Below are 59,827 nucleotides of genomic sequence, written 5' to 3' on the forward strand. Positions count from 1 at the left end.
TAATAAATTATGTAACCTTACAAATAGAAACATTAGAATTCATGAAATAGAGAAAGCCAAAAAGAAAAAGTAATATCCATTTTAGTGAAATACACATAGTAAATTATGGAATAAAGCACCTAGAATAGCAGTTTTTAAAAGTTGGATGTCAGGAAGAAGGCTATTCTCTTCAACAATCCTTAGTGACACAATTTATAAGTTGTCTCCTTGATTTTATGTTATCTTCTTAATTTTTCTTCCTCCAAATGTAAACCTCTCAGCCTATATATAACATTATGGATATTGAAAATATTTATAGGTGTGAATAGCTGCAAATGACATAGGCTACCAGAAAATATATGTAATTTTTGGATCTCTGGAATAATATGTAGAAAACACTTCAGAGTAGTAAAAAAGCTTACACCACTATTTCCAATTCAAAATACTTTACAGTTTTTAACCTTGTATTCCTTGTATTACGCAGTGTAGAAAAAAACGTGAAGTTCTGAGTGCTGACTTTATTTTTCAGGGCCCAGAAATGAATGTTTATCTGAAACAAGTACATCAAATTTTAATCAGGTTATACATGGAAACCCTGACGCTGGTGAAAAAAAAAATTTTTTTTTTCTCTATGTAAGTAAATAATACAATTATTCTTTAAATGTTGCCTAAGCGTTTTGGTAAAGACTAGTTTTATACTCTTCATAGTATTTTCCTCTTTGAAAAAAACTTATGATTTAATTTCTATGTTTTCCGTGGGTTTTCTTTTCTATGTTAAAATGACTATATTTTTAAAAATCCACTATTGCTTATTAGCAATATAAATAATTTTGTGCTTTTCGAGGACACCAATGTCGTGTTCCAGCTGCTTCATCTCTTCTTCCAGCTTCTGCTTGCGAATCTTCTTTGGTATGGAGTCGATGAAGACCGAGAGGGACTGAAACTCCTTATGTACTTCTTCCCAGTTCTTTTTCAGCCCCTGCAAATGGTAAAGAAAACTGTACATAGCCAAGTAAACTGCAGAAGCAGAGTAAATTGCAAAGAAAATTGCACTGGGAAGGAAAAATGTAAACAGGTAAAGAAAGCTGACAAAAATAACTAAAAAATGATATGTGTTTATGAAGTTCTTGGCCACAGTAACAAAAAATACTGTACAGAGGCCAAACCCTGTCCTTGATTGTGTGCTCAATTCCCACTGGGAGTATTTATTTTCTTTGTTTTTAATGTTACTGTACTTGTTTTTACCATCAAATACGTGTATGCAGAGTTATGAGTAGTATGAAACTAAGCTCGTAGCAAATGCTTTGGTAAAAACAACTTAAGAGTTGATGTCCCAAGCAAAAAAACAGTTTTGAACAGGAAATTATTTCTTATAAAAATTTTCATTTTTTTTCTTTAGAAAAAAAATATTATCCTCATTCTTCAACAGAGAAATCACATCAAAACACTTGATTCTGACTTACATGGCCATGTTTTCTTATATCTGACTAAATGGAATTGTATAAAATGCCAAAATTCAATTTAACAAGTGATAATCGTTTATGTGTTTTCAGTATTAGAAAGAATTCTTCCTCCATATAGTTAATGGATCTATACTTCCCATTAATTTATTCTAGAAATGACTGAAATATCATTACATGTAACACATATGCTAATTCAATAATGTAAGTTAACCTTTTATGTTCTCAGAAACCAACAAATTCAAAATTAGGAATCTCTTAGGAGCAATAAAGGTTATTTCCATCTCTGCACAGTTATCATTTCTTATCACAATGCACTAGAGGCTCCATTGATAAAATGGTCTTAAACTAATTGAACTCATGCAATGAAATTTTATAAATTAACACTTTGTTATTCACTATGGGTGCACAAATCATTTTATTTACACAAAAATGAAAAGTAAAACTGAAAGTAGAATTTAAAATATTGCCTGGAAATTATGATCCCTGACACACAGATGGAAAAACATATCCCATGCAAATGAAGACCAAAAGAAAGCTGGGGTAGCTATACTTATGACAGAAAAAACTGACTTTGAAACAAAGACTGTAATAAGGGACAAAGGGCATGACATAATGATAAAGGGGTTGATACAACAAGAGGATATAACATTTTTAAATATTTATGTACCCAACATAGGAGCATCAAAATATTAATGCAGGGCTTCCCTGGTGGCGCAGTGGCTGAGAATCTGCCTGCCAATGCAGGGGACACGGGTTCGAGCCCTGGTCTGGGAAGATCCCACATGCTGTAGAGCAACTAGGCCCGTGAGCCACAACTACTGAGCCTGCGCGTCTGGAGCCTGTGCCCCGCAACAAGAGAGGCCGCGACAGTGAAAGGCCCGCGCACCGCGATGAAGAGTGGCCCCCGCTTGCCACAACTAGAGAAAGCCCTCACATAGAAGCAAAGACCCAACACAGCCAAAAAAATAAAATAAATAAATAAATAAGTCAGGAGCTCTTAAAAAAAAAATTAATGCAAATATTAACAAACTGAAAGAAAAAACCAGACAGCAATACTATAATAGTAGGGGACTTTAATATTCCACTTACATCAATGGATAGATCATCCAGACAGAAAATCAGTAAGGAAACATCAACTTTAAATGACAGGTTAGATCAGATGGACTTCACAGATATATATAAAACTTTCCATCCAAAAGCAACAAATACACATTCTTCTCAAGTGTACACAGAACATTCTCCAGCACAGATCATATGTTAGGTTACAAATCAAGTCTTAATAAATTTAAGAGGATTGAAATCATATCAAACATATTTTCTGACCACAATGGTATGAAACTAGAAATAGACCATAGTCTATTAAGTATGCATAGCATTATGTTTAAAAAACCAAATACTGTAATTAAAAAAATACTTTACTGCTAAAAAATGCTAACCATCATCTGGCAGTGCAGGGTCTCCACAAATCTTCAATTTGTAAAAATCTCAGTATCCGTGAAGCACAGTAAAATGAAGTGCAATAAAACAAGGTATGCCTGTACCCTAATCAAGTGGGATTTATTCCAGAGAGGCAAGGCTGGTTCAATATTCGCAAATCAGTCAATGTGATACACTACATTAATAAAGTAAAGGATAAAAATCATATGATCACCTCAATTGATGCAAAAAAGCATGATAAAATTCAACCTCCATTTATGATTAAAAAAACTCTCAACAAAGTGCATACAGAGGGAACATACCTCAACATAATAAAGGCCAAATACGACAAACCCACAGCCAACATCATACTCAATGGTGAAAAGCTAAAAGCTTTTCCTCTAAGATCAGGAACAAGACAAAGATGCCCACTCTTGCCACTTTTATTCAACATAGTATTGGAAGTCCTAGCCAGAGCTCAGGAGTAGCATAATTTAAAATTATTGATTAAAAAAAAAAAGAAAGAAAATATGGTCCTTGAAAACCATGGCCATACATTTAGATTTATGAGAGAATTAGAAGTGCCTTATATAACAATACCTTCATAATAAGCCCTCATAGTACAAATTTAATCTTGTAAACTTTTTGGGGACAAAATGGTTTATTTCCATGCTCAGGTAAAAATGACTACAAGTTTGGACACACTTTATAGAAAAGATTTGTTGAGAAAAAAGGCCACAAATGCTGAACATTTCTTGAGTGAGATTATATCAAGGATTTGGGAAAGGGAAAAGATAGAAGCATCTTCTAAATTTTAAAAAGAGGGGGATGGGTTAACACAGTTGTTAATAGTGTATGAGAAGTATTCCAATAAGAAGTCCTCAAAAGAATTCTGTTTCTCTACAGCCTTTCATTATGAAATGGGAAATATGTTTCCACAGTGCTCCACAGGGTTGCCTATTGCAGAGAAGAAATCTATGTATTTATACACTTTGAAATATCAAAGGTTTCTCATAGCTCCTTGGGTGATCTTTCCCTATTATTTGTGGTCACAGCAGCTACACGTTTTGCAGTCTTTCTTTTTAAAGGATAGTCTTCTTTATCTTCCAGTGTGTACAATAACATTTGGATCAAAGTCAACCTCTAGGGATGGGAACTAAATGTGATTGATATTTCATATTATACCGAAATAGCCTCTTAGCGGTTTTGTGGTTATTTCATGTAAAAAAAATCTTTTATCCACTACAGCGATACTGATTTTCCCTTACCTTTATTTCTTCATTTTTCTCTCTGCTAGTTTAATACTGAAATAATATTGTTAATTTTGGAAAAATTTCACATAGGGAGAAGCAGTCATAAAATAATAGGAAGTGTGTTCAGGTCCATCCTCCTCTGCTGCCACCCCCATCCATTCTCCACCTTCTTGTTCTGCGCTGTGACTAGGGGCTGGGCGGTGGTGGGGCTGAGGTATTTATTCCTGTGGGCTGCTCCTCCCCCAGCGCTGTTCCCTCCAGCCTCTGCCTGAATTCAGCCAAGGAGGGCACCGGTGGGAGGAGAGCGAGCTTGGGGCATTTCTTCCCCCACCCTTGACATCACCTGGACACGACTGGCCCTTCCATCTGTGACTACAGTGCCTGTCGGGGCCCCTCTTCCAGTCTCCAGCTCCCACCCGGCTCTGGTAATGCTGTTTCCTGCCCCTGCCCTTCCAGCCCAGGGTGGTGGTGATTCCCACTGTCCCTAGTCCTGGGTGCCTCAGTGTTCCTTGTTGGTTCCCTTAGCCCTGCTTCACCTCTGTAAATAGTTCCTTTGTAAATTCTCTTCAGAATCCCAGCCGAGTATGCCTTCTATCTCCTGCTGGATCCCAGGCGGGAAGAGCTTCCCTCTGTTGCCTCTCATGCACGTGCTTATCATGTGGTAGGAAAACACCGGCCTGGGAACTGGTCGATAAGTGTTTTAGTCCCTCGTCAGCTACTTGATAATGTTGTGACCAGGGGCAAATGTAAACCAACCTCCAAGTTCACTGACAGTAAGGACCACGTTTGTTTTGCTCACAACAGTATATCCCCCAGGCTGGGTACAGTGAGTGGAACATGGTAGATTAGATGTTCAGTAGATGAATGGAGGGATGAATGAACAGATGTGCCCACTTAATACTGATATATTTGTATTTTCTATCCTCATCTGTGAAATGAGAAGTCTGGAATAATTAGACCAGATGATCCCTTCCTGGATAATGAGACTGTTATTTTATGAAGAATGAGCAGAATGTGCCCTACTCGGGGACATATGACCATACTGTCACAAAACTACATGCAACTCTCAACCAGGGAAGGGAGCAGGGCTCAGGGTTTGTCAGGGACAGAGCTCGTGGCTTTGTTACCATGGCAGCTACACTACCCAGCTAATACGGCATCCAAGGGAGGTTCGGCTATTGTCTATCAAAGTGTCTACAAAGAAACTCTGTAGCGACCACATCAGGAAGCTGAGAGCTGCTGACCCACTAAGCAGGTGCCCGAGGGAAGAGCCTTTTCCTTCCCAGGGAGGTTCTTCCTTTATTTTCCTATTTTTCTTAGATACGAAAACCTGGCTTTCACAAAGGCATGTATGTTTTAAGAATGGCAGACTCTGATGGAGCGAGGGAAGGAGGGAGGGAGAGAGGGAGGGAGGAAACCAAAGAGTGGTGCTCTTCCTGAAAATGACGGGCCGAGTCCCACTTCCACGTGTGCCAGACTTCTTGCCTGCCTGTCCTCCTTCGTTCTCTCCAGCGCACCATTATTAATCACCTGTGTTTATACTGGGCACTGGGTTAGGCATTGCAGAGATTGCTGACAACAAAGAGACAGGGTCCCCGCCCTCGGGCCACTCCTGCTGTCTTCGATATCCTCTTACTCTGCAGTTTAAGGCGCAGCTAAAGACCTACCTACGTCCTGCACTGGATGTTCATGCCTGTGAACCTTATAAAACATATGATCTGTACACACACACATCTTTCTATATGTACATATATACACAGCACCTCTTATCAATTAAATTACAACATTAGCCATAGCAGAAATTTTATTTTATGCCCCTTGGGGCTTAGCATGATACTCTATGCAGAACAGACATTTAATAAATGGTTACTGATGATTGGGATGACACTGATAAAATGCTAAGAATTTATAACAGCATATGAATCCATTTTTCAATAGAAATTAATGTTGTAAAGATAGCTTTTTTTTTTCTGTTTTGAAAAGGTCACCAGAAATGACTTTGTAGAAAGTTTTCAAAGTAACAAAACAAAGAATAAAGTACTATTTTTACCTCTGCAAGAGAGCACAACTATAGAACAGTGTAAGTAGGTGCTTAATAAATACTCTCTAAAGATGATGGAGCAACGGTGCTCACATCCCCCAATATTTTAAATGCTTCAGATAGAAGTCTTGCATTAAAAACTCCAGTGTAAGTGTCTTTAAGTCTGTTTTATTCCAAATAAAGAAAACATATGTAAAGCCTAACACCTGGTTATTTTAAAATCTGGACACTTGCTTATAAGAAAGAAAAAAAAAGTTGGTCTAGGGACAGTTTCAATTATTCTAGAGCTCCACCTAGTGAAAAATATCTACCTTATGGATATTATTTTTGAAAAATTCAGGGGCATGGGAATGAAAATCAAAATGCTTTTTTACTTTATTTATGCACGTTCATTGAAGGAGAAGCTTAGCTTGCTTATGACACTACTTCAGGAAGAAACAGAAGCTCACCTAGTTGGAAACAAATTATTATTCAACAATCCCTATATCACAACTTTTTGCTCTCCCCAGAGAGCCAGCTTTGTTGCATGCAGTTGTCAGTATAAGCAAAAGAGAGTGTTCTGATTTCAAAATCAAAGTGCTGGCCTTAATAATCACTGATGGTGGACCTTTCTTTCACAGATGTTTTAAAGAGTTACACATGAATGTAAACTACAGACGCTTACCTGCAGAACTGCCACCCTTTCTTCATCAGATAGCCTTTTCATAGCTGCTTCCCTGAGGTTTTCCTGGATATAGTCATCATATTCTTCCTGGGCTTTCTTCACTTCTTCATTTCGCTTACGTATATATTCAGGCGTGACACCATAACCCTTGTAAGGATTTTTCAGGAAAAAAAAATCAACATCCTGAAAGTAATCTTATATATGTGTACATACCAAGCAATGATTAGGAGCAAAAGAAATGTTACAGACTTAAAGCCTTTGCTCAAAACACTGCAAGTTAACAAAAGTCGGTGATTTTTTTTTTTTTTTCCCTATTCAGAACTAGTTGATTCTGGTCATTTAAAACCATCTGTGCTGTTATCATGGCTGTTTGTTTTCCCTCTTTTGAATGTTCCCAGTGCCTGTTCTTGGCTAATGACTTGGCCCTTACTTTAACCCGAAGAACTGGATTTTCTTTATATCTTTTAGGTGCTTCAGATTTTACCTTGAAATATCTCAAGTATCTTAAGGTCTCTTGTGCATGATCTCGTAAAAAAAAAAAAAAAAAAAAAAAGGAGGATAAATGCTTCCAATGCATTGTAAGAACAAACTCTTAAAGATGCTAGGCACATCTGCTTTAAGAAAAAATTGACTTGGGCCCTAAGGTTGTTTTTGGAACTACAAAATACAATTTTAGGCTCCTGGGCTGCTTACAAGGACTGACAGTGAAGCAATCAGCTATGATTCTTTCAACTTAGTGAATGTGTCGATACCACTGTGTAGAGAAACAGAACTACTCCCTGTTCATTCTTCAAAGAATTATTTCAGGATGTACTTGGTGCTAGCTACACTAGTGAATAAGAAAGGCAAAGTTTCTGTCCTCGTGGAATGTGCATTCTATACTGAGAGAAACTCACCAAAAATAAAGTATAAAATAATATATATAAGTGCTCCACAGTAAAATACAGTAAGAAGAAAGAAAGTCATGAGAACTATTTGAGATAAATAAACATGTCAGGGAAGACCAGACGGCAGACAGCAGAAGCAAGAAGAACTACAATCCTGCAGCCTGTGGAACAAAAACCACATTCACAGAAAGACAGACAAGATGAAAAGGCAGAGAGCTATGTACCAGATGAAGGAACAAGATAAAACCCCAGAAAAACAACTAAATGAAGTGGAGATAGGCAACCTTCCAGAAAAAGAATTCAGAATAATGATAGTGACGATGATCCAGGACCTCGGAAAAAAGAATGGAGGCAAAGATCAAGAAGATGCAAAAATGTTTAACAAAGACCTAGAAGAATTAAACAACAAACAAACAGAGATGACCAATACAATAACTGAAATGAAAACTACACTAGAAGGAATCAATGGCAGAATAACTGAGGCAGAGGAACGGATAAGTGATCTGGAAGACAGAACGGTGGAATTCACTGCCATGGAACAGAATAAAGAAAAAAGAATGAAAAGAAATGAAGACAGCCTAAGAGACCTCTGGGACAACATTAAACGCAACAACATTCACATTATAGGGGTCCCAGAAGGAGAAGAGAGAGAGAAAGGACCCGAGAAAATATTTGAAGAGATTATAGTCGAAAACTTCCCTAACATGGGAAAGGAAATAGCCGCCCAAGTCTAGGAAGCGCAGAGAGTCCCAGGCAGGATAAACCCAAGGAGAAACACGCCAAGACACATAGTAAACAAATTGGCAAAAATTAAAGACAAAGGAAAATTATTGAAAGCAGCAAGGGAAAAATGACAAATAACATACAAAGGAACTCCCATCAGGTTAACAGCTGATTTCTCAGCAGAAACTCTATAAGCCAGAAGGGAGTGGCATGATATATTTAAAGTGATGAAAGGGAAGAACCTACAACCAAAATTAGTCTACCCGGCAAGGATCTCATTCAGATTCGATGGAGAAATCAAAAGCTTTACAGACAAGCAAAAGCTAAGAGAATTCAGCACCAAACCAGCTCCACAACAAATGCTAAAGGAACTTCTCTAAGTGGGAAACACAAGAGAAGAAAAGGACCTACAAAAACAAATGCATCACAGTTAAGAAAATGGTAATAGGAACATACATATTGATAATTTCCTTAAACATGAATGGATTAAATGCTCCAACCAAAAGACACAGGCTTGCTGAATGGATACAAAACCAAGACCCATATATATGCTGTCTACAAGAGACCCACTTCAGACCTAGGGACACATAAAGACTGAAAATGAGGGGATGGAAAAAGATATTACATGCAAATGTAAATCAAAAGAAAGCTGGAGTAGCAATACTCATATCAGATAAAATAGACTTTATAATAAAGAATGTTACAAGACACAAGGAAGGACACTAAATAATGATCAAGGGATCATTCCAAGAAAAAGATTTAACAATTATTAATATATATGCACCCAACATAGGAGCACCTCAATACATAAGGCAACCGCTAACAGCTATAAAAGAGGAAATCAACAGAACACAATAATAGTGGGAGACTTTAACACCTCACTTACACCAATGGACAGATCATCCAAAGAGAAAATTAATAAGGAAACACAAGCTTTAAATGACACAATAGACCAGATAGATTTAATTGATATTTATAGGACATTCCATCCAAAAACAGCAGACTACACTTTCTTCTCAAGTGCACATGGAACATTCTCCAGGATAGGTCACATCTTGGGTCACAAATCAAGCCTAAGTAGTTAAGAAAACTGAAATCATATCAAGCATCTTTTCTGACCACAACGCTATGAGATTAGAAATCAATTACAGGAGAAAAAACGTAAAAAACACAAACACATGGAGGCTAAACAATACGTTACTAAATAACCAAGAAATCAAAGAGGAAATCAAAAAATACCTAGAGGCAAATGACAATGAAAACCTGATGATCCAAAACCTGTGGGATGCAGCAAAAGCAGTTCTAAGAGGGAAGTTTACAGCAATACAAGCCTACCTCAAGAAACAAGAAAAATCTCAAATAAACAATCTAACCTTACACCTAAAGGAACTAGAGAAAGAAGAACAAACAAAACCCAAAGTTAGTAGAAGGAAAGAAATCATAAAGATCAGAGCAGAAATAAATGAAATAGAAACAAAGAAAACGATAGCAAAGATCAATAAAAATAAAAGCTGGTTCTTTGAGAAGATAAACAAAATTGATAAACCATTGGCCAGACTCATCATGAAAAAGAGGGGGAGGACTCAAATCAATAAAATTAGAAATGAAAAAGGAAAAGTTACAACAGACACCACAGAAATACAAAGCATCCTAAGAGACTACTACAAGCAACTCTATGCCAATAAAATGGACAACCTGGAAGAAATGGACAAACTCTTAGAAAGGTATAACCTTCCAAGACTGAACCAGGAAGAAATAGAAAATATGAACAGACCAATCACAAGTAATGAAATTGAAACTGTGATTAAAAATCTTCCAACAAACAAAAGTCCAGGACCAGATGGCTTCACAGGTGAATTCTATCAAATATTTAGAGAAGCGCTAACACCCATGCTTCTCAAACTCTTCCAAAAAATTGCAGGGGAAGGAACACTCCCAAACTCATTCTATGAGGCCACCATCACCCTGATACCAGACAAAGATACTACACAAAAAGAAAATTACAGACCAATATCACCGATGAATCTAGATGCAAAAATCCTCAACAAACTACTAGCAAACAAAATCCAACAACACAGGGGCTTCCCTCGTGGCGCAGTGGTTGAGAATCTGCCTGCCAATGAAGGGGACACGGGTTCGAGCCCTGGTCTGGGAGGATCCCACATGCCGCGGGGCAACTGGGCCCGTGAGCCACAACTGCTGAGCCTGCGCATCTGGAGCCTGTGCTCCGCATCAAGAGAGGCCACGATAGTGAGAGGCCCGCACACTGCGATGAAGAGTGGCCCCTGCTTGCCACAACTAGAGAAAGCCCTCGCACAGATATGAAGACCCAACACAGCCATAAATAAATAAATAAACAAATACTTTTAAAAAAAAATCCAACAACACATTAAAAGGATCATACACCATGATCAAGTGGGGTTTATCCAGGCATGCAAGGATTCTTCAATATATGCAAATCAATCAATGTGATACACCATATTAACAAATTGAAGAATAAAAACCATATGATCATCTCAATAGATGCAGAAAAAGCTTTTGACAAATTCAACACCCATTTATGATAAAAACTCTCCAGAAAGTGGGCATAGAGGGAACCTACCTCAACATAATAAAGGCCATATAAGACAAACCCACAGCAAATATCATTCTCAATGGTGAAAAACTGAAAGCATTTCCTCTAAGATCAGGAATAAGACAAGGATGTCCACTCTTGCCACTATTATTCAACACAGTTTCGGTATTCCTAGCCACGGCAGTCAGAGAAGAAAAAGAAATAAAAGGAATACAAATTGGAAAAGAAGAAGTAAAACTGTCACTGTTGGCAGATGTCATGACACTATACATAGAGAATCCAAAAGATGCCACGAGAAAACTACTAGAGCTAATCAATGAATTTGGTAAAGTTGTAAATAATTACATAATTAATGCACAGAAACCTCTTGCATTCCTATACACTAATGACGAAAAATCTGAAAGAGAAATTAAGGAAACACTCTCATTTACCACTGCAACAAAAAGAATAAAAACCTAGAAATAAACCTAACTAGGGAGACAAAAGACCTGTATGCAGAAAACTATAACACACTGATGAAAGAAATTAAAGATGATACAAACAGATGGAGAGATATACCATGTTCTTGGATTGGAAGAATCAATATTGTGAAAATGACTATACTACCCAAAGCAATCTACAGATTCAATGCAATCCCTATCAAATTACCAATGGCATTTTTTATGGAACTAGAACAAAAAATCTGAAAATTTGTATGGAGACACAAAAGACCCCGAATAGCCAAAGCAGTCTTGAGGGAAAAAAACGGAGCTGGAGGAATCAGACTCCTTGACTTCAGACTATACTACAAAGCTACAGTAATCAAGACAATCTGGTACTGGCACAAAAACAGAAATATAGATCAATGGAACAGGATAGAAAGCTCAGATATAAACCCACGCACATATGGTCACCTTATCTTTGATAAAGGAGGCAGGAATATACAGTGGAGAAAAGACAGCCTCTTCGATAAGTGGTGCTGGGAAAACTGGACAGCTACATGTAAAAGAATAAAATTAGAACACTCCCTAACACCATACACAAAAATAAACTCAAAATGGATTAGAGACCTAAATGTAAGACTGGACACTATAAAACTCTTAGACGAAAACATAGGAAGAACACTCTTTGACATAAATCACAGCAAGATCTTTTTTGATCCACCTCCTAGAGTAATGGAAATAAAAACAAAAATACACAAATGGGACCTAATGAAACTTAAAAACTTTTGCACAGCAAAGGAAACTATAAACAAGACGAAAAGACAACCCTCAGAATGGGAGAAAATATTTGCAAACGAATCAATGGACAAAGGATTAATCTCCAAAACATATAAACAGCTCGTGCAGCTCAATATTTTTTTTTATAATAATTTTTTTTTAATTTTAGGAATTTTTAAAAAATTAATTAATTAATTTATTTTTGGCTGTGTTGGGTCTTCGTTTCTGTGAGGGCTTTCTCTAGTTGCGGCAAGCAGGGGCCACTCTTCATCACGGTGTGCGGGCCTCTCACTATTGCGGCCTCTCTTGTTGGGAGCACAGGCTCCAGACACGCAGGCTCAGTAGTTGTGGCTCACGGGCCTAGTTGCTCCGCGGCATGTGGGATCTTCCCAGACCAGGGCTCGAACCCATGTCCCCTGCATTGGCAGGCAGATTCTCAACCACTGTGCCACCAGGGAAGCCATCGTGCAGCTCAATATTAAAGAAACAAACAACCCAATCAAAAAATGGGCAGAAGACCTAAATAGACATTTCTCCAAAGAAGACATACACATGGCCAAGAAGCACATGAAAAACTGCTCAACATCACTAATTATTAGAGAAATGCATAACAAAACTACAATGAGGTATCACCTCACACCAGTTAGAATGGGCGTCATCAGAAAATCTGCCAACAACAAATGCTGGAGAGGGTGTGGAGAAAAGGGAACCCTCTTGCACTGTTGGTGGGAATGTAAATTGATACAGCCACTATGGAGAACAGTATGGAGGTTCCTTAAAAAACTAAAAATAGAATTACCATATGACCCAGCAATCCCACTACTAGGCATATACCCAGAGAAAACCATAATTCAAAAGGACCAATGCACCCCAATGTTCACTGCAGCACTATTTACAGTAGCCAGGACATGGAAGCAACCTAAATGCCCATCGACAGATGAATGGATAAAGAAGAGGTGGTACATATATGCAATGGAATATTACTCAGCCATAAAAAGGAACGATATTGGGTCATTTGTAGAGATGTGGATGGATCTAGAGACTGTCATACAGAGTGGAATAAGTCAGAAAGAGAAAAACAGATATCGTATATTAACGCATATAGGTGGAACCTAGAAAAATGGTACAGATGAACCAGTTTGCAGGGCAGAAATAGAGACGCAGATGTGGAGAACAAACGTATGGATACCAAGGGGGGAAAGTGGCAGGGCGGGGGTGTGGTGGTGGTGGGATGAATTGGGAGATTGGGATTGACATGTATACACTAATATGTATAAAATGGATAACTAATAAGAACCTGATGTATAAAAAAATAAATAAAATTAAATTAAAAATAAAAAAAGATGTCAGGGAAGACCTCTCTGAGGAAGTAGCTGTTGCGAGATATGAGTCATTAAAACTATTCACAAATATTCTGGTTCTTCTCCTTCTAGGCACTTGGTATGACAATATTTTCCTACTCCCCTTCAAGTAAGATGCAGCCATGTGACCTGAATTTCCCCGTGTGAGTGGAAGTCATGTCCTTTTTGGGTAGAAGCCTCATGAACTAATGGCTGACTTGCCGTGTTCTGTTTCTCTCTGGTGTGGTGATGAGTGATGTTTTCGGTTGCCTGGGTCCTGGAATGAGGACGAGAAGCAGAGCTCCCGACAATCCTCAATGCACAGGTCGCACGAGCAAGCAATAAGTCTTAGTTGCTTTTAGTTACTGAAATTTGGGGGTTGTTAACCACAGCACAACCTAACCTAATCCTGACAACAAGGGATAGAAATCCTAGCTACAAATGTGTTCTGGAAAGTTGCAAAGCACTATACAAATAGACTCTAAGAGCTCAGTATTCTGGTAAGTTAGTTTCATGGTAACCAGTTCAATCCATTTCACGAAACACTGAGGGCAACACCTCATTTCAGCTTAGTACGACCACTGAGGTTCATAATGATGATTGTGTCATCACAAGTGATTAAATTATATTTAGCATACTCTGTTTAGGAAAAAGAACTACCTCACAAATGGGTAAAAGCTGCAGTGATCTGAAATATTCCCATGTGTTGGATCATTGAGGGCTAATGTATACTATTAATATTAATAATTGCATATATTATAATATCCACTCTTTACTGAACTTCTATTAGGTACCAGGTATTGTGTCAAGTGCTTAATATATTTTATATCATTTAATCCTCACCATGCTGTGATAAATCTAATAACTTGTTAAAAATCACAGAGTTAAGTAAGTGGCAGATTTAGAATTTGAAATGCTTGTCTTCCTATTATTGCTATGTAACTCAGGCATACATCCATGTTTCAGTTTGCTTACACAAATTATTCTCATGGCACAAATGGGCATGTAATACTTTATATGGAACTAAAACATGAGGTTCATTCACTTTTAAAAAATGGCCTTGCCTTTAAAAGGACTTACTATCTCACTTACCAATAATAGATTTTAAAGCTTAACTCAGATAAGTAGAAAGTAAGTTGAGTTAGTTCTTCGTAAGCCCTGACTGGTTAGCCATTGAGAGTACACTAGGAGCAGAGAATTTGCGTGGCTTCATAGACAAGCACAGGTAGACTAACCTTGTATTTTTCTGTCTCTGTGATGGAGACTCTCAATTTCCTGTTCAAGGCAGAAAATGTATTGAAATGGACAGCTTAGGTGGAAGGCAGCCAGTGTGGCGGTTTGTGGCATGACCACCAAAGGAGAAGGGTTTTTACATGATGGTGGAGAAATGATGGATTGGAAATGGCTTTAAAAAGTCAGGAGAGGGGCTTCCCTGATGGCGCAGTGGTTAGGAATCCGCCTGCCAATGCCGGGGACAGGGGTTCGAGCCCTGGTCTGGGAGGATCCCACATGCCGTGGAGCGGCTGGGCCTGTGAGCCACAGCTGCGGAGCCTGCGTGCCACAGCTACTGGGCCCGTGCACCCTGGAGCCCGTGCTTCACAACCGGAGGGGCCGCAACAATGAGAAGCCCGTGCACCGCAACTGAGAGTGGCCCCCGCTCGCCGCAAGTAGAGAAAGCCATGCACAGCAACAAAGAACCAAAGCAGCCAAAAATAAAAAAATAAAAAAAAAAAAAGATCCAGGAGAATGAAATTTCTGCTTTTCCACACCCTATGGGACAAGGACCCTGAAGAGCCTCCAGGGGCCATAGAAGGAAGACGTATCCAGAGAAACTTGAAATCTTTGTAAGCATGAGCTGCCAACTCCTAGATTCCTACTAAGGTCTTCCAAAGGTGTCTCAGCCAGCTGAGTGACAAGGGTTTCTCAGGGAATAAGTAGTGTTCTCTGACAACAGCCTTGACGTTCCTGTTTTGACAGTGAACAGTCATTGGATTCACCATGGTAGATCACTGGATGACCTCAGTACAAGCCCCTCTTACATCAATGTTACAATTTCCTCTTTTTCTCTTCTTTTCTTCCTTCTTTCCTTCCTTTCTTTTTTGCCACAAGTTATTATTATGCATTATTATTCTTTAGGATTTTGTACTCATATTATACTATGTGTGTTTCCAGCACTTTTATGCTCTATAAGTATGCAAAGTAAAATAGGTCTTATATAAGGTATTTTTCATAAGCTTCTTAAATTTTAAAGTTCTATACTTAAACTGCTAAACCCAAGCTTCTATAATTTTCAACAATGAAATTATATGCCTATCTGATAAGCACCTTTTCAGATAGAAATGAAGGTCCTGAGAAGACTAAATATTGTACAGCACTTTCAAGGTCTGCTTTACTCCAAACCAAACACAAATGAGTATATTCAAACTGAAATAGTACTGTGAATTATTTACAGTACACTGATAGGATGGATGGTTCTAAAGTTGTTTTCCTCTTCATTTCTCTCATTCTGTTAACAAGATAATGTAAACTAATGACTAAATCTTAGGATCTTCTGAAAGGTTATTCCTTCTAGATTTATAGTAACAACTGTGTGCTTCTAGTGACAATTCCACCTCACCGAAAATGAGTACCTTTCAGAGAATGTTTCTTATAAATGTTAAATATATTAATAATTGAAATTACGAAAAACAATTACAGTTTTCCTCTACTGAACTATATGTTGTTGTTCATTCCAAATTCTCTGTAAGTTCATCACACTAGATTTGGACCAAACACAGACTTCAGAGGAGTGAGAACTGGCATTCTAGATAATCTGTCCAGTGAGAACACTATTTTTTTATTGAAGTACAGTTGATTTACAATATTATATTAGTTTTAGGTGTACAACGTAGTGGTTCAAAATTTTTATAGATATAAACTCCATTTAAAGTTATTATAAAATGTTAGCTCTATTTCCCTTGTATCTTATTTATTTTATCCATAGTAATCTGTACCTCTTAATCCCCTACCCATTTCCAACCCCTTCCCCTTTACCTCTCCCCACTGGTAACCATTAGTTTGTCAGTGAGGGCACTATTAGTGATAATACAGACAATCATTATGAATACCATATTTAAATTATCTGAATATCAGGTCTTATTAATATATCACAAGGCTACCTTTTTATTGATGTACTTTGGAACCAGTCCTGAAGTTTCAAGGTCATGCTTGTCTCCAGTTCTTTTGTCAACATAAACTGGTTTAGGTTTTTTAGCCACTCCCATAATGACATCGGCTGCATTTGTATTTATAAAATTTTTTTCACTCTGTATTCCCATGACTGGATGGTCCGTCCTCAATGGCACAGGAGGCTTTCTGGGCTCATTCCGTTCAAACTTTTTTTCTGTTAAACATAACATTTCCTTGTTAATATTAAACGATAAATGTGGCTACTCAGTACTATTTATAGCATCCAGATATTTTACCACTAGTATATTAGAGTTGTATTAATAATATATTCAAATATTTAAGGTAAAAATCAGTAATCATAAATGCAAAAAATTAAATGTGACATAATCAATTAATATGTTGGAGAACAATATAAAAATCTAAGGGAAGAAAATAAACACCCCAAATCATATGCTAGCTAAAACATTTTTATTAGCTATTATAAAAATATTTTCTTATAAAAATTTCAATAACAAATGTTCAGTATGCCCATTGAAAAAAGTCCAAAGAAACATTAACACTTTTTTCTGAGTACCTTCAATATTATGAATAATTGCCTCTTCAGAGGAAAGTTACTGTAAAATCGCCAAGTAAATAAATCAAACTTGATGTATCTGATGTATCCAAGAATCTGTGGATGTTTTTCACTAAAACGATTACTATTTTAAGGTATAAAAATCATGTAATAGCAATGTACCTAACATGCAGCTTAAGAAATGATAAATGACCAACACTGCTGAGGTTTCCTATTCACTCCTCCCTGATTACAGCTCACCTCCTAAAATAACTGCTCTCCAAAGTGACTTATCTCTCTCTACCACATTCTCTTCATTAGCAGCAGATGAAAGTGGCCATTTTTACACAGTCTCTTTGACTTGACCATTCCAACTTATCTATTTTGATACAGCCACATCAAAGTGGTTTGTCAAAATGCTAAAATGTAAAATAATTACACTTTATTTCCAAGAACTGAAGGCAACAACTATCTTGACAAAACCTTACTCAAAGGCTTCCCTGGTGGCGCAGTGGTTAAGAATCTGCCTGCCAATGCAGGGGACACGGGTTCCAGCCCTGGTCTGGGAGGATCCCACATGCTGCGGAGCAACTAAGCCCGTGAGCCACAACTACTGAGCCTGTGCTCTAGAGCCTGCGAGCCACAACTACTGAGCCCACATGCCACAACGACTGAAGCCTGCGTGCCTAGAGCCCATGCTCCACAACAAGAGAAGCCACCGCAGTGAGAAGCCTGCACACCGCAATGAAGAGTAGCCCCTGCTCACCGCAACTAGAGAAAGCCCGCATGCAGCAACGAAGACCCAATGCAGCCAAAAATAAATAAATTAAATAAATTTAAAAAAAACAACAAAAAACTCCACCTTACTCAAATCTTAACCCCATCACAATTACTATGGACTTTGACTTTATTCATTTCTGTACTGTTTGAACTTTTAAATCATTTTATATAACTTTTATTATCAGAAAAAAATACTTATTATTAAAAGTTTATGAACTGGATTAATCTCTTGTCATAGGCTGAATTGTGTCCCCCCCACCATATTCATACATTGAAGCCCTAAATGCCAGTACCTCAGAATGGGACTGTAGTTGGACATGCTTTTAAAGAGGGACTTAAGTTAAAATGAGGTCATTAGGGTGAACCCTAATCCAATATGACTGATGTCCTTGTAAAAGGAGGAAATTTGGACACAAACACACACAGAAGGAAGCCATGTGAAGACACAGGGAGAAGACAGTGATCTATAAGTCAAGGAGAGAGGTCTCAGAAGAAATGAACCCTGGAAACATCCTGATCTTGTTTTTTTGTTTGTTTTGTTTTGTTATTGGTTTTTTTTTTTTTTTTTGGCCATTCCGCGTGGCATGTGGGATCTTAGTTCCCCAACCAGGGATCGAACCCATACCCCCTGCAGTGGAAGCCCAGGGACCACCAGGGAATTCCCACTGGACCACCAGGGAATTCCCAGTAACACCCTGATTTTGGACTCTAGCTCTCAGAATTGTCACAAAATAAATTTCTGTTTAAGCTACCCCATACTTGTTATGGTAGCAGCCCTAGCAAACCAATATACCCCTGATAATTCTACACCCCCCCCGGAAACATTATAAAGGAGGTTTTGAATGTTCACTTATTCATTAATTCATGCAATATATTTTTGTTGAGCAATTAGTATGTCCCCAGGTAATGCTCTAGGAACTGCGGATACAGGAGTGAACAGAAGAGACAAAGTCCCCTTTCTCATGGAGTTTACATTATAGTGGGGGATGAAAAAATAAAATATAATATGTAGACTATACTGTATATATTTGCGTGAACTATATGTAAAATTGAATAAACAATCCTCTTCCTATTTAACATACTACTGAGATGTTGTGAGCATTGTCAGAAATTGAATTAGGGAGTTCTTCCAAAGCCCGGAGCAGAGAATAAGCCTGTTACAACCCAAATAGCTCCCTTCTACCAGATATACCCAAGTCAGGTTGGGTATATCAAGTAAGGTTGGCATAATCAGTTTGCCTAAAAAACCAGAGGCGTCCATCTTATAGATGTTCACATGGGAAACATTTAGAAGCCAGATTTAATTATGAGTTGAAAGCGCATGCAAAGGACTCCCATAACGATAGCTTTAGAAATGCAATTAAGAGGCAAAACTGAATTCTCAGAAAATGAGGAAACAGTTTAGAAAGACTGATAATTCATTCTTAGTTGAGTAAGTATATTATAAACCTTGGTTGTTTGTGGTTATGCACTGGATAAAGCCTAAAGCCCACCCCATCTTACCCTTATATCTATCAATATCTAAACATCATATTTTTTTCATCCGAGGAGTAGGGGTTGGCAACGTGGGGTGGCTCGGAAAATGGGGCGAGGATGTCTCTTTACAAATTATTCGGTGGTAGTGTTAATAAGTCTGAAAACCAAATGACTGGGTTTCTTTTCAGCCTATAATAAAACGGCGATATCAACACGGTCTCGTAGTCATGCAGATGTTCTACTACTTAAATTTAGAGAAATCTTCTTGTACCGGTTAGGTATTTTTCAGTGTGTCTAGCAAATTATTGTGTTCAGAATGGCAGAATATTCACCAAGAGACTGGCAGTAGCTTTGGCCTATATTACCTTTAACTTTGTGTCACTGGACGGGGCCTTTAAAGCTCTTGCAATGCCCTGAATTTCTTTATTCCTAAGGCCAATGAAATTTTGTGTTTGTTTTGCCTTATAATGTTTATAAGAGAAGAGACAGACTTCTTCCCTTTCTCCTTATTTGAAACTTAGGATTTATATAGTTAGGTTATGTAATATGCTTAACCTTGGAGAGGATTCGTGAGGACCCAAGTAATATCACTGGTTCTAAGGCACTTAAAGTATTAAATTCCATTTTAAGACTTCCCAGTGTTCTCAAGTGCTTGTGGGTCACAAAATATCAAGACTCCACTTAAGGGAGCTACAAGAGAGGCTTCTGGAGACATGAATTTCAGCATGAATGTTGTATTTTCAGACTTGCTTCTTCCACCTTTCCCAATTATGTCCTCATCCTCTGTCACGGCATGAGGGTTATGAGAGAGGATTGTGGGACACATAATATTGCCATAGGGAGAAATAGTATCATTTTTGTCAAAAGGCACACCCTAGTTGGGCTTGAGATATTGCATTATTTCCTTGATGCCAGAAGATGGGAAGAGGCTTTTTTTGGGCTGCGTTAGGTCTTCGTTGCTGCGCACGGGCTTTCTCTAGGTGCGGTGAGCGGGGGCTACTCTTCATTGCGGTGTGTGGGCTTCTCATTGCGGTGGCTTCTCTTGTTGCTGAGCACGGGCTCTAGGCGTGTGGGCTTCAGTAGCTGTGGCACGCGGGCTCAGTAGTTGTGGCTCGCGGGCTCTAGAGTGCAGGCTCAGTAGTTGTGGTGCACGGGCTTAGTTGCTCCGTGGCATGTGGGATCTTCCCCGACCAGGGCTCAAACCTGTGTCCCTGCATTGGCAGGCAGATTCTTAACCACTGCCCCACCAGGGAAGTCACCGAGGCTAACTTTTTAAAATAGATAGACTCATTGCCCTCTTCTCTTTATTATCTGAAAACATCAGGGAAGACATACCCAAGATGGGAAGAAGTTGCTTCCATGAATACCAATAACAATTCCTTTTTCATCCACTCTCCACTTTCCTGATGGCCTTTTCCCCTGATATCCATATTCTCTATGACCACAATTGACTACATAATTTGTGAGGCCCAGTACAAAATGAAAATGTGGGGCTCCTTGGTAAAAAATTATTAGGCATTTCAAGATGGCAAAAGCAGAGCATTAAACCAAGTGTGGGATCCTTGAAGCACGGGGCCCTTTGTGACTGTACAGGTAGCATGCCCAAGAAACTGGCTCTCATTCATGAAGGCTCCTCCATTACATCTAACTCTTTCAGTGTCCTAATGGTCTTAGAGATCGGAGAGAGCTAAAGCCCATACTCAAGGCTCAAGTGAGCCTGACAGCTGCTTCGACAACTGATAGTAATGGTTGTAGTTTTCATCTCTTGGAGAAAAGACTAGACAGGGTTTAGATGCTGAGCTATCTTGCCCACTGAGGTTTAGAACTCTTCTTATGATCGTTGTTATTGAAGTCATATAGCTAGTTATGAAGATGGTGGGGCATGTGGTGCTGGAGGTGGGGTTTTACCAGATAGTCCAAGATGTAGTTCAAGATGCTTGCACCATCAAAGGAAAGTCCATTTGGGGGGCAAATTGGCATTCTCCACTCTCTTTTTCTACTACATTGTGGGTCTTTTTAATTTAGTTTTATTTATTTATTTATGGCTGTGTTGGGTCTTCGTTTCTGTGCGAGGGCTCTCCCCAATTGCGGCAAGCGGGGGCCACTCCTCATCGCGGTGCGCGGGCCTCTCACCACCGCGGCCCCTCTTGTTGCGGAGCACAAGCTCCAGACGCGCAGGCTCAGCAATTGTGGCTCACGGGCCCAGTTGCTCCGCGGCATGTGGGATCCTCCCAGACCAGGGCTCGAACCCGTGTCCCCTGCATTGGCAGGCAGACTCTCAACCACTGCACCACCAGGGAAGCCCTGTGGGTCTTTTTGAGAACATTTATTTAAAATATTTTTTCACTGAAGTATAGTTGATGTATAATATTGATATTATATAAGTTACAGGTGTACAATATAGTGATTTTAAAGGTTATACTCCATTTATAGTTATTATAAAATATTGGCTATATCCCCTATGTTGTACAATATATCCTTGTATCTTATTTTATACATAATATTGTACCTCTTAACCCCCTACTTCTGTTTTGCTCCCTCCCTCTTCCCTCTCACAACTGATAACCACTGGTTTGTTCTATCTGTGAGCCTGCTTCTTTTCTGTTATATTCACAAGTTTGTTGTATTTTTTAGATTCCACACATACGTGATGTCATACATTTCCCTGTCTGACTTCTTTCACTTAGCATAATACCCTCCAAGTCCACCCACGTTGCTGCAAATGGCAATATTTCATTCTTCATTATGGTTGAGTAGTATTCCATTGTATACATATACCACATCTTTATCTATTAATCTGCTGATGGGCACTTAGGTTGCTTCCATGTCTTGGCAACTGTAAATAATGCTGCTATGAACACTGGGGTGCATCTACTATGTTCTTGACTTCTGCTTTCTCCTAGTCTCTCAAATTCTGTTAATATGAGGTAAAGTTGCTATCACTGTAAACATTTAATATTCACAGACAAAATAATTTTAAATTATCTGCTAATACTTTTAATATTAAAAAGAGTGATAAAACCTACTGGGCGGTAGAGTTTTTTCCTTTGAATGTTTCTTCAGGAAATCCTTTGGAGAAGGTACTTCAAGTTTTGCTGGTCCCATAGTTTTCATTGCAGTTTTAAATTTTTGCTTGTCATCTTTTACAGCTGCCTTAAAAACTGATACATACCTAAAATTAAAAAAAAAGTTGTAGCATTTATATTTCTAGTAAAAATTATTTAAAGTTTAAAAAAAGATATACATTTCTAATTTATATATATCTATATTCATTTGGAGATAGCCATAAAGCATAATTATCTGAATTATCTGAGCCCTGTCCATCAGGCTTAGGCAAGCTAGATGGAACATTTGCCCTAAGAAAAACGTGCCAGGATAAAGATGGTCATAGTAGTTCCTTATTATGCTTTGAATATGTGTAGCATCTATAGTGATGTCACCTCTCCCATTCCTGATATTGGTAATTTATGTCTTCTCTTTTTTTTTTTTTTTTGCTGATAAGTCTAGCTAAGGGCTTATTAATTTTATTGATTTCTTAAAAAACCAGCTTTTCATTGATTTTCTTTAATGTTCACATGTTTTCCATTTCAATGATTTCTGCACTGATCTTTACTATTTCTCCTTATTTGGAGTTTAATTTGCTTTTCTTTTTCAATTTTTTTTTTTTTTTTTAGTTTCTTAAGGTACAAGTTTAGATATTTGACTTTAAACCTTTATACTTATCTAACAGAAGCTATAAAATTAAAAAATACCTTTTTAATTCCCTTCTGATATCTTCTTTGGGTTAGGAGTTTGTTTAGATGTGTTTTGCTTAATCTCCAAATATTTGGGGATTTTCTAGATACCTCTTTGATTTCTAATTAATTTCTATTGTGGTTAAACAATATAATTGTAAAATTTCAATCCTTTAAGATTTTCTGACACTTGTTTTATGGCACAAAGCATAGTCTATCTTGCTAAATGTTCTACATACACTGGAAAAGAAAGTGCACACTGCTGCTGTTGGCTGTAGTGTTCTATAAATGACAATTAGGTCAAACTGGTTAGAAGTATTTTCAAGTGTTCTAATAATCATTGAAAGAGAGATGTTGAAATCTCTGACTATAATTGTGGATTTGTCTATTTCTTCTTTTAGTTCTATCGGGTTTTGCTTCATGTATTTTGTAAAAGGCGAAAGATTTATGCATTCTGAAGAGAAACCAGAGTATTGCTTCATGTATTTTGAAGCTCTATTAATAGGTGCATAGCATTTAGAATACCTTCTTGAAATACTAATCACTTCAATATTATGAAATAATACTCTATATCCCCTTTAAAATTCTGTACTCTAAAAATCTACTCTGTCTGATATTAATATAACCAGTCCACATTCCTTTGATTTATGGTAACAGTATTTTTCCATTCTTTGACTTTTTACGTACTTGTGTCTTTATTTTTAAGGGGATTTTCTTAAGGAAAGCACAGAATTTTTATCCTTTCAAAGGGTTTCATTTCTTTGTTGTATTTAGACCATTCACATTTAATGTGATTTTTAAAATATGTTTGTGTTTAAATTTTCCATCTTGCTATTTCTTTTCTACATACCCTATTGCTGGTTCTTCCTTATTTTATTCTGCCTTATTTTTTGTTTTTGTTTTATTTTGTGGAAGTTCTAAGGTTTACAATATACATGTTTAACTGATCACAGCCTACCTTCAAGTATTATTATGTCACTTCACATAGGACATAAGAACTTTACAAGGTCTTCCCTGGTGGCATAGTGGTTGAGAATCTGCCTGCTAATGCAGGGGACACGGGTTCGAGCCCTGGTCTGGGAAGATCCCACATGCCGCGGAGCAACTAGGCCCGTGAGCCACAACTACTAAGCCTGTGCGTCTGGAGCCTGTGCTCCGCAACAAGAGAGGCCACGATAGTGAGAGGCCCGCGCACCGCGATGAAGAGTGGCCCCCACTTGCCGCAACTAGAGAAAGCCCTCGCACAGAAACGAAGACCCAACACAGCCAAAAATAAATAAAATAAATAAATTTTAAAAACAACAACAAAAAAAACGCAAATGAGTTTTAAAAAAAAGAACCTTACAAAAGAATACTTGCATTTACCCCCCCACCTTTATCCTAATGTTCTATGTGTGTTATAAAACCCGTAATTCATTGTGATTACTCTCCCTTTAAAAAGCCAAAGAAATTAAAAAGAAATTCAGAAGTAAATTTACAAAGAAGAAACTTTAATATTTACCCATATATTTACCATTTTATGTGTTCTTTATTTCATTGTGTAAATCCAAATTTCCAACTCATACCCTTTTCTTATGCATTATGGACTTTTAAACTTCTGGCTTCCACTGTTTCTGATATTTGCTGACCTTCTTTCTTCCTCTGTATGTAATGTTTCTTTTTTCCTTGGCTGTTTTTAGGATTTTTCTCTTTATTACTGGTTTTAAGAAATTTTATGTTAATGGCCCTTGGTATGGTTTTCTCCCCCTCCTCTTGCTCCTCCTCCATCTCCTTTTCCTGCTTGGGGTTCATTATGATTCTTGGATTTGTGGATTTAGAGATTTCATTAATTTTGTCAAAATTTCAACCATTATTCAAATATTTCTTCTGTATCTCTCTACTCTCCTTCTGGGACTCTAATTACACTTGTGTTAGGTTGCTTGATGTTGTCCATAGCTCACTGATTCTGTTTTCCTTTTCAGTTTTTTTTTCCTCTCATTTTCATTTTGTATTGTTCTAGTATAACTATGTCTTCAAATTCAACAATATTTTCTTCTTCAGTGTCTTAGCTGCTGTTATTCCCATTAAGTATACTATTTTCGATTTAGACATGGTACTACTTATGTCTTCAAGTTAGATTTGGGGTTTTATTTACCCTTCTATTTCTCTCCATATCTTGCTCATGTTTTCCTCTGCCTTTTTTAACACATGGAGAATATTTAAAATAGTGGTTTTAATCTCCTTGTCTACTAATTCTCTCATTGATGTCATTTCTTTGTCTGTTTGTATTGACTGATTTTTCTCTTGGTTATACATTGTACTTCTGGGTCCAGGAGCTTTTAGTCTATTTCTGATTTGGCCCTACTACTGAGGCAATATATTTCTGAGGGCACTACTCAACCCCTTGCATCTTAGGAGGAGTTTCCACTCTGGTTGGTGGGAATATAAACTTTATCTGGCTCTGCTGCCTTCTGTTGGTTATTTCCCTGGCCTTGGTAGTTTCAACATACAAAAGTACTGTCAACCAAAGACTTCAGGGAAATTCTCCTGCATACTTCTATAGTTCTCTATATATGTAGTTCTTTCCTCTCTGGTACTCTTGTGCTGTGAATTCTACATGCCTTGACCACCTCAAACTCTGAACTCTGTTTCTTTAACTCAGGGAAACTGCTGGATTTTGTTTTAATTTCTCTTTCCTGGACTTTTGTCTGGAGATTCTCTCCAGAGAGTATGTTGGGACAATTGTAGGGCTTGTTTCCCTTCTCTTAGGGGTGATGGCTCAGTGTTGCCTATTGTCCAGTGCCTGAAAAACCATTGTTTTACATATATTTTTCTGGTGTTTTAGTTGTTTAAGGTGAGAGGGTAAATTCCACTCTTGATTGGAAGCAGAAGTTCAGCTATACCACTTTTAATAATTTGTATTCTCATCTTACTATATAGGTAAGTTTGTGTGGAGAAACATTAAATTGTTTCTTGCTTTTAGAAGCCTTTCCACAATCATGAACTAAATGGCTGGGAATTAATTATGGTCCAAATTGAATGAGCTCACTAGATACCATCAGGAAATAATGTTCAATCCAAATCTGTGCCTTGAAATTCCCATGGAAGTTGGAATTGGCAGATATGATCCCTTAATAAAATAACTTCCTCTGGAGTAAAAAGGAGTGCATATACTCTCACCTTTTTAAAATTTGCAATCTTGTGATTCATTACACTATTTTGTGTGAGTTGAAAGCTCACCATCCGTTATAGAAAACAAGATATTCTATTCTATATGAATAATAATTTTGTAATTTTTCCAAATTACAAAAATTTTTTTAAATGATGAAACTAATGTAATGGTATATGTCAATTATATCTCAACAACAACAAGAAGGAATAAATATCTAGGTTCCCTCCATCTCCTTAATTTTCCAGAAAAAATTATGTTTTCTATATCTCTATTTATGTATGAATTGTAACTTGATTTTTAAAACTTAATATAGGGGCTTCCCTGGTGGCACAGTGGTTAAAAATCCACCTGCCAATGCAGGGGACACGCATTCAAGCCCTGGTCCGGGAAGATCCCACATGCCACGGAGCAACTAAGCCCGTGTGCCACAACTACTGAGCCTGTGCTCTAGAGCCTGCGAGCCACAACTACTGAGCCCACGTGCCACAACTACTGAAGCCCGCGTGCCTAGAGCCTGTGCTCAGCAACAAGAGAAGCCACCGCAATGAGAAGCCCGCGCACCACAACGAAGAGTACTCCCTGCCCACTACAACTAGAGAAAGCCCGTGCACAGCAACGAAGACCCAACACAGCCAAAAATAAATAAATAAAATAAATTTATTTTTAAAAAAACTTAATATAATGTGATACCTTTCCATATTAGTACACATAAAGCTTACTTTCTTTTCTTTTTTTATTGCATGAAAGTCTTTAAATTCTATAGCACTTTACAATTTTCAAAAGTTTCACCCACATCATTTCATATAATCCCATAATAATCCTTTTTTCCCCCACCCCCTATATTACCCTTCCCCCCTTCCCTCTCCCCACTGGTAACCACTAGTTTGTTCTCTATTTCTGTGAGTCTGCTTCTTTTTTGTTTTATCCACTAATTTGTTATATTTTTTAGACTCCACATATAAGTGATATCATACAGTATTTGTCCTTCTCTGTCAGACTTATTACACTTAGTATAATGCCCTCCAAGTCCATGCATGTTGCTGCAAATGGCAAAATTTCATTCTTCTATTTATGGCGGAGTAGTATTCCATTGTATATATATACCACATCTTCTTTATCCATCCATTTATTGATGGACACTTAGCTTGCTTCCATTATACTTTCTTTTCAATAGTTGCATTTTATTCCATTTTCTGGATAGTGTGGTTTTATTATAAAGATCCAGAGGGTGACTTTATTAGACAACTGGCCTTACTTTCTACTTTTTATTAGATGTGGGCTATAGATTAATTATTCTAAAACTAAAGTTATAGATGTATAACTATAATATATAGTACATCTATATAATAGATGTATCATACTTGCACATATTTTCTTGCCAATAGTCACCACATAGTCATATTAAATCTGTAGATACACAGTTCTAGAGCGTTTATCTTAAAAAGCACACAGAGAAATACAGACCAAGAGTTGGTACAGTTTGAACTGCTGAACTGAATGAATAAGCATTTTCAGAACTCTAATGAAAAACTGATGAACTCATAAAAGTGCTAACAAAAGATCAAGATGAAAAAAAAAAAATTAATTACATGGGACTGAGTGAACTGATGAGGATGAGTATAATTTTTGTGACTTTCTGTCTGAATTAAAAAAAAAAAAATCCCACAAGGACTCAGAGGCAAAGAATATACAAATCAATTTTCACTGCAAAGTAAAGGAGCTGTTACAGTGGAGGATTACTGGACTGAATGTCAATATTATGACATAGTATGAGTGTGTTTCATGTTTGGTAATTGCAATCATCGTTGCTTTTGTTGTGGTCATCCATGTACAATGCTTGGTGTCAGTCTATTTATCTCTTGTAAAAATAAAATACAGTGTGTGTGTGTGAAAAAAAAAAAAAAAAGAGTTGGTACAGTTTGAGATTTTTTTTATCCTAATGGGTTAGATGAACATCTGGTTAACTACTGTTTTTTGTTTGTTTTGTTTTAAATGTCAGGCCAATATTATTGCAGCACTAGTCAATTGTGTAGAATTTTGGGACCTAGACTGCTCATAGCTCATTGTTCAACTGGAAGAGGGTGCCCTTCATCCCACTTTGATTACATATATCCATTTTCTAAATTCTCATTTAGCATCTGCATCTCTCATTAGGGTTTTCAATAATATATGGTTTTATTGTTAACCAACATTTTAATGTTTATCTTTCAGTTCCCCAAGGAGCCTGTAACATCTGAGGTAAGGGAGATCACAGTGCTGTCAACTGTTGGTTTCCCCAAGGAATCCACCTCTTTGTGAAAGCTGGACGATCATCTTGCCAGTCTTGCAAAGAGCTGCAGTGAGCTTTATTGAAGCTGGGTTTATAACTCAGTGATGCAAACAAGGCTCGCAGCTTAATATATTTCTTTCTTAGCATGAATTTGTACTGCAGTAAGGGGATTGGGTAAGGGCAAGTTTGTGTTATTGTGGTGAGAAAGAATTGGTTAAATGTTTTATTATGCTCTGTTTTTTATAAATTAGTGTTTTGCATGCATGACATCTTGTCAAATTAAAAACTCATGGTTGTGCTGACAGTGTAGGCTAACTTCACCCTAATGCAATGAGTTCTTTGCCATCACATTTGGATGCCTTTTACTCCTTTCATGGTAGGTTAGTTTTTTCTCCTTACTCCTTCAGAGTAAACCAAGGAGTTTGTGCTGTCACTCCAACATTGCCCAAGGGCAATGTTATACACTAATAGGGGTTCAGTAAGTGCTTGCCAAATGAATAAAGATTTTTCCTATAAAATTTCTTGAAAAAGTCACCTAGATGCAGTAAAGCTTTTAAATTTACCAAAAAACAAAACACCTATTTAATAAACTATCTTAACATTCAAATACAGTATTCTACGGAAAATATAATCTGCCAGTGAGTTACACAAAGAAGCTTTATCTTGTACAATATACAGTATTCTATGGAAAATATAATCTGCCAGTGAGTTATACAAAGAAGCTTTATCTTATACAATATACAGGAATTTTTGACCAAAAGTCCATTCAGCAATAGTTAATTTGAACACTTCTCATAAACTCTGCAACTGTACCATATCGTACTTTGAATTCCTATTTCTAATTTCTACCAGATTTTGAGACGCTAATGAAAAACAAAATAGGTACTGGTTTGGTTAAAAACAGATACTCAGGCTTAAAAACGGAAGGATCTGCCCTCTTGTTGAAGATGTTATGCACCCCAAGTAATTACTAGTAAAGATAATTGATAATTAGATGTGAAAGACCTTAAAGATTATCTAGTTCATTTAGTTTGTTTTACAGATCAGAAAACAAATGAAAATGTATTCATGATCACAAAACCAATTAGCTGCAGAGCCTGTTTTTTTCTGTTTTTTTTTGTTGTTAGCCCAGTGCTCTTGCAATGCGGTTTTGATTTGGATCAGGAAAAAGAGAAAGGTAAAAGCTGCAAAAATCCTAGGAGGAATGCGATTTTCTCTATCAGTTACCTTCTTTTCTCCCCATAGATTTAAGTAAGCGCTAAGTCCCAGGAGACTAACTGGGATGTTTACTGTGTGGTTACCTTTTCGAAATTTGGAGAATTAAAGGGGGTCCTAACACCTACATGAAAATCTTAACTCAGTTACATATTTTTGGGTCTCTATCAATCCACTCTTCCTTCCATCAACTATCAGATCAAGAAAAGACCTTAGAGGGACTTCCCTGGTGGCACAGTGGTTAAGAATCCACCTGCCAATGCAGGGGACACGGGTTCGAGCCCTGGTCCAGGAAGATTCCACATACCGTGGAGCAACTAAGCCCGTGCGCCACCACTACTGAGTCTGCGCTCTAGAGCCCATGAGCCACAACTACTGAAGCCCGTGTGCTACAACTATTGAAGCCCACGCGCCTAGAGCCTGTGCTCCTCAACAGGAGAAGCCACCGCAGTGAGAAGCCCGCACACGGCAACAAAGAGTAGCCCCCGCTCGCCGCAACTAGAGAAACCCCGCATGCAGTAATGAAGACCCAATGCAGCCAAAAATAATAAATAAATTTACTTTTAAAAAAAGAAAGAAAATGACAACTTAGTTAACAACAAAAAAAAGACCTTAGAAACGATCTCATCCATTTATTTAGTTTCACCAATCGAAAAACTGAGGCTCAGAAACAAACAGGAATTTATATTTGACAATACTCTTGGGGAAAAAAAGCAAGTATTATCCCTTTATAGAGGGAGCAGCAGTGTAGTCAGAAACAAAACAATGAACTCCTGAAACCAAGTTTCAAGCATCCTAACACAGGATAATAAAATTGTGATTTTCTCTTTTCAACAATAAGAAATTTCAGGCTATGGTGTATGCCACATCATACACGAACAATTAAATTACAAACACTCACAGACGTATTAAAAGGAGGCTAACATAAGAAAACGGCCCTCTCACAGCACCAGGCCGCCCTCTCTGTGAATTGTGAGATTAGCTAAATACTTATATTTTGCAAACTCTTCTTTAAGAAGTTGTCATCCAAGCCTACTTCACTGAGACAAAAATACATGTTATCTCGTTTTGAAAGTGATATGACGCTTATTTAATCCTGAAATGGAACAATAATTCCCCATTCTTGTTTCAAGTGGTAATCTTCGCTTACCCACATACCTAGGAGGCGGGGGAGGTTCCTTCCAGTCACTGGGTATGAGGTTATAAATGCTCTCAGAAGAGCACGTTGGATCCATGGCCACCAAATGAGTCCTTAAAACTACTCAGCTTTTTTCTCAATATACCAATATCTCCATCCCTTTCTTCATCGCTTCCCCTTTCCTCTCCTACTCTCTTGCCTTCTCAAGGAACTAAACCTTCTCTCCTTCACACAATTCCCCTTTGACCTCTTCTTAGCTGTCCTCTCTTGGGAAGAAAATAAAATATCTCTTCTATTACTCTTGGGATCACTTAGCGTTGTTGACGGCGCGACTGCCCTGGAAACAGTTACTAGGCAACGGGGAAGTGGAAGGTGGCCCTGCAAACTACCTTTCCTCTCTTCCCTCTCTCTGCAGCTCCTTTTCTCTCAGAGAAGTTCAACCCGAAAACCACTGTTTATATGTACCTTTGGTAGTAAAGGGGTGAAGAGTGGCGTCCCCTTAAAAATGTTGCTCTTTCCTGTTTCTGTATATTTGGAAAACAAGATAAACTCTACCAGAGACACGTGCAGCAGCGAAGCTGGCGTGCAGGCGTCGCACAATAACATTCTTGTGCGCAGGTGCCAACCCAGTGGGGGCGGGGCGAGCGGCTGAGGCCACGCTGACGCACGTCCGACGTCGGGAGTGGGACGAGGGTGGGAGGAGCCCGAGGAGCGGAGCCGGCTCGGGTGGGTGGAGCGCGGGACGAGTCACGTACCCGGTGCTGGGCTGCTCCGGCCGTGGGCGTCGCACGAGGACGCGGAGGCCGACCTCGGCGCAGGCGCAAAGGCCGCTGTGCGGCAGCTGGGTGGGCCTAGCGAGGCCTGGGACCGAGGGTGTAGGCCGTCCTGGGCGGGCGCCCGAGGTGTGGGATTGCGGCCCGAGGCGGCACTGGCGGCTCCCGGACGCTCCTTCCCATTTCCTTTCCTTTCCCCCGTCTTCTCAGTGTGATTTTCTTGGTGAGTTATTTGAGGAGAAAGGGAAACTGTAGAAACCAGTCCGTTCCCATCGCATGCCTTTCCCGCTCCGCACCTTCCCCTTTGCGCTGCTCGGCGGTGATCCCAGCGCTCTGTCCGCGCCCGCCTTCCCGGCTGCTTACGTCCCGGGCTCAGCCCTGCCGCCACCTGTGCGGGCGCGCCCGCGCCCCGCCGTCCTCCCGGTTCACCTGTCGCGGCCCGTCCTCCCCTGGGCCACCTGCCTCCCTTTCTCCCGCACCTCGCCCCTTCTCCGCCAGTTTACCTCTTGATCGGGCCCCTCCTCTTAGGTCTTTGTTTTTTAAACGAGAAGCCTAAGCCTGAAGGAGAAGCCTTTTAAACGGGCCCTTGAGTTGTTGCCCTTTTTTTTTTTTTTTTTTGGTGTCCCTTTTTGAAAACGATCTTAGGTTTTATTCCGTTTGAACCATTTGGTCTTCCGTGAACCTACTTATTCGCATATGACTGCTGAAGGAAGCTCACCATCCCGAGGCTTTGAAAGACATTTTGGCAATATGGTTCTGAACTAACCTTATAGAGGCCACTCTGCCCGAAGGGACTAAGGATGCTCTAAGATAAGAGAAGGCCAGTTTTGGTCATCTCACTGCCAGGGTGCTCGGTGGAGCGATTAAAACAGCCTGGTGGCTTGGTTAACTTAAAAGGGTTTGCTGAATGTGTGGGTCCTTATCATCTTGGGCTCTTAGTGAATTTCATTAGACAAGAATAAATTTAGTTTTTTCTTATCCAGTTGGTCAGGTTTTTATTTTTTATCCCAGGCGTTTAACAAACATTTTATTTCAGATGATTGGCACCTTGGGGGTAATGCTCCTGTTCTTCACATCGGATTTTCTGTTTTGAAACAAAACAGTTTATATGTATATGCCACTTTGCCCTTTTCCTTTCCACTTTGAGTATTTTACGTTTTGGGGTTTTTTGCTTAGCATGTATAGAGAAGAATAATGTTCTCTATATATGCTAAGATTTGAACTAAGGACTCAGAATGATAATACCGTTAAGCCAAGTGGACAGTCATTGGCCAAAGTTTATAAACTTTCTAATTAGAAGGAACGCTTTAGGACTGTTTATGTGAATCAGTTCCTAAAAGAGCCAATAAAGGCAAAGCATGATTTCTCCAGTTAGTAAGCACCCACTGGCTTTAGCTAGTCTTGACTTTCTGCTGTTACTGAATACAGTAATTTCACTGATGTCAGTATATTTATTATGGTTTTAAAAATACTAAACAGAATTTAAGGTCTCAATGTAGTGTATTCAGTGCACCATCTTTTTTTTTTTTTTTAAGATGTTAGCTATGAGTTTTTCTTTTTTTTTAATTAATTAATTTATTTATTTATTTTTGGCTGTGTTGGGTCTTCGTTTCTGTGCGAGGGCTTTCTCTAGTTGCGGCAAGCGGGGGCCACTCTTCATCGCGGTGCGCGGGCCTCTCACTATCGCGGCCTCTCTTGTTGCGGAGCACAGGCTCCAGACGCGCAGGCTCAGTAGTTGTGGCTCACGGGCCTAGTTGCTCCGCGTCATGTGGGATCTTCCCAGACCAGGGCTCTAACCCGTGTCCCTTGCATTAGCAAACAGATTCTCAACCACTGCGCCACCAGGGAAGCCCTCAGTGCACCATCTTAATGAAGTTGTTAAATCATTTGGAAAGGAACTTTTTTTCCTTTAGATACTTTGTCTGTAATTCTTCTTGCCTTTTGAAAGTATGTTTACAAAGAATACATTTCTAATTTTTATAATTCCCTCAAAATGGCAGTCCTGTTCAAGGAAATGCCTATGTTCAGTATGTCCACAGAGAATTAGTATTGGTGTACCATCAGAGGTCGTGAACTTTTTCTGTAAAGGGCTAGATAATAAATATTTTAGGCCTTTGCAGGCCAGATGGATCCTTTCGAAACTACTCAGCTCTACCATTATAGCTCAAAAGCAGCCAAAGACAATACTTAACAAATGAAAAAAATGAATGAGCAAAGTTTTGTTCCCATGAAACTTAATTTACAAAAATAGGGGTGGGCCAGATTTGGCCTGTGGTTGTAGTTTGCACAGACCCCTTATATGAATGGTTGTACATACAAATTAGGTTTTTTCGCTAAGTATTATTTTAATCTACTTAAATGAATAAAATGGGCAGAGGTGGGAATATAAATAGGACAATTGGGAGGAAAACAAGCCCTTTCTAAAGACATATTCTTTACAATATTTTTCTAAGTTATAGAATTGCAAAGGGTAGTTAAAGAGGCTTTTGAATTAGATACGCAAGACCTTAAAGAGAATATCTAACAGCGTAAGACTACCAACAGGAAAGGCTTAGTCAGCTTGATTCTAAGATAAAGGCAAAGATGAGTGGTGAAGTTGGAAAATGCTTTGATTGTAAGACCCCTGTGATTACCACATGGCACTGAAGTGTGGTCCTTCCTCCTCGCTGTTTCAGTCAGCTGACTGACTGAAGGCTTGTTAAGAGGATTTTTACTTAGTAGTCAGAAGCAGCAAAGCTTCTAACCTTCTGCTGGTTAGTTTATATCCTAATATATTTGCATTTTTTTCGTATTACTTATGGGAAAACAATTTATTGTAAAAATGCAGTAATTTTTAAAGAATTTTTTAAAAACCTTAGAATGTCTTTCTTCATAAAATAGTGGACTAGACTTAGTCATTCTTAGAAATTTAAATAGAGATTGTATTAAAACAGGATGACAAGTATAATCATGGCATAAATATTTTTAAAAGTTCATTGAACTGTAGCCAGTTCTCATCATGAAATAATTTTTGAAGTGCTATGTCTTATGTTTTATTTTGGGAGAGTAATAAATATTTTAAATGGGTGACAAATGCTAAATCATTTTCACTAAATAGATTTTGACAATTTCCCAGAAGTATTCTAGGTAATTTTATAATGGAATTGAAAATTTCTGGACTATTTTGGAAGTAAAAATTGATAATGGGTTTAATATGATTTTGGCTGATTATCAATCATCTAGTGGTAAATGTAGGAAAATATCACTGTAAATAGTTTCCTGAAAATTAATATGTATTTCTGTTTTAAAAGTATATAACTTTGTTATTCATTCTTAGGAAATAATTTAAAAACCTTTAAAAAAGTGGTTTCTGTACTTTTTTTCCCTTGAATTCTTCAGTTTTGATCAGCTTGCCACAGTAAAATTGTTAAATTTCATACTTGGAGGTCACACAGTACTTAAATTAATATGTACATGTGGACATTCTGTTTTTGTTTTTTAAAGTTCTTGCTGTGATACTGACACATCACTGCCTTTCCATTTATCTTTTTGAATGGCAAGTGTCTTTCATGTCAAAAATGTGTCCATTGGAACTAGTGGATCAAAAAACTCCACTGTAAGTGATAAGAAAACCTATTTAAAAATTATTAATGTATAATGGAGTGGTATATATCTTCTATCCCCTGAGAAATTAGACAGTTTACTAAAATATTTTTTGTGTAGAACTTGACTCTACAAAAAATATTTGAGAACATCAGTGATTCAGTAAAACCTGAGTACTTAATTATCAAGAGATTTAGCCTTTAAGTACTGTTTTTGTTTCTTGACTCTTATGTGATTGACTTGCATTTAATTTGAAATAGTTTTGTTCTTTGGCTGAAGAAAAATTGCTTATTCATAACCCCTGTACTGAAAAACGTATTAAAATATAAGTAAATGAAAAAGTCTAATAGCATGGCTTTGAATCATAAAGGAAAATGATACGCAGTTGGTCCTCACTTTTCACAAGTTCTATATTTGTGAAGTCTACTCGCTAAAATTTATTTATAACCCAAAATTAATACTTGTAGCACTTTTGCAATCATTCATGGCCACATGCACAGTGGTGAAAAATTTGAGTCACGAGATATGCATTCCAAGCTGGAGTTAAACAAGGTGATGCTCTGCCTTCTTGTTTCAGCTCCTACTATAAACAAGTGTCTTTTTTGAATTCTATTTAAGTGCCACATTTTTTGCATTTTGTGCTTCTAGCTGGTGATTTTGCTGGTTAAAATGGCCCCCAAGCAGAGCGCCGAAGTGCTGCTCGTGTTCCTAAGGCACTAAGGCCACGATGTCCCTTACAGAGAAAATGTGTGTGTTAGATAAGTTTCCTTCAGGTGTGTGTTAAAGGCTGAGTTCAATGGTAATGAATCACTATGTATATATATTAAATAAGATGTCTTTAAGCAGAAACACACATAAAACATTACATATTGATCGGTTGGCAAAAATGTTGTGACCAGAGGCTCACAGGAACCTAACCCTGTATTTCCCCTAGGAGCAATGGTTCAATATGCACTAATTCATATTCATGGTGACGTGATAGAACATAACTACCATGAATAATGAAAATTGACTACATTACCTCTTAAGTAAAAATGCAGTTTCCAGATAAAAGTTACATGCTGTGGGCATTATTCCATCTTCTCTTGTCTTTTGGTTTGCTTACAGTGGATGTTGAAACCCTAAAATGAGTTTGTGGCTAAATGTTACAAAATTTAGTATGTAGCTTCTTTAATTTTCTTTAAAAACGATAATGTTAGAGCACTTAATACCTGCCTTCTGCTAGTTTCAGGAAGATTTTTATGGTGAAGTAATATTGATACAGAATATGTTGAACTGTCATAATTTTCTACTTTGAATTCATATAAAACAAAGGAAGAATAAGGTTACGAAAGATAAGGTGAAGATAACATGTATAATGTTTGTGTTACAGTCTTCTGCTTTTAATGGAGTTGATGTTAAGCATTGTAGCAACCAACATAAAGTGGAAAAGATCAGATAAAAGATTTAATGCCCATAAAAACAAACCAGGTACTCAGGTAATACACAATTATTACCAATATAGACCTCAGGAAGTTATGCATTGGGAACTAAAAAAGAAGACACTCTGTGATGTTCTAAGCAAAAGCCACCTGAATAGGAGGTTAATCAGGCTGTTTTATACAGTGTCCTCAAAATAATGCGTTAAAGAAGAGTTCCAGAATAAAAGTAGTTTAATAAAAGAAATTGCTGATAGGGTTCAAGTGTACAGTTCTCTGATCCTTGGTTTGTTTCAGGGAAAGGATTAGACTGTGCTTGACAAAACAGTTCTTGATTCATGGACGAGTACCCCTGTTTTCTCTGAAGGTTTATAAACAAACCAAACCATAAAAAAATATGCCTAGCTTTGTGCCTAGATATTCTGATTCAATTTATATGTTTTTAGTCTATTGTCATTGAGTGACAGTGGTTAATATTACTGTATAAATGGTCTTATGCGCCAGCCACCATGCTATGTGCTTTGAATTTATTATAAAATCATTTAAATAGCCAAGAGGTACCCATGTGTGGCAGACACTTTGTTTGCGCTTTTTACAGGAGATATTATTGCATCTAAATCATGTAGTGATTCAGATGGATAAAACAACCTAAAAGAGTAATTCAGATACTCATTTCATAGCTTCAGTCCACTGATCACTAAACATACAGTTAAATCATTGAAAGTTTTAGGTGTCGTGTGAAAGATTTATATTTATCATTTGGTTATGTTGTCTTGTATATTGCTTTGTGGCAGAAATTCGGTACTGTCTAGTAAAACTTTTTTTTTTTTTCAGTAAAATTCTTTTTTATCATAAGATGCACACATTGGAATAAAAGACAGTATTTTAATCTTTTAATAATAGTTTTAGGGAACCATGAAAAGGGTCAGTTTATTATTTTTCTGTACTTAAAAAATTGCAGATGGACATTTTAACAATAGACTGTGTGGAATTTTATGATACTTTTATGATTAACTTGAAATTTTTTCCCTTATAGACTCCACTTTTTGCAAAGGTGGCTTTGCCTCAGCATCCACAAACTCTTCACCTAAGATTGGTTCCTGTGTGTCATATGTTTACAAGTCAGTGGGAGTTAAGCACATACAAGCTGAAAAGCCAAATAAGGAAATGTATTCCTTCTCTTAAAAGTTCTAATTTAAGTTAAATTCAGTGTTAGCTTAAAATAGTTTAAATGTTTTATTAGAGAACAGTTTGAGTAGCATAGATGATCAGAGTGGCAAATGACTGAAAGTTTTCAGAACATGTCTAAACATACGATCTGACATTTAATGTGGCTTAGTTGCATATTGGTTCTACCACAGAACACGTGAAAAGCCCCACTACATGTCTGTAAAGTTACTTTAGTCAATTTAAATAAACATTGCAGCAGTTATTAAATGGTACTTTACATATGACTAAAAACTTGACTTGTCTTGCATACATTTGTGTTTTAAAGGTGAGTATATTTCCAAAGACAGGGATTTGACCAGTATGGGGAATTACAGAGCTTCTCTGGATGCCAGAATAAGTTTGTCCTCTTATCATTGGAAACATTCCTGAGTTTTTTTGCTATCACTCTGGAGTCTGGAATTTGAGTTAAGTCTCTTCACTGATGATGTTTATAGGACAGAAATTAAAGTGATGGTCCCATGCAGAGAAGGTTATAGATATGTAGCCTTTGACTTTGCTGCTGATTATCAATTTTTCTTAAGTATTTGCATAATGTTATATCTTTCACTAGCTTTTTTTAAGGCCTTCAACATGAAAAATATGTAAGAATGATTCTTAACAGTATGCATGTAAGAGGCATGTAAGAAAGAAAATGTCATACCTTTGCCCTATAGTTTGGAAAATTATTTAAGCATCTTATTTACTTATTTTTATAAGCAAATGTTTTATTCTGGTTTCTTGTGAATTCTTTGACTAAGAAATTTATGAGTAACATGATAATCTATCAGCATTTTCATATAACTAAAGAGAAATTAAATATAAAGAGTATTGTTCAGCTTTTTGAATTGCAAGTAAATAGCATTCCAATTCCAAATAATCCTTATTTACATGGGTTATAAACCATGAGACAATTTTCATTATAGGAAAATAAATGCTAATTTGATTTAGTATCTTTTTGAAAAAGCATCTATGAATAAAGTGTTGCTCATAGTTACAAGTTGTTAAAGTTTTGATTACTCAATGTCTTGAGACTTGAAAAGATTGTTAAAAGGATAATATGAAATAAATGAGAATTTGGGTTCGAATACTTTTTTAAATATCCCATAAATTTGGAAGAATTTTAAACAGTTTATGTACTGTGGGCATGGTTATACTTAATCCTATTGGGATAGTCTTTTGAAATTAGTAACCAAATGTCTTTTTTGTTTGTTTTTATGTTTGAAAGGGCCAAAGCCAGTTTTTAGGTTGGATTGCGCAGAAAAGTGAAAAGAGAATGCTCCACTTTAACCGATGTCAGCATCTGAAACAAATAACTCAGAAATGCTTTTCTAGTACACATGTGAAAATGGATAAACATGCACAGCTATTTCTTTCAAGAACCTTTGCACTTGCAGAATTAAGGAAGTCATGGCACTCAATCTACTCTCTTGTTGGAGACAAAAATATTATCCTGATGGGACCACCCGGTGCTGGGAAAACAACAGTAGGCAGAATAATAGGTCAGAAACTAGGTTGTTGTGTCATAGATGTGGATGATGATATCCTTGAAAAAACCTGGAATATGAGTGTGTCTGAAAAATTGCAGGATGTTGGTAATGAGCAATTTTTAGAAGAGGAAGGAAAAGCTGTGTTAAACTTCTCTGCATCTGGAAGTGTGATTTCCCTTACTGGGTCCAATCCAATGCATGATGCTAGCATGCGGCATCTGAAGAAAAATGGAATAATTGTTTATCTGGATGTACCTCCAATAGATATAGTTAGTCGTCTAAAATTAATGAAAATAGATAGGATTGTAGGTCAGAATTCTGGAACATCTATGAAAGACTTACTTAAGTTTAGAAGACAGTATTATAAGAAGTGGTACGATACTCGTGTTTTATGTGAAGATGGGGCTTCCCCGGAGGAGGTGGCTGACAAAGTGCTGAATGCAGTTAAAAGATACCAAGATGTGGACTCGGAAACATTCATTTCCACAAGACACATTTGGCCTAAAGACTGTGAACAGAAGGTTCCAACAAAATTCTTTAGTGAAGCTGTGATTGAGGGGTTAGCTCCTGATGGTGGACTTTTTGTTCCTGAGAAGGAGTTTCCGAAATTAAACCGTGGGGAGTGGAAAAGCCTCGTAGGAGCAACGTACATAGAAAGAGCACAAATACTCTTGGAAAAATGTATACATCCTGCTGACATACCTGCTTCCAGGTTGGGAGAAATGATTGAAACTGCTTATGGGGAAAACTTTGCCTGCTCAAAAATTGCCCCTGTCAGGCACCTGTCAGGCAACCAGTTCATCCTGGAGTTGTTCCATGGACCAACGGGATCATTTAAAGATTTGTCTTTACAGCTCATGCCCCATCTTTTTGCACACTGTATTCCACCAAGTTGTAATTACATGATACTTGTAGCCACCTCAGGAGACACCGGGAGTGCAGTCTTAAATGGCTTTAGTCGTCTTAGTAAGAATGACAAGCAAAGAATAGCTGTGGCCACATTTTTTCCTGAGGATGGAGTAAGTGATTTTCAAAAAGCTCAAATAATTGGCAGTCAGAACGAAAATGGATGGGCAGTAGGTGTCAAGTCAGATTTTGATTTTTGCCAGACATCTATAAAAAGGATTTTTCAAGATTCTGATTTTACTGGCTTTCTTACTGTGGAATATGGAACAGTCTTAAGTTCAGCTAATTCCATAAACTGGGGCCGACTGCTTCCCCAAGTAGTTTATCATGCTTCTGCATACCTTGATCTCGTTAGCCAAGGATTTATTTCTTTTGGAAGCCCAGTCGATGTGTGCATTCCCACAGGAAACTTTGGTAACATTTTAGCAGCAGTGTATGCCAAAACCATGGGAATCCCTATTCGAAAATTTATTTGTGCTTCTAATCAGAACCATGTTTTGACTGATTTTATAAAAACAGGACATTATGATCTAAGGGAAAGAAAAGTAGCACAAACCTTTTCACCAGCAATTGATATTCTCAAATCTTCAAACCTGGAGCGACATTTACACTTGATGGCTAATAAAGACGGACAATTAATGACAAGATTATTTAATCAATTAGAAGAGCAGCATCACTTCCAGATAGAAAAGATTCTAGTTGAGAAAGTTCAGCAGGATTTTGTAGCTGACTGGTGCTCTGAGGAAGAGTGCCTAGCAGCTATTCACTCCACCTACAATACTTCTGGGTATATTTTGGATCCACACACTGCTGTTGCAAAAGTAGTTGCAGACAGAATGCAAGATAAAACCTGCCCAGTGATCGTCTCATCTACAGCTCATTACTCAAAGTTTGCACCTGCTATCATGCAGGCTTTAAAGATCAAAGAAATCAGTCAAACTTCATCAAGTCAGGTGTATTTACTGAGTTCATACAATGCATTACCTCCACCTCATGAGGCTTTATTAGAGAGAACAAAACAGCAAGAGAAGATGGAGTGCCAGGTCTGTGCAGCTGATGTGAATGTCCTGAAGAGTCACGTGGAAAAACTAGTACAAAATCACTTCATATAGAAGTTTCCTGAGTAAAAAAAATTTCTGGTGATAAGCATGCAATAATAGATCACAAAAGTTGATTTGGAATACAAATAACATTTTGTTTTTTATGTAAATATGTATGTCTATATGTAGATCTGTTATCTTTCGGAATTTCAATAGCCTAATCTCTAGATCTGAACATTATACCTATACATGCTCCTTGGATCCTTAATCTGGAAGTGACAGGTAGCATAGTGCACAGACCCTTGTGCTGTGCTTTGCACTCATGAGGGATATATCAGTTTCTACTCCCTCACCCCCACTTTTAAGCAGACCAAAATGTCTGGTATTCAATCTGGCAATTAAAACATTTAAGCATAGTTGTTACATAGTACATCTGTAACCATTACCAGTTCTCTATTGAATAGAAAGATAATTTACCACTCGAATGGTTAACTTCTGTGGAGGAAGTAGTAAGCTCATCTATTAAGAAAGGGCTAGTAGTGTTTTTGACTCTCCATTTCGCACTTGTAATTAATTATGTGTATTCTATGCTACCCAGATTAGATAAGTGCTCTGGCCTTCACTCCCCTTTGGATATGTATAGTTAAGGTGATGTAGTTTGAAAATCAAGACACAAGATTTAAATCCACGATGTAATAATCAACAGAACTACTTAGTAGTGGATACAGAAATAAAATTATGTATCTATTTCAAGAGAAAAGCTTTCCAAAATTCAGGGTATTTGAATAGTCTTCATGGAAGTATGTTTCTAGTTCTACCAGTTTTCCTGTATTATTTGGACTCCATTCCTATATAATTTGTCTATTGTCTCTCTTTTCAATGAACATTGTCTTTTTTGGTAACTAAAATCACATACAATTGATGCACATATTTAGTTTTTCCTTCTTTGTAGTAACAATACATTATAAACATGATTTACATTTGTGAATTTCCTGGGTGTTTTATTTCTGAATTAAAGATTATCAGTGAAAGGACCTGTTAGTGTAATGGACTACTCTCAACCACAAGATGGCATTCCTAACATAATTTGTCTTTGCTGATAACATTCTGCTTCATTTTCTGGGAGAACTACCTCCATAGAGAAACATATTACAGGGGCTTCCCTGATGGCACAGTGGTTAAGAATCCGCCTGCCGAGGCAGGGGACACGGGTTCAAGCCCTGGTCCGGGAAGATCCCACATGCCGCGGAGCAACTAAGCCCGTGTGCCACAACTACTGAGCCTGCGCTGTAGAGCCCACGTGCCACAACTACTGAGCCTGCGTGCCACAACTACTGAAGCCTGTGTGCCTAGAGCCCGTGCTCCACGAGAGAAGCCACCGCAATGAGAAGCCTGCGCACTGCAATTAAGAGGGGCCACCACTCACCACAACTAGAGAAAGCCCACGTGCAGCCACAAAGACCCAACACAGCCAAAAATAAATAAATAAACTTAAAAAAAAAAAAAGAAACATATTACAAGTAGTCAAGAAAAAATTGTAATCGTTCAATGAGCAAAAACAATCTGTTTAAAAAATTTTAAAATTAAACTAATTATGTTAACTTTGGATCTATGGCTTCTAACAAGTACATTTGAAAACCAAAACTTGAAAACCAAGAGCCATTACAAGAAAATAATGGAAGATTCAAAGTTTACTTATTCACATAGGTCTTAGTTATTTTATCATTTGCTTTTAAGGATATTTGTTTCAGTAAATGACATGTTTAGAAAATGCATGTAAATTATCCTGTGTGTATGAGAATGCACTATTTTTCTGAAAGTGGGAGGGACAGTGTTTAAAAAAAAATGACATGATTTTTGCCCACAAGAACTGTAGTTAAGGAGACCACATGTAAAATTAAATCATGTATTGATACAACACAGAAGAGTTATTGCAAGACAGGTCATGAGTAAGTGAAAAATGATACAGTCAAGAGCTGTAGGATTACCATGGACCAGTCAGAAAAGGCTTCACAGAGGACAGAGAAACAGAGGTAAGTCCTGAAGGATGGCAAGATTTTCTAGGTGAAAAGGAAGGGGAAATACATTTTAGGCACACAAAGGAAATAGGTATGGTGAGTTGTTCAAGAGGGCACCTGCCTTTATCTGTGGTTGGTTTGTTCTCTGTCCAAAACTTATTTCATGCCTTCACTTTTTCTTAAAACCAACTCTAGCCCTTCCCTCTCAGCTAAAAACCTTGCCTCAGTCAAGAGGGACAAGCCAGCAGTGAAGACATGGTTTCCCACCACCAAATGTCTAAATCTGCTGTACCTGTTTTCTCTGCTCGCCTGCCTGCCGCTGGGTTGAACTGGGTGGTATTCCTTCAGGTGTGTCTTGGCTTCTGTTCCCGTCAGGGCACTCACGTCACTTGCCTCATCAGTTCTCTCCTCTGCTGTTTCTTCAGCCTCTCCCCTCTGATGGAAGCTTGCTTTCTATGCCATTCAGATGCTCTCTTTTCATATCTTATAAAGCATAAGAGCAAAACAAAACTAAACATCCACATTTCCCCCCATCTACTCTTTTATTTTTTTATGTTCCATTCAAGACCAAGCCTCTTCAAAAAGAGTTGTCTGCATATATGGTCTCCACTTTCTTACCTCCCATTTTCTCCAGAGTATGTAAAGTACACTCACAGTTTAAGGAGGAATAATAAACAACCATGTGCCCCACACCTTGCTTTATGAATAGACCATTCCTCCTCTCTGACACCCGCTGTGGCTCCTCTTTGATTACATTTACTTCTCTCCCTCAGACGTAACCACTATCCTAAATTTTCTCTTCATCATTCCCTTGTTTGTATTACAATTTTGCACTGTTTAGTTTTGCCTCTTTTTAAATTTATGTAAATGGAATCATACTATATATATTCTTCCATGACCTTTTATTTAAAAACTTTAAAATTCATCCATGCAGATGAGTGAAACCATAGTTCATTAATTTTTATTACTGTATAATATTCTATAGTATGAATACCATAATCTATCCATTTGCCAGTTAGTGGACATTTAGATTGTCTAATATTTATATGTTCTTGTATCCAATAGGTATACTGTTTCGTAAAATTGTGTTGAAGGCTAGTGAAAATGGACTCCCAAACATTTGTGATTCTTTCTAATGACGTAAAAATAGATTTCATATCTTGGCTGTATTAAAATAAAAACGTATGGTCTGTTTATGATATGAAAAATTATCAGTTCTTAGGCTATGGTTATAATTTCTACCTTATCTTTGAAATTATTTTACCACGTCAAAAATATAGTGAACTTGTAAGATTTTTGAGAAGAAAGGAGATTTTTAAATTACATATTAATGAAAATTGTAAAATATTTTTTCATCAAAATAGAGTTTAGAAGGTAATAAATTGTTCTCTTTGAAGTTTTTGTTAGATTTTAATAGCAACTCACTTTCAAAAACAATCATGGCAAATACTGTTTCTCTCAATCCATTAAAAATTGCCATTTTTCAAAATGGAAACTTTAAGATAGATATTCCAGAGCTCATAAGAAATGCTAAAGTAAGAAAAAAATGCTAGGAATCATTTTGAACAGAAGTTAAAAACATTTTTAAACAACAACAAAAACTCTTGTTGGCACTCTTTAAGGCACAAATATCAATGCACGTTGATGTTTAAATCACTCAATTTTATTTCAGATTAAACTAGGCTTGCTTGTATTCATAGCAACATTAAACTTTAATTTATAACTATATGCCCAGCAATAGGTTTTCTTTTGAAGCCATGTAAAAAAATACTGTTTGGGGTATACTTGACAGCACACGCCCCAGATTTGCAATCCATGTTGTAGTATATCATTTTCTTTAAAATTAGAGAACTTCTGGGTTTTCAATATTTTAAAAAAATATTTATTCATTTATTTATTTAGGCTGTGCCAGCTCTTAGTTGCGGCACGTGGGACCTAGTTCCCCGACCAGGTATCCAACCCAGGCCCCCTGCGCTGGGAGCGCGAAGTCTCACCCACTGGAGTGCCAGGGAAGTCCCTCTCTATGTTTTGTTTGCAGCACTTACTATCTCGTGTTCTCATTGAGTCACTCACTTGCTTTCTGTGCTGCTGCTGGTCTTTTCTTCTGACATTTTTGTCCATTTACGACTTACTTTTTTAATGACTTTACTGCCATTTTAGTGGTCCCCAAAAGCAATTCAATGATGTGACCTGGGTATTGTTTCTGGTGCCAACCTCTAAAGTTGATTCTCTGGTTTTCTGGAGATTCTTTGGTCCATTTATTACCTTTTAATAAATTTATTTTAATTTAAGCTTAAACTTGTTCGGAGTAACTTCTGTTATTTACAATTAACAACCCTGCTTAATACAGTTCTAAGTGATGATTACAGGTAAAATTAGTGAGATTGGCACCAAGTGATATAGAGTAGTTAAACATTTTGAGCTGGGCAAAAATAAGTTAAAGCATTCGGTGGAAATTGGTTATATACAGTTACAGGAAAGAGTATTGTATATTTTATTATTATTTGTAATTTTGTGTTCTACATTGTTTAATCAGTAAAAGTCTTAATAAACTTATGTATACACACACACACTTTTTTCAGAGAGCCATTTATTACTACCACACTGAATATATGGCAAACACATGACATTACCTTTCTAAAATCTTAAAATTTTGGAATTGCAAAACATTTAACCCATGATTTTGCATAATGGATTGTTAACTTGTTCATTTTAGCACAACACAGTTTCCTAATCTAACAGAAAAGATATGCAAGAAAATAGCATTTCTACTGGATCAAGTGGCCTGGTTAAAATGATTTGACATCCTGGTTTGACAAGATTGGAGATTATTCATATTTGTTTTGAATTTTACAAGGTTCAAATCAAATAGCAGAAGTATTCAGAAAATAATTTTACTTGCCCTCGATATTACCTTTTTTTTCTGGGACTATCTCTCCAATCTGTTTGAGATTTTAAATATAATTGGCTGACATAATACTTAAACAACTGCCAAATCAACATGGGTCATTACCAGAAAAAACATCATTTCTTGTAAATTCCACATCTGTTTAGGGTTCTTCTCTATTAAAGTAATGTAACTTAATCCTAAAAGATCTGAAAAGCTTATTTATTCACAGTATTCTGTATACTTTCCAGAAAAAGAGTCAAGTCAAAAGGTACCCCCTTTTCCCTTCAGTGTTGTAGCCTACTATGAAGAAACAGAACGTCTTTCTCTTGAGAAAAGTTGAGTATAATAATATTTTACTGGCAAAAGAAGAAGGAAGGAAAATATTAGTTTAAATTGGGTCAAGAGCATAAAATTTCTACTGGCCAAAAGTCATACCGAAATGAAATGAAATTTTAAGGAGAAAACAATCAAAGTTAAAATATCCTTTGAAATATGCAGGTCATTCTTATCAAAGAGGAAAAAAATACATGTAGGAGCTTTATAACTTTGAAAATGATTACACATAAATTATTTGATTTTCCCAAGACCTCAGAAAGGGACATAGTGCCTTGATGCAGTCACCAGAGTGAGAAGTCCAGAAATTAAATTTTGTTCAGGTACACAAAGTTGATCAGATTTAGAGATTTTTATCTTCCGCTAATCACACTTATAGAAGAATTAACATAAACCAAAATGTACATTTATTGATTTATAATGGTTGATATATCTTTTCAGTGACCACATACTTGGTCTTCTCCACCTAAGACTCTCCATCCCTTTTAAGAAGATACCCTGGAAATAGTAGTTTATTTGGTAAATATGAAGTCAAACCAAAGAGAGAAGGATAGTTTTCAGGGATGTTTCACTCACAATTAACTGTAGTTATCCCACAATATAGTATACCTCTTGGGCTTCCCTGGTGGCGCAGTGGTTAAGAATCTGCCTGCTAATGCAGGGGACACGGGTTCGAGCCCTGGTCTGGGAAGATCCCACATGCCGCGGAGCAACTGGGCCCGTGAGCCACAACTACTGAGCCTGCGCGTCTGGAGCCTGTGCTCCGCAACAAGAGAGGCCACGATAGTGAGAGGCCCGCGCACCGCGATGAAGAGTGGCCCCCGCTTGCCGCAACTAGAGAAAGCCCTTGCACAGAAACGAAGACCCAACACAGCCATAAATAAATAAATAAATAAATAAATAAATAAATAAAAATAGAATACCTCTTGAGTGAACAGAATATTCTTACCTGTTTGACTCAAGGTCGTTCTTCTCTGGACAGTGCTAAATATACACTGCTAACTCTTGATCTTTGTATCATCATCCCTCTAGATCACACACTGAGTGAACATGTACCTTTTTCAGATTTGTAACAAAACAAAAAAATCATACTCTCAGTCCTTGGGAAGCTTATGGAGAACTTAGGCAAGTAATTCAACTTATTACAAGATCATATGATATATATTATGACCAGAACCAGCCAGAAACATGGTGTACCCTGAAAAAGCTAGTTAGATATTTGGTTCCCCTTCAAACTGATGTTCTTTAAGCATTTGTTCCACTTTCCTTTTGGGGAGAGACCACAGTTTTTGCACAGACCCCCCACCACAAGCACAGTGCAGGGAAGGACAGAGAAGGACACCTATTGGCAGAGGTTACCTCTCCTGTGCTGTCCTAAGCAGCTCAGCTTGGACTCCTAACTTGCATACCTTACTAGCAAAACAAAAACATGGGAACTAACCAAACTCACCCTCTTTGAAAGGCAGTTTAGAAATCCTTTATTGTTAGTCAAGCATATTCTTGGGTCTTCTCACCTTCTGATTCCTAGAACCTTGTTGAAGTAGTCCTTCTAAGCACCAGTGGTATTGATAAACACTATATTCTCTCTCTGCAATGTTCCTAACCATGTGTAAATCTTTTTGAAGACTGGTGCCCTGGACAACTGCCTGGCTGGCCCTTGCCTAGTCTGCTTCAGGCCATGATCATGTTTTAGACCTGGGGCTATGGATGGGAGCCAAAAAGAGTCATAGATATCAGACTGAGGGATTAAAGACGGCATTCTAGAAGAGATGATCACGTGGGAGTCAAAGTTTAAAAGTCAAGTGACAGTTGTGTAGGTGAATTGGTGAGCAGAGGGAAGAACATGGAGGCGAGTAGGGATGTATCACTCAGCTTGCCTGGAACAAAACATGCATGTATGGGGTTGTGAAGATGAAGCTAGAAAAGCAGGCAGGATCCATGAGTTTACACGTTTCTGAAAGCTATGAGATATCACTGAAGGATTTTAAGTAGAATACCATAATTAACTCTTTATTTTAGAAGGATCCTGCTAGCAACTGGGTGGGGTGGGGGGATTAGACTCACAGACCTGAGACCCATTAAGAGGCCAGAGTATAAGCTGCAGTAGTGGAACCAGAAGGAGTATTTTCAAGAAATACTTAGGACGTCACTTTATAGGATTTGATGACAGATTAAATGAGAAGGGCATGGAGAAAGATTCAAGTTTGTAAACTAGATGGATGGTTTTACCATTCACAGAGATCAAGAATATAGTAGGATGAGCAGACTTGGTGATGAATAGAATGGAGAGGAAATGGTGATGGTTTTGCATGCCTAACTCACTAGACACTTAATTTTCACTCTAATTTTCCATCACATCTTGAAATAAATAGTCTCCAAACCCTCTTCAAAGAAGAGAAAGTAAAGTGACTCCCTTACTGATGAAAGCATGTGGGGATCTGGAGAACTTTCACCTCCAAACAAATGCATCTCTGTTTCTCCCCTAACACACACCCAAACCTCTCTTGCTCTTCTTTCCTCCTGTCTTTCCTTACCATGTTCTACTAAAAATGCTTCCTAAATCCTGCCCATCTATTTGTCAACATTTTCAAGTTGCAAATCAGAATTCACTTCATTTAAATTATTCCCTGAGCAACGACCATTCCTGTTCATTTTAGCTTTAGCATTCATATGCTCTTCTGTAGTTAACTTGCTAAAATCCTGGCTTTCTTTCTTATAAATATGTATCATTTAAAAAAAATTATTATAAAATTCTTTACAAGTTCAAATTCTTTGATATCAGCCAAAGTACCAGTGTATTATTGTCTAAAGGATAAAGTCTTAGTTAATTGACTTCTTGGTATACTTCATTCTGATAACTGACAATAAAACAGATAACACAACAAATTATTGAATTTTAAGCTTGTTGGGCAGCCTTCTTTATGTAATGGAACATTTTGACTTGCAGTCACTTTCTAAGGTACAGAGTATTATAGGATATTTCAGATTATTTGTGGGTACCTTTTTTTTTTTTTTAATCTCTATTTTTTTTTTTTTTTGGCTGCGCCTCTCAGCATGTGGGATCTTAGTTCCCCAACCAGGGATCAACCTGTACCCCCTGCAGTGGAAGCACGGAGTCTTAAACACTGGACCCCCAGGGAAGTCCCTGTGGGTACCACTGTTGTTCAACATCTACTCACAATTTTTTGGTTTGTTTTCTAGGGTAAGGTGTCACAGGAAATGGTTTCCCTTTAAAAGGAGTTGTTTTAGTTTTTTGGTTATCAGGAAAGATGATAGAAATCTGATAGCTGTCTGAAGGATGCCCATGAAATTTACACTTTAAATAGACATGGAACGGTGCTGTGTCCCCACTTCCCCATGTCATAGTGCTGCCTGTCACAGGTTGTGATCTCCACTTTCAATAGTAAGTGAATTAGGCATTAGACATTTGTTTAACTCTTAAGGAACTTAGGTTTACATTTAAAAGATACTCTTATTACAGTATCAGTGAGTACCTTTCTCATCTGTACAGGCCTCTACTTTTTAATCTGTTTCTTAATCTTAATCTCTTAATCTTAAAATTGGTATATACTTGCTATGGGGATCTGGTAAATTGATGTATGTGAGAAGTTTTAAGGAATACATCATATTATTCTTAGGGTGCCGTTAAAAAAAAAAAAAGGACGTCGAAAAACAGGGACTTCCCTGATGGTCCAGAGATTAGGACTCCGCGCTTTCACTGCCATGAGCCTGGGTTCAACCCCTTGTCGGGGAATGAAGATTCCACAAGCCGCGTGGTGTGGCAAAAAAGAAAAAAAAAAAAAAGATATTCTTAGGGTGCCATTACGAATACTGCCTTAAATTTTGAGAGAACTGAGAAGCACATTGATTTTTTTTTTTTTTTAAGTAGTAGTTTTCTTTTCTGAGAATGATTTAATGTATTCAAGAAAAATCCCTGCAATCCTATTAGGTTGATTTCTGAAACGAATGCCAGTTTTTGACACTGGAATAGAATGGGACAATATGATCTTAAATGCACACTTTTGTTTCAAACTATGTTTTTTTTTTCTTTCAGTAGTTCATGAATGGTATCTGTTTCTCATAATGTCAGTGATGTGGAATGACCTGGACATTATTTCCTGAAATTGCTTAAATCAGCCTTTGGTTTGATTTCGCGCTGATTAAAGCCTTGCGCATCTTCTCAGTATCCTTTTTTATCAAGAGTAAAAGGATTTTAAAAAAAAAAACTGCAAGAGGATGTGGAGCAGTGCTTAACCAATGCTATGGAGGGGGGTTTATTAATTATTGTGATTCAATCTGGCTGTTTTCTCTTCTTCACAGGGGAAATGAGAAATCTCCTGGTGGTACAATCAGAATGATACTAGAAGCCATATCTTTGCAAAGCCAAAATGATCTATTTAAAACTTAGATACATTGTATCAAGTCCAGAATTAATCTCACTGACACAAAAGAGGAATTCACGATCAACAGTATCATGGGCTTTTTTTTTTTTTAATAGATCTTTATTGGAGTATAATTGCTTTACAATACCGTGTTAGTTCCTGTTGCACAACAAAGCGAATCAGCCATATGCATACACACGTCCCCATATCCCCTCCCTCCTGCGTCTCCCTCCCACCCTCCCTATCCCACCCCTCTAGGCGGTCACACAGCACCGAGCCCACCTCCCTGTGCTGTGCGGCTGCTTCCCACCAGCCGACTAGTTTACATGTGGTAGGGTGTGTATGTATCATGGACTTTTGATGAGAGCATTATGTCAATCATTAGAACTATCATCTCCATTCTCTTGTGTGGGTGGTAAGCTCTAATTCCATACTTTAAAGGTTTTCTTGCATCTTACCATCTTTATAATATCCCAGAGGTGAAAAACTTTTCCCGTATGCTTTACAGAGGCAGTTCTGAAGCTGGATCGCCTGTATCCAGGTCCCGGTTCCAAAACCAGCTTTAAGACCCTGGGAAAGTTACTAAATCTTCCTGTGCCTCGGCTGCTCATCTAGAACATATGGATAAAAATACCTGCCTGCTTGGGTTGCGAGAACAACATGAGATAGTACATGTGAAGCACCACAATCCTTTGCTTTCTCCAAAAACATGACCCTTCCAAAGGCTAAGCCTAAAATAATTTTGTTCCGTAAAATACTGAAATCTCACTATACCTTTCCTTAAACAGATTGACTTCTTTTTTACCAAACTGCTGTGTTGTATTCCAGCCAAAACATTTATTTACTGAAGTACCCAAAGGTCTTTAAAGTAAGTCATATATGTTAGTTTCAATATCCTAGAAATTCACAATGTTTCAGTAGAGGCTATTTTATTTAGGTGGAGAAAAAAATGACAATTTGTCATTTGCAAGTTTCGGCTAAACCAGTAGACTCTCACTTTGCTTTCCGCCAACTAAAATTAGTTTCTGGCAACAAGATTCAGGGTTATTAACTCTGAAGCTGCTGGCAGTTTAAGTTTTTATCTATCCAAATTCTTACAGTTCAGGGAACAGAAAAACCCAATTTTTCCTCTTATAAAGTTAATCCAATGTGAACACAAATTTTCAAGTTTCGTTCAGGGATGCCAAATCTTTTCGTGTTCAGTGTTTCCATGATGAAGCTCTTCTTGGATGCTAGTGAGCAGGATTAAACCTCAGGAGCATGTGAGGCCACCTGAAAGTGCCTCATTGTCTTTTAGTCTTTCTGGGTCACTCAGTATTTGATTATCCAGACTAATTGTGGGCAAGGAAAGCATGAATAATCAAATTGTACAGACAAGCTCTTGTATCTTATTTTGGCTGACGGCTTCATCCTTCTTCTCAAACCTTTTTTCCAGAAGAGCTAACAAGGAAAGTAGAAGCTTTGTTTCCTGTCTTTGCTTGACTTCCTCTGTCCTTTCAAAGAAGTGTTTACAAATGACATGATGTCTTCCTCCCAAGAGTCCCCTTCCCGGCCATAAAGAAGTGGCATCAACAGTATGCCTAGGTAGTAATTCCCTGAAAAGGTGGACTTGCGTGTTCTAGAACTTTCTGGTATAAAAAGGAAGACAGAACTTAAGCCTGAACTTGGCTTCTGGCTTTTTCTTTTCTTGATCATTTTCCAACAGTCTTAAAGGCTATTTTCTTCTTTCTTCCCATTACAGGATTTTTGGCACCTCAGAAGTAATAATGGAAATAAACATTTAACAGATGGTCCCAGCAGTTTCCCTGACATACACGCATAGTACAGAAGGAAAGCATGTATAATGGAGTTGATTAGATCTTATTTTAATTTATTTTATTTCTCACAGAATATTTTCCTGGTCACATTTTTCATTTTTTTGTTTATGCTTTTTATTTCCGTGGTCCCTTACACACAGTTTCTGAATCATTTCTCAAGGTCAAGACCCTGTTCCTCCCTTTGCCCCCTCTCTGCACCACAGAGAAAGTGTATCAATAGCATCAGCACAAATGGCTTCGCCACAGCAGCTCTGCAGAGGTTCTGCGGGAAAACTTAGGGAGTGTTCCCACATCTGCATCTGGTTCTCTCGTGAAACCAGAGGTCATAGGGTGGAAGTAAGCCAAGGAAATATTAGCAACAGGGGGAAGAAAGGAAAGAATTGAGAGAATATACTAAGGGGTTTTCACTGATAAGTGGGAAAAAAAATCCTAGGGTAAAAATGTCAGCCTCAGGTAAGAGGGACAATAAATACTCCTGGGTGAAGCAGTCTGCGTGCTCATATTCCCACAGAACTCTGCTGGGTCCCTTCCTGAAAGTTTGAGAGAGATCACTAAGCTGTTGAAGCGAACAGGGCAGAAGCAGGGGTCTTGAGGGGCTGAGGACAAATCCAGCTCACCTTTCTGCACTAAGACCTGTCCTGGTGATCCTCTGAAATGAGACTGTAATTCGCCATTGTGACACCTAGTGGCTGGCAGCTGTATCTGCATCAGCAATGTACACATTTATAAAATAATGTTATTTTTGATTTATAAAAATGGAAAAAACTTACCTTAAGCTGCAAGATCACAGTGTAATCACCCGAGAACAGAGCAGAAAGCCAGTTGTCTTTAATCACTGATTTGAAAGCTACATTTCTTAGAATTCTTGGATAGAATGTGCAGAAGCAGGTGGACAGAGATGTCAAATCCTTGGCAAGGTCCATTACTATTTAATATCTGTCGTAGAGGCTAATGAAATAAGTGAGAAAATGTTCCCTTAGTTTAACAACTTGATAAGAGGAAGGAGACAAAAAGTCAACCTAAATCAAGCCTTCTCACCTGGAAAGTAAAGAGGCAAGTATGCTAACTAAAGGCTAACTTTTGTAGGTCCTGATAGTAGGTGGCCTCGCTTGGGCCTTTCAAATTTTTCCTTCTTCATATCTCCTTGTTTAAGTATTAAATATTCTTATACGTGTGGGACGATGCACAATACTGACTGAACATTTCTAAATCCTCAGGAATACTCACCTAGGTGGATACATTTAGACCGATAATGGGCTTAATAAAGTACTGGAGAAAATGAAGTGGGAGGAATCAAATTTTCAATTAGGTGCCAATTTTCTGTCATCTTCCACTCTCAATGGTAGAGGCAGCGGCTAGCTCAGTGAAACGAGGTGACTTAAGGTTCATAGGACGATCATAATAATATTAACAATATTATCTTCCTTCTTTTTTTACTGTGCCAAAATTTATTTAACCAATTTTCTATTGTTGGACAGTTTAAAATATTTTGATTGTTGCGAATTAATAAGCACCCTTGCACATAATGCTTTGTACCCAGCACTGATACTTTGTTTTAAAAATTATAATGAAATATTTAAGACACATACAATACATAAATCTTAAAAAAATACTTGCGTACCCAGGACTCTACTCAAGAATTTTTTTTTAACTCTAATGGCTTTTTAAAAAAAATTTTATTTATTTAATTTATTTATTTTCCTTACATTTTTTGGCTGCGTCAGGTCTTAGTTGCGGCACATGAGATCTTTTTCATCACGGCCCGCGGTCTGCTCGGGCTTCTCTCTAGTTGTGGCATGCTGGTTTTCTCTCTCTAGTTGTGGCGTACGGGCTCCAGAGCGAGTGAGCTCTGTAGTTTGCGGCACACAGGCTCTCTAGTTGAGGCATGTAAGCTCAATAGTTGTGGCATGCGGGCTTAGTTGCCTCGTGGCACATGAGATCTTAGTTCCCCGACCAGGGATTGAACCCTCATCCCCTGCATTGGAAGGCGTATTCTTTACCTCTGGACCACCAGGGGAGTCCCTACTTAAGAATTTGATCTTTACCAATACAGTTGGAGCTTTCACGCATTCTTCTCCATCCCATCTCCTTTCTTATCCCAATGGTAACCTTATCCTGAAGTCAGTGTGTAGCATTCTCCCACGTTCCTTTATACTTTCACTACATGGTGTGTATCTCTAAGCCACACATATATTAACTGGTTAATGTAACTTTCTTGATTGCAAATGTAATGCATGCTCATTGTGGAAAGGTTGGCAAGATAATGAGGTACAAACAGAAGTATAAATAAAAATACAAACAAAATTGTTGCCCCAAACACAACATTATGAAATAGTAACCATTGTTACTATTTTGATCTATTTTGCTCCTCTTATTACACACTTTACAAAATCAGTTGGGTTTAAAACAATTGCTTTAAAATGAATGGCGCTGGGACTTCACTGGTGGCGCAGTGGTTAAGAATCCGCCTGCCAAAGCAGGGGACACGGGTTCAATCCCTCGTCGGGGAAGGTCCCACATGCCGCAGAGCAACTAAGCCCATGTGCCACAACTACTGAGCCTGCACTCTAGAGTCTGTGAGCCACAACTACTGAGCCCATGTGCCACAACTACTGAGGCCAACGTGCCTAGAGCCCATGCTCCCCAACAAGAGAAGCCACCGCAATGAGAAGCCCGCGCACCGCAACAAAGAGTAGCTCCCGCTCGCCTCATCTAGAGAAAGCGCGCGCCGCAACGAAGACCCAACACAGCCACAAATAAATTAATTAATTAAAAAAAAATGAATGGGGCTGTTGCATTTACAAGGTGCTTTTGTTTGCTATCTCACTCAGTTCCCCCGCATCCCTGTGAGGTCGGTGATGTACTTTTATCTCCATTTTAGAGATGAGGAACAGAGGTCCTGAGAGATGAGTTAATATCTGAAGTTCTCTCAGCTCTCTAAGTGAAGGAACCAGAACTCACATCTGGATCTTTGGATTCGGAGTCCGGTGGTTTTTCTGTTAAAATATTCTAGTGTCACCACCATTCTCCCTCACTGAGATCCCTAAGAATCAATGATGGCCCTTCCTTCTCACTCTGTCTCCCTGCCCTCTCATGACCTCTTTTTAGTTTAAGTGCCATCTTTATTTTAAATCAATTTTGCCTGTGTTCAAAAGTTGAGTGGGGAGAAGGAATACAGTGTAATTTACCTTAGAGGCCACATCTCAAAGAAATGGTCCTGGTTTTCAACTGTTACTGCTGTTACCCAGCTTTCTTCCCAGCTTGCATTCCGCGTAGAGGCACAGCTTTTACAGGATGTTATCAGAAAGGTCCACGCTTCCAAAATATGCTTCAATTACTCCGATGTAGTAGAATCTCTCTCTGCGGACATGAGCTCCAGGGAGCAAATAAATTGGCAAAAAAAAGTGAGGGGGATTTCCATTAAGATGGCTCTAGATTTGGTCTAAGTTGGAATGTTAACAAACAGAAGATTCCACAGAAATACTGATGATCAAAAGATTATCTTTTTTTTTTTGCGGGGGGGAGATTTTATTATATTCCTTTTTGCGTGGTTGATAAAAGGACACAGTGAAGCTCTTTTATGTATCTTTTCAGCTGCTCTTCTTTTTACTTTCATTGAAGACATCTCCAAACATTATGATTCATCTGTCTATTCCTGCAGCACTGCCAACCTTCTTTTCTATTAGAGAAATTCCAGTCACCAACTAAAGCATCTCTAGCATGGCAGGTGTGAGAAAGACTCTGGAAATTCTTACGGAATAGTTGTTTTCTGGTGGCGTCAGTTTTATTATATTGCTCATACACAGAAGTTGAGGATGTTACGTCTTTATCCACCATCATCATTATAACACGGGTCAGATGGTACAGCATAACCACCACATTCCTGGTACTGTCTTTAGACTCCTTTGAGGTAATTGTTATCTCCATTTTACAGTTGAGGAAACTGAGGCTCAGGGTGGTTAATCAGCTTGCTGAGTTCACCTTGTTAGTAAGAGTCAGGGTCAGAATTTGAATGCAAGTCTGTCTGCAAAGAGTGGTCCATTTGTGAAGCGCTTCTGTCACGTGCCATGTACTATAAGCTATACAGAGGCGACAACACCTGCCTGTTACCCCAGGAGTTCCCAGTTCAATGGGAAGAAGAAGACACACAGAGAAACAATTGCAGTGCAGACCCAGTGTGTGAATTGTTATTAAGAAGGACTAGAAACATGTCGTGTGGGCCTGGGGGAAGATTAACTCATATTTGGGGGAGGGTTAACTCATTTGGGGAAAATTAGGGATTGGAGGAGGGCCTTGAAAAGATCAAACTTCATCAGGTATCACTATGGAGTAGTTCCCATAAAGAGAACATTATGAATGTAAGTCTGGAGTCGGGAGAGTATGTGGTTGGTGTTTAGATAATTGTAAGTGGCTACTGCCAGCCCCTCTGCCAGCCCTCTATCATTCAATTTTTTTAAAATTTATTTTTTAAATTAATTTTTATTGGAGTATAGCTGCTTTACAATGTTGCATTAGTTTCTGCTGTACAGCAAAGTGAATCAGCTGTACATATACATATATCCCCTTTTTTGGATTTCCTTCCCATTTAGGTCACCACAGAGCACTGAGTAGAGTTCCCTGTGCTATACAGTAGGGTCTCATTAGTTATCTATTTTATACATAGTAGTGTATATATCTATCATTCAGTTTTAAATAGAGCAGGGATTGGTTCTCACCTTTGACCTAATCCCACCCTGATTAGAAATGACAGAGCCGACCAATGACATCAAAGGCGGGCAGCAGGGAAGAAAGCTGTGGCTGGCAGATTGGGGGGGGGGGGGCACGTGGCAGTGACCACTAAAGCTCAGAGACCAACCAGCTGCTCTGAGAAGCCCCTGCCCACTCCCTCCCCACGGCCCAGGCTTCCATTGCCAGTTTCCCCTTTGTAACTTATTTTTCTATTTAAGAGGACACTTGATTGATGTTCATTTTGTCCTTCTGTCTGTACAAAGTATAAAGAAAAATGTATATAGCAAATATCATGGCAGCTTTCAACCCCTCCATGAGGGAGGAGGCTTGTCTGTTCTGTTCACTGCCACGCCTCCAGGGCCTAGCCCAGAGCCTGGCACACACTGCTTGGCCAAATAAATGTCAACACACACTTACTGTATGAAGCTCTGTCTGGTGGGAATGGAAGGATATGCTGGCTAGGGTTGACATAAGGAGAGATGAGAAAAAAGTCCTGGATGAACTGGACGTGTTTCACCACTTTGCCTAGGGCAGCCTGGTGAGAGTTTTGTAGGGCTGGAGGTGATAAAACCCTGTTACCAAAACCTGGCTGTCCCAGGTGAGTGGGCATCTAATATATGCAATCCTTTCATCTGCCCAGGCCTCTCTGCTTCCTGAAAGGAGAAGCCAAGGTACTAGAACGCTGCTGAGTTTAATGCAAAGTGATACCAAGAAGAGAACGTAAGGTGACTCGGAGTCTAAAACTGTATTGTGCAAACAGACGGGGTGCCAGTCTCCTGGGTAAGAAAGACTCCGGATGAGGAATGCTGGTCTCCGCTCTCAACATGCTCTCCACAAAAGGCCAAAGTAACCCCCCACCAGAGGCAGCCAGGCCGCTCTGATGTCTCGAATAGATCAGCAGCAGAAGCAGTGCTCATGCTCAGCAGGTGAGGTCTACTGAGGAAGAAACACTTGACAGCCTCTGAGTACCCAATGAACTGAAGAAGCCATCAGCCCCTTCCCACGTGCTCCCCACGTGCACAGACTCACCGCACCAAAGCCACGGTGCCCTTTTCCCAGGAGGAACGTCTCCAATTTTTGTGGTCTTCAGTCACGAAGCTTGAGTGGTGGTTGAACTTGAAGCGAATGGTAGGCAGTTCACCGTGTTGGCCAAGTAGACAGCACCCCAGGGGTGTGAGGATGTAATGCAATGATGATCTCAACCTTTCCTGTTTCTTTCAATGAGACAAGAGGTCTCTCAGGTCCGCTAATGGGCTGGCTGCCCAGATGCAAAATCTTTGGGCACAAGAATGTCAGCCTTTGCTGGGGCGCCACCTCCAGCCACCTGTTCTGTCTTCACGCTCCATGGCAACCGAGCACCACGGGAAGCTCCCAGGCGCCTGGCCTGTTCGCGGCTGCCAGACACGCCCAGCTGACGGAAAGAAACCTTACGCAAAGCGCAGCGCCGAGAGCGCTGTCAGGGCGCCCCCCCCCCTCCAGCCGCCTTCCCTGTTGGGGGCGGCCCCCTTTGTACCCGGGCTCTGGGAGGAGCAGGGACAGGGCAGCAGGCGGCGCCGCAGACGCTCCCAGTGGGAGCGAGCCCTCTCTTCCCCCTTCTGTTCCTCACCGTCAGGCTAGTCTCGTGTTCCCCACGCATTTCCGGTTTCCCCGAGAAGAGGAAAAAGCTTCAGTGAGCTACGAGCTCTGGGCGAGCTCTCCTTCGGCCTTTTTGCTTTTTCCTCATGTTCCTGCCGAGGGTCCTGCTGAGGGGGCAGGAGAGGTAACTAAGCCTGGTTTTTTCATAGCTGTTCTGGAACGTCTGAGGAAAACCTTGGGCTTTGCACAGCCGCTCCCTGTCTGGGAAGTCTCTTGCAGTTTTTTTCTTCTATTTTTCCTCTTTGTGTGCCCCCCCACCCCACCCCGAGGGTGCTGTCCTGTTTCCCGAGGCAGGAATCTGTCTGCAGGCAAGGTCAGGGAGTTGATGGCACCTCTGGCAGCTGATGACGCAGCGGGCCTGGCCTCATCTGTTAGTAATCGTTGACACCTGGTCCAGAGGAATGCGTTAGGAATAGGGCTCACCTCCATCAGGTCGCTCTCAGGCCTGCTCAGAGAAGACAGGCCGTGACTCACATCACGGCGGGAGAGACCCAGCCACTTGGGCTGCAGGGCAACGACAGGAAAGGAAGGGCCGGGAGAGGAGGGCGCGTCTCTCCCATCCCCCCACCTTCTGCGCCACCCCAG

At 38.6% G+C, this 59,827-nt stretch overlaps 2 protein-coding genes and 1 long non-coding RNA gene across 3 annotated transcripts; 1 reads left to right on the forward strand and 2 right to left on the reverse strand.

Annotated features, from left to right (window-relative positions):
- Positions 1–444: 444 nt before the first annotated feature.
- ENKUR (enkurin, TRPC channel interacting protein) lies at positions 445–31,562 on the reverse strand. The gene is made up of 5 exons (XM_068538735.1): positions 31,490–31,562; positions 22,544–22,689; positions 16,699–16,922; positions 6,817–6,963; positions 445–958 (listed from the first exon to the last, which is right to left on the reverse strand). Exons 2-5 carry the CDS (start codon positions 22,629–22,631, stop codon positions 782–784), a joined length of 636 nt encoding a protein of 211 aa, XP_068394836.1. The 5' UTR covers positions 22,632–22,689; positions 31,490–31,562; the 3' UTR covers positions 445–781.
- Positions 31,563–31,792: 230 nt separating this feature from the next.
- Positions 31,793–42,984, forward strand: THNSL1 (threonine synthase like 1). Its single transcript, XM_068561509.1, has 2 exons — positions 31,793–32,020; positions 39,232–42,984. Exon 2 carries the CDS (start codon positions 39,280–39,282, stop codon positions 41,509–41,511), a length of 2,232 nt encoding a protein of 743 aa, XP_068417610.1. The 5' UTR covers positions 31,793–32,020; positions 39,232–39,279; the 3' UTR covers positions 41,512–42,984.
- An 8,365-nt stretch (positions 42,985–51,349) lies between these two features.
- On the reverse strand, positions 51,350–58,604 carry LOC137761782 (uncharacterized). The gene is made up of 3 exons (XR_011073447.1): positions 56,068–58,604; positions 53,650–53,827; positions 51,350–52,815 (listed from the first exon to the last, which is right to left on the reverse strand). It is a non-coding gene; the product is annotated as an uncharacterized lncRNA (long non-coding RNA).
- Between the last annotated feature and the right edge of the window lie 1,223 nt (positions 58,605–59,827).

This window comes from Eschrichtius robustus, chromosome 1 (assembly GCF_028021215.1).
Source record: "Eschrichtius robustus isolate mEscRob2 chromosome 1, mEscRob2.pri, whole genome shotgun sequence".
NCBI lineage: Eukaryota > Metazoa > Chordata > Mammalia > Artiodactyla > Eschrichtiidae > Eschrichtius > Eschrichtius robustus.

Bases quoted from the DNA above. Each gene is read 5' to 3' on its own strand.
- ENKUR (XM_068538735.1), bottom strand. From the start codon at position 22,631: ATGAAAACTATGGGACCAGCAAAACTTGAAGTACCTTCTCCAAAGGAT. The intron at 6,964-16,698 runs GTAGCCTTGTGA...AATCCTTACAAG, and splicing joins CAAAGTACATCAATAAAAAG to GGTTATGGTGTCACGCCTGA. The intron at 959-6,816 runs GTAAGCGTCTGT...TACCATTTGCAG, and splicing joins AAAGGGTGGCAGTTCTGCAG to GGGCTGAAAAAGAACTGGGA.
- THNSL1 (XM_068561509.1), top strand. From the start codon at position 39,280: ATGCTCCACTTTAACCGATGTCAGCATCTGAAACAAATAACTCAGAAA.